This window comes from Aegilops tauschii, chromosome 6, assembly GCF_002575655.3.
Source record: "Aegilops tauschii subsp. strangulata cultivar AL8/78 chromosome 6, Aet v6.0, whole genome shotgun sequence".
In the NCBI taxonomy this organism is placed as follows: domain Eukaryota; kingdom Viridiplantae; phylum Streptophyta; class Magnoliopsida; order Poales; family Poaceae; genus Aegilops; species Aegilops tauschii.
In genome coordinates this window covers 291,662,819-291,734,907 of record NC_053040.3, presented here as the reverse complement: position 1 = coordinate 291,734,907, position 72,089 = coordinate 291,662,819, and the positions used below count along the sequence as shown (strand labels likewise).

Here is a 72,089-nt window from a genome sequence, read left to right as displayed (position 1 = left end):
AGCACCATCTCCTCTCAAACCCTAGTTCATCTCTTGTATCCGATCTTTGTCTCAAAACCTCAGATTGGTACCTATGGGTTGCTAGTAGTGTTGATTACTCCTTGTAGTTGATGCTAGTTGGTTTACTCGGTGGAAGATTATATGTTCAGATCCTTTATGCATATTAATACCCCTCTGATTATGAACATGAATACGATTGGTGAGTAGTTACGTTTGTTCCTGAGGACATGGGAGAAGTCTTGCTATAAGTAGTCATGTGAATTTGGTATTCGTTCGATATTTTGATGAGATGTATGTTGTCTTTCCTCTAGTGGTGTTATGTGAACGTCGACTACATGATACTTCACCATTGTGGGCCTAGGGGAAGGCATTGGGAAGTAATAAGTAGATGATGGCTTGCTAGAGTGACAGAAGCTTAAACCCTAGTTTATGCGTTGCTTCCTAAGGGACTGATTTGGATACATATGTTTCATGCTATGGTTAGGTTTACCTTAATTCTTCTTTCGTAGTTGCGGATGCTTGTGAGGGAGGTTAATCATGAGTGGGATGCTTGTCCAAGGAAGGGCAGTACCCAAGCGCCGGTCCACCCACATATCAAATTATCAAAGTAACGAACGCGAATCATATGAGCATGATGAAAACTAGCTTGACGATAATTCCCATGTGTCCTGGGGAGCGCTTTCCTTTATATAAGAGTTTATCCAGGCTTGTCCTTTGCTACAAAAAGGATTGGGCCACCTTGCTGCACCTTGTTTACTTTTGTTACTTGTTACCCGTTACGAATTACCTTATCATAAAGCTATCTGTTACCGATAATTTCAGTGCTTGCTGAGAATACCTTACTGAAAACTGCTTGTCATTTCCTTCTGCTCCTCGTTGGGTTCGACACTCTTACTTATCGAAAAGACTACGATAGATCCCCTATACTTGTGGGTCATCAAGACTCTTCTCTGGCGCCTTTGCCGGGGAGTGAAGCGCCTTTGGTAGGTGGAATTTGGTAAGGAAAAATTTATATAGTGTGCTGAAATTTACTGTCACTTGTTACTATGGAAAATAATCCTTTGAGGGGCTTGTTCGGGGTATCTTCACCCCGACCAGTAGAGAAAAGAGTTGCTCCTCAACCTACTGAACCTACTGAAAATGTTTACTTTGAAATTCCTTCGGGTATGATAGAGAAACTGCTAGCTAATCCTTTTACAGGAGATGGAACATTACATCCCGATATGCACCTAATCTAAGTGGATGAAGTTTGTGGATTATTTAAACTTGCAGGTATGCCCGAGGATGTTATCAAGAAGAAGGTCTTCCCTTTATCTTTGAAGGGAAAGGCATTGGCATGGTTTAGGCTATGTGATGATATTGGATCATGGAACTACAACCGATTGAAATTGGAATTTCATCACAAGTTTTATCCTATGCATCTGGTTCATCATGATCGTAATTATATATATAATTTTTGGCCTCGCGAAGGAGAAAGTATCGCTCAAGCTTGGGGGAGGCTTAAGTCAATGTTATATTCATGCCCCAATCATGAGCTCTCAAGAGAAATTATTATTCACAATTTTTATGCTCCGCTTTCTCTCAATAATCGCTCCATGCTCGATACTTCTTGTACTGGTTCTTTTATGATGAAGACTATTGATTTCAGATGGGATTTATCGGAAAAAATTAAATGCAACTCCGAAGATTGGGAACTCGACGAAGGTAAGGAGTCAGGTATAACACCTAAGTTTGATTGTGTTAAATCTTTTATGGATACCGATGCTTTTCATGAATTTAGCACTAAATATGGAATTGACTCTGAGATAGTAGCTTCTTTCTGTGAATCATTTGCTACTCATGTTGATCTCCCTAAGGAGAAGTGGTTTAAATATCATCCTCCCTTTAAAGTAAAAGTAGTTGAACCTATTAAAGTTGAAGAAAAGACTATCACTTATAATGTTGATCCTATTGTTCCTACCGCTTATATTGAGAAACCATCTTTCCCTGTTAGAATAAAGGATCATGCTAAAGCTTCAACTGTGGTTCATAAGAGTAATGCTAGAACACCTACACCCCCTGAGCAAATTAAAGTTCAACCTGGTATTGCTATGGTTAAAGATCTCTTGGTCGATAATATTGATGGGCATGTTATTTACTTCTGTAATGAAGCTGCTAGAATTGCTAGACCCGATACTAAAAATAAACATAGACTTGTTGTAGGCATTCTTGTTGTTTATGTTAAAATAGGGGATCATTGCTACCATGGCTTATGTGATATGGGTGCTAGTGCGAGTGCAATACCCCATTCCTTATACGAAGAAATTATGCATGATATTGCACCTGCTGAGATAGAAGATATTGATGTTACAATTAAGCTTGCCAATAGAGATACTATTTCACCAATTGGGATTGTAGAGATGTTGAAGTCTTGTGTGGGAAAGTTAAATATCCTACTGATTTTCTTGTTCTTGGTTCCCCACAAGATGACTTTTGCCCCATTATATTTGGTAGACCCTTCTTGAATACTGTTAATGCTAGGATAGACTGCGAAAAGGATATTGTTATTGTTGGTTTAGGGGATATGTCTCATGACTTAAATTTTGCTAAATTTCGTAGACAACCCCATGATAAAGAATTGCCTAGTAAAGATGAAATTATTAGTCTTGCTTCTATTGCCGTGCCTCCTAATGATCCTTTAGAACAATATTTGCTAGACCATGAAAATGATATGTTTATGAATGAAAGAAGGGAAATAGATGAAGTATTCTTTAAACAGGGACCTATTTTAAAACACAACTTGCCTGTTGAAATTCTAGGGGATCCTCCTCCACCCAAGGGTGATCCCGTGTTTGAGCTTAAACCATTACCTGATACTCTTAAATATGCTTATCTTGATGAAAAGAAGATATATCATGTTATTATTAGTGCTAAACTTTCAGAGCAGGAAGAAGAGAAATTATTGAAAACTCTGAAGAAGCACCGTGCTGCTATTGGATATACTCTTGATGATCTTAAGGGCATTAGTCCCACTCTATGCCAGCACAAAATAAAATTGGAGAAAGACGCTAAACCGGTTGTTGATCACCAATGACGGTTGAATCCTAAGATGAAAGAAGTGGTAAGAAAGGAAATACTAAAGCTTCTGGAGGAAGGTATAATTTATCTCGTTGCTGATAGTCAGTGGGTAAGCCCTGTCCATTGTGTCCCTAAGAAGGGAGGTATTACTGTTGTTCCTAATGATAAAGATGAATTGATCCCACAAATAATTGTTACAGGTTATAGAATGGTAATTGACTTCCGCAAATTAAATAAAGCCACTAAAAAGGATCATTACCATTTACCTTTTATTGATGAAATGCTAGAAAGATTATCCAAACATACACATTTTTTCTTTCTAGACAGTTATTCTGGTTTCTCGCAAATACCTGTGTCAAAAGAGGATCAGGAAAAGACCACTTTTACTTGCCCTTTCGGTACCTTTGCTTATAGACGTATGCCTTTTGGTTTATGTAATGTACCTGCTACCTTTCAAAGATGTATGACTGCTATATTCTCTCACTTTTGTGAAAAGATTGTTGAGGTTTTCATGGATGATTTCTCCGTGTATGGAACTTCTTTTGATGATTGCTTAAGCAACCTTGACCGAGTTTTGCAGAGATGTGAAGAAACCAATCTTGTCTTGAATTGGGAGAAGTGCCACTTTATGGTTAATGAAGGTATTGTCTTGGGGCATAAAATTTCTGAAAGAGGTATTGAAGTTGATAAAGCTAAAGTTGATGCTATTGAAAAGATGTCGTGTCCTAAGGACATTAAAGGTATAAGAAATTTCCTTGGTCATGCCAGTTTTTATAGGAGGTTCAATAAAGACTTCTCAAAAATTTCTAGGCCTCTGACTAATCTCTTACAAAAAGATGTTTCTTTTGTCTTTGATGATGATTGTGTAGAAGCATTTGAAATACTTAAGAAAGCCTTGATTTCTGGACCTATTGTTCAGCCACTTGATTGGAATTTACCCTTTGAAATTATGTGTGATGCTAGTGATTATGCTGTAGGTGTTGTTCTAGGACAAAGAGTTGATAAGAAATTAAATGTTATCCAATATGCTAGTAAAACTCTAGACAGTGCCCAGAGAAACTATGCCACTACTGACAAAGAATTTTTAGCAGTTGTATTTGCTTGTGATAAGTTCAGACCTTATATTGTTTATTCTAAAGTAACTGTTCACACTGATCATGTTGCTATTAAATATCTTATGGAAAAGAAAGATGCTAAACCTAGACTTATTAGATGGGTTCTCTTGCTACAAGAATTTGATTTGCATATTATTGATAGAAAGGGAGCCGAGAACCCCGTTGCAGACAACTTATCTAGGTTAGAGAATGTTCTTGATGACCCACTACCTATTGATGATAGCTTTCCTGGTGAACAATTAGCTGTCATAAATGCTTCTTGTACAGCTCCATGGTATGCTGATTATGCTAATTACATTGTTGCTAAGTTTATACCACCTAGCTTCACATACCAGCAAAAGAAAAAGTTTTTCTATGATTTCAGACATTACTTCTGGGATGACTCACACCTTTATAAAGAAGGAGTAGATGGTGTTATTAGACGTTTTGTACCTGAGCATGAATAGGAACAGATCCTACGCAAGTGTCACTCCGAGGCTTATGGAGGACACCACGCTGGAGATAGAACTGCACATAAGGTATTGCAATCCGGTTTTTATTGGCCTACTCTTTTCAAGGACGCCCATAAGTTTGTCTTGTCTTGTGATGAATGTCAAAGAATTGGTAATATTGGTAGACGTCAAGAAATGCCTATGAACTATTCACTTGTTATTGAACCATTTGATGTTTGGGGCTTTGATTATATGGGACCTTTTCCTTCCTCTAATGGGTATACACATATTTTAGTTGTTGCTGATTACGTTACTAAGTGGGTAGAAGCTATTCCAACTAGTAGTGCTGATCATAACACCTCTATTAAGATGCTTAAAGTAGTTATTTTTCCGACGTTTAGAGTCCCTAGATACTTAATGACTGATGGTGGTTCACATTTTATTCATGGTGCTTTTCGTAAAATGCTTGCTAAGTATGATGTTAATCATAGAATTGCATCTCCATACCACCCACAGTCTAGTGGTCAAGTAGAACTGAGTAATAGAGAGATTAAATTAATTTTGCAAAGTTAATATATCTAGAAAGAATTGGTCCAAGAAACTTGATGATGCATTATGGGCCTATAGAACTGCATATAAAAATCCTATGGGTATGTCTCCGTATAAAATGGTTTATGGAAAAGCCTTCCACTTACCTCTCAAACTAGAACATAAGGCATATTGGGCCATTAAAGAGATCAATTATGATTTCAAAATTGCCGGCGAGAAGAGACTATTTGACATTAGCTCACTTGATGAGTGGAGAACCCAGGCCTATGAGAATGCCAAACTATTTAAAGAAAAAGTTAAAAGATGGCATGACAAAAGGATACAAAAGTGTGAGTTTAATGTAGGTGATTATGTTCTGTTATACAACTCCCGTTTAAGATTTTTTGCAGGAAAACTCCTCTCTAAATGGGAAGGTCCTTATGTTATCGAGGAGGTCTATCGTTTCGGTGCCATAAAAATCAACAACTTCAAAGGTACAAATCCGAAGGTGGTGAACGGTCAAAGAATCAAACATTATATCTCACGTAATCCCATAAATGGTGAAACCAATGTTATTGAAACCGTAACCCCAACGGAGTACATAAGGGACACTTTCCAGAACGTTTCAGACTCCGAAAAGGAATACGTATGTGGTACGGTAAGTAAACCGACTCCAAAACAGTTCTAATAGCAATTTTTCTCCATTTTGGAATATTAAAGAAAATAGCAAAATAAGAAGTAGTCCAGAAAGGACACGAGGCATCCACGAGGGTGGAGGGCGCGCCCTACCCCCCGGGTGCGCCCCCCTGCCTTGTGGGCACCTCGTGGACCCTCCGGACTCCGATTTCTTGCACGATACTTCTTTTGGTCGGTAAAAGTTCATTATATAATTTCCCGAAGGTTTTGACCACCGTACCACGAAACAATCCTCTGTTTTTGTTTTGAGTTGTTTCCACCGCAGATTAGAGCAAGATGTCTTCTCAAGAGTCAGTCGGGGAGAATCGGGTGTCTCATCCGACACCGGGGCCAAGAGCAAACAGTGATGCTAACCACTTTGGGCCATCAACGGAGGAAGAGATGGAGGCCGACTTGAAAAGGATAGATGCCATGGAAGAGGATCAAGAAGTTACCTCTCGTCTCCAAGCCAGATTCACAATGCAGGAACTTCAGAGCTCAGCAATTCCAAACTCGGTCATCCCTCCCAATGTTAGATTTATTTCTTATGAAAATATGAAAAGGAGTGTTACATGTTCTCCCACAGCTATGCAACATCCATGGGTGAAAGGAGCTTTAGCTGTCACGGGTAAGCTTCGGAGGGAAATAATGGATCTCAAGTAGCAAGTCAATAAGCTCGAGGAAGAGAATCATATCCTAAGGGGCATCATTGCCAAGAATATCACATCACCACCTCCGAAGAAAGAGACATAAATACATGGGTATGGGCACTCCTCTTGGAAACTGCCAAGCTTGGGGGAGGTGCCCCGGTATCGTATCACCATCACACTTCTATCTGTACCGTTTTTCTTAGTTCGATCCTTTTGGTTATATCTTGATCTAGTAGAATAAAGTTTAGTATGATCTAGCTTTGAGTTTTTGTGTTGATACTTATCTATGTAATCGAGTCCGTGAGCTATATATAATAAAGATTTGTCTTGAATCGAGGGCTTGGTTATCTTGCTATGATCTTGAGGGAATAGTAAAAGAAAAAAAGGAGATAAAGAATAAAAAGAAATAAAGAGATCATATTGATCTTATGGAGAGTAATGACTTCACATATAAAGAGTATGATGAATAAAAGTTGTTGAGAGCTGACATACATAGTTTTGGTCATCGTTGCAATTAATAGGAAGTAATTAAGAAAGAGAGGTTTTCACATATAAATATACTATCTTGGACATCTTTTATGATTGTGATCACTCATTAAAATTTGACATGCTAAAAAGTTGTTGTTGGACAAGGAAGACAACGTAATGGGTTATGTTTTCTTATATCTGAAATAAATTATATTTTCATGGATCATCCAACATGTTGAGCTTGCCTTTCCCCCTTATGCTAGCCAAATTCTTTGCACCAAGTAGCGATACTACTTGTGCTTCCAAATATCCTTAAACCCAGTTTTGCCATGAGAGTCCACCATATCTACCTATGGATTGAGTAAGATCCTTCAAGTAAGTTGTCATTGTTGCAAGCAATAAAAATTGCTCTCTAAATATGTATGATCTATTAGTGTGGAGAAAATAAGCTTTATACGAGCTAGTGATATGGAAGAAATAAAAGCGACGGACTGTATAATAAAGGTCCTTATCACAAGTGGCAATATAAAGTGACGTTCTTTTGCATTAAAGCACATGACAACCTCTGCTTCCCTCTGCAAAGGGCCTATCTTTTATTTTTGTCTTATACCTTATACAAGAGTCATGGTGATCTTCACCTCTCCTTTTTACACTTTATCCTTTGGCAAGCACTATGTGTTGGAAAGATCCTGATATATATATATATATATATATATATATAATTGGATGTGGGTTTTCATAAAGCATTATTGTTGACGTTACCCTTGAGGTAAAAGGTTGGGAGGCAAAACTATAAGCCCCTATCTTTCTGTGTCCGATTAAAACTTCATGCCCATAACTATTGCGTGAGTGTTAGAAATTGTGAAAGACTAAATGATAGTTGAGTATGTGGACTCGCTGAAAAGCTCTTATATTGACTCTTTCCGATGTTATGATAAATTGCAATTGCTTCAATGACTGAGATTATAGTTTGCTAGTTTTTCAATGAAGTTTCTGATTCATACTTGACATTGTGAATAGATTGTTACTTTAGCATAAGAAATCATATGACAATATATATATATATGTTGCTATTCTAAGAATGATCATGATGCCCTCATGTCTGTATTTTATTTTATCGACACCTCTATCTCTAAACATGTGGACATATTTTTCGATATCGGCTTCCGCTTGAGGACAAGCGAGGTCTAAGCTTGGGGGAGTTGATACGTCCATTTTTCATCATGCTTTTATATCGATATTTATTGCATTATGGGCTGTTATTACACATTATGTCACAATACTTATGCCTTTTCTCTCTTATTTTACAAGGTTTACATGAAGAGGGAGAATGCCGGCAGCTGGAATTCTGGGCTGGAAAAGGAGCAAATATTAGAGACCTATTCTGCACAACTCCAAAAGTCCTGAAACTCCACGAAAGTCAGTTTTGGAATATATTAAAATTATTGGGCGAAGAAAGCACCAGAGGGGGGCCACCCACCGTCCACGAGGGTGGAGGGCGCGCCCTACCCCCTGGGTGCGCCCCCTGCCTCGTGGGCCACCTGGAAGCCCCCCGATGTCCATCTTTTCATATAAGGTGCCTTTTGCCTTGGAAAAAAATAAGAAGGAAGCTTTCAGGACGAAGCGCCGCCGTCTCGAGGCGGAACCTGGTGAAACCAATCTAGGGCTCCGGCAGAGCTGTTCTGCCGGGAAACATCCCTCCGGGAGGGGGAAATCATCACCATCGATCCTCTCATCGGGAGGGGGGTCAACCTCCATCAACATCTTCACCAGCACCATCTCCTCTCAAACCCTAGTTCATCTCTTGTATCTGATCTTTGTCTCAAAACCTCAGATTGGTACATGTGGGTTGCTAGTAGTGTTGATTACTACTTGTAGTTGATGCTAGTTGGTTTATTCGATGGAAGATTATATGTTCAGATCCTTTATGCATATTAATACCCCTCTGATTATGAACATGAATATGATTTGTGAGTAGTTACGTTTGTTCCTGAGGACATGGGAGAAGTCTTGCTATAAGTAGTCATGTGAATTTGGTATTCGTTCGATATTTTGATGAGATGTATGTTGTCTTTCCTCTAGTGGTGTTATGTGAACGTCGACTACATGATACTTCACCATTTTATGGACCTAGGGGAAGGCATTGGGAAGTAATAAGTAGATGATGGCTTGCTAGAGTGACAGAAGCTTAAACCCTAGTTTATGCGTTGCTTCGTAAGGGACTGATTTGGATCCATATGTTTCATGCTATGGTTAGGTTTAACTTAATTCTTCTTTCGTAGTTGCGGATGCTTGCGAGGGAGGTTAATCATAAGTGGGATGCTTGTCCAAGGAAGGGCAGTACCCAAGCGCCGGTCCACCCACATATCAAATTATCAAAGTAACGAACACGAATCATATGAGCATGATGAAAACTAGCTTGACGATAATTCCCACGTGTCCTCGGGAGCGCTTTCCTTTATATAAGAGTTTTCCCAGGCTTGTCCTTTGCTACAATAAGGATTGGGTCACCTTGTTGCACCTTGTTTACTTTTGTTACTTGTTACCCGTTACGAATTACCTTATCATAAAACTATCTGTTACCGGTAATTTCAGTGCTTGCAGAGAATACCTTACTGAAAATTGCTTGTCATTTCCTTCTGCTCCTCGTTGGGTTCGACACTCTTACTTATCGAAAAGACTGCGATAGATCCCCTACACTTGTGGGTCATCATCCCCTCCTCGGGACTCCCCCCAGGTGCAACCAGGGCCCATTGCCTTCCTTCTGGCCCATAAAAAATCATCGTGGAGTTTCGTGGCATTTGGACTCCGTTTGATATTGATTTCCTGCGATGTAAAAAATATGGAAAAAACAGCAAGTGGCACTTGGCACTATGTCAATAGGTCAGTACCAAAAAAAGATATAAAATGATTATAAAACATCCAAGATTGATAATAAAACAACATGGAACAATAAAAAATTATAGATACGTTGGAGACGTATCAACACGCAACCCAAGTTTTCTATCTACCGTGGGCCTGTCAAAGTGATCCAAATCTTAATGGTTGGGATGTCGTTTTATGAAGTGCCGCCACGTGTTAGACCACCTCCCCCCAATGAAGAGGATTATGAACCTCAGATTAACCCAAACACATATGAAGGGGAATTCTTCCAAGAAACACGTCTTTCCAAAAAACGTTTCAAGAACCGCTCTACTTCACCCCAGAACATTGAAGTAGACAGCGACAGTGAACCCGACTTCACCCCTGAGCCGGAACAAGAAGAGCCTGAACTAGAAGAGGTTACTGTTGCGGATGACCTGTCAATGCTTGACCGATTACGTAAAGGTGGACTTCCACATGATGATGATGCATTTATTAATGATGATGATGAGCACGTCATTACCGATAGTGATGATGATGATGCACTTATTGATCCTGGAGCATTTATTGAACCCGACGATCCAGATTATTATTAGGTATTCAATTTTTTATGTTGTACTTGGTTTGTATAGTTACTTGTATGATTGTATGATTTATATAGTTGGTATGTATAATTTTCTTACTTTGTATGATAGTTTCTTATACATAGTGCCATGGTCTTGATGTCCGTCCCCGTCGGCCCTCGCCCGCTTTATGATTCGGATGTGGTAAATTCTCTTTCATAACTATTTTTTGCATTCACATTTATGACAATTATGGCCATCAAGTTGACATAGAGACCATTTAATCTAGGAGGTATGTGAACCGGAATTTGAAACCGACCCTCTTGTGGAGAAGTTCAATTTAGTTGAAAAAGAAAATGAGTATTTGAAAGAAAAAATTAAAAGAACTGAAGAAGAGAAGATGACATTGGAGTTGTATGTTGCCGATGTCGTCGATGATCACAAGATGAAGATGAATGCAATGCGCTTGAAGATGGATGCAATGCGCCTGAAGCTTAAGAAAATTAGAAAATATGTCATCGATACTGAGGCTTGGTATCATTATGTCGTTGGATCAATTGTTACCTTAGTTGCGATCTTCATCACATTTGTTGTGATGAGGGTAAGTTTTCTCTAGTGTTTTGCTTTACAAATGGATATCTAGCTTATTTTCCTCCTAAATGGCATAATTACCTAAGTTAGATAAAAAATGAGCTATACTTAGCTTCTTCAGTTCATTTATGACATACTTAGCATACGTAGGTCAAAAATGGCATGATAATCTTTGTTACCTCCAAAATGACATAGACTTAGCTTATTTTCCTAGAAAATGACATAATAACCTTACTAAGCTCCAAAATGACCTATTTACCTAGCTTAGCTCTAAAATGACCTACACTTGGCATTTTTACCTAGCTTAGCAATAAAATGGCATTTTTACCTACCTTAGTTAGAAGAAGAAGAAGATAAAGAAGAGGAGAGGAGAAAAAGAAAGAGAAGAAAAAATATTCTTCTTCTTCTTTTTCTTCTTCTTCTTCTTCTTCTTCTTCTTATTTTTCTTCTTCTTCTAACTAGTCTTTTTCTTCTTCTTCTTCTAACTTTCTTCTTTCCCAATTTGCATATTTGCTTTAGATGAGGAAGCTTGCGTTGATGGAGTCTACTCTTCTCTTTATGCTTCCTTCTTGTTTTGATTTTGTAGGATGAACAATGTGAAACCTGCTACCTATATATGTATGGATGGATGAAACCATTGTATGCTTGTTGTTGGATATGTTGGCTAGCTATATATGTTGCATACAGACTTTTGATTTGGTATGTATATGTGTTTGATGATCATATCCATATGGCAGAGATATGAGTTGGTATGTATATGTGTTGGTATGCTTGTCGAAAGTATTTTCATATGTGTGTGTGTCTATATATATACATATATATATATCTGTGAAATTGAATGAATTAAAGAAAAATCAGAAAAACATGGGGTATACAGGCTCTTTGTCGTTCGCTGGCGGACGGCAAAGGCCTTTGCCATCAGCCAGCAGACAACAAATATGCCACGTGTCAGCTACCTGTGCAACCTGGGGCAATAGGCCGGCCTATTTGGATGCTTTGCCATCTGCTGGCGGACGACAAAGACCATTGCATCTTTGTCGTCAGCCAGTGGACGGCAAAGAAATCAAATAGGCCAGCCCCTAGGTGCTGCCACGTGGACCGCTATGTCGTCCGCTGGCAGATGGCAAATATGCAAAGGTCTTTGCCGTCTGCGAGCAGATGGCAAAGCACGCCGTTAACCCACTAACGGCCTGTAGTTGGCACGTCTGCCGTCCAGGTCCTTTATCGTCTGCTGGCGGACGGCAAAGACCATTTCATCTTTGCCGTCCGCTAGTAGACGGTAAAGATGCCTTTGCCGTAGCCCATTCAGCCGGACCTGTTGCCATCCGCTAGGCATGCCTTTGCCGTCCACCATGGCAGATGACAAAATTTCTGATTCCTGTAGTGTACGCAACTTTATTCTTGTAGACTCGTGTTGGGCCTCCAAGCGCAGAGTTTTGTAGGACAGTAGCAATTTTCCCTCAAGTGGATGACCTAAGATTTATCAATCCGTGGGAGGTGTAGGATGAAGATGGTCTCTCTCAAACAACCCTACAACCAAATACAAGAAATCTCTTGTGCCCCAACACACCCAATACAATGACAAATTCTATAGGTGCACTAGTTCGGCGAAGAGATGGTGATAAAAGTGTGATATTGATGGTAGAAATATATTTTTATAATCTGAATAAATAAAAACAGCAAGGTAGCAAATAGTAAACGGGCACAAAAACGCTATTGCAATGCTTGAAAATGAGGCCTAGGGTCCATACTTTCGCTAGTGCAACCTCTCAACAATGCTAATATAATTGGATCATATAACCACCCCTCAAAGTGCGATGAAGAATCACTCCAAAGTTCCTATCTAGCGGAGAACATAAGAATAAATTGTTTGTAGGGTACGAAACCACCTCAAAGCTATTCTTTCCGTTCGATCTATTCAAGAGTTCATACTAAAATAACACAAAGCTATTCTTTCTGTTCGATCTATCCTAGAGTTCGTACTAAAATAACACCAAAGCAATTTCATATTCATAATACTCAATCCAACACAAAGAACTTCAAAGAGTGCCCCAAGATTTCTACCGGGGAAACAAAGACAAGAACGTCCATCAACCCCTATGCATAGATTACCCCAATGTCACCTCGGGAATCCGCGAGTTGAGTGCCAAAACATATATCAAGTGAATCAATACGATACCCCATTGTCACCACGAGTATTCAATTGCAAGACATATATCAAGTGTTCTCAAATCCGTAAAAGTATTCAATCCGATAACAACGAAATCTCAAAGGGAAAAACTCAATTCATCACAATAAGATAGAGAGGGGAAAACACCATATGATCCGACTATATTAACAAAGCCCACGATACATCAAGATCGTGACATCTCAAGAACACGAGAGAGAGAGAGAGAGATTAAACACATAGCTACTGGTACAAACCCTCAACCCTAAGGGTGGACTACTCCCTCCTCATCGTGGTGGCCGTCGGGATGATGAAGATGGCCACCGGAGATGATTCCCCCCTCCGGCAGGGTGCCGGAATAGGTCTAGATTGGTTTTCGGTGGCTAAAGAGCCTTGCGGCGGCGGAACTTCTGATCTAGGTTAACCCCCGAGGGTTTTCGGGATATTTGGGAATTTATAGGGTAAAGAGGGGGTGCGGGAGGCCACCGAGGTGGGCACAACCCACCTGGGCGCGCCTGGCCCAGACGCGCCCTGGTGGGTTGTGCCCCCCTCGGGGCACCCCCACGTGCTGCCCTGGCCCAGGTGGTCTTCTGGTCCATAAAAAATCCACAAAAAGTTTCGCGGTGTTTGGACTCTGTTTGATATTATTTCCTGCGATGTAAAAAACATGCAAAAAACAGCAACTGGCACTTGGCACTATGTCAATAGTTTAGTCCCAAAAAATGATATAAAATGAGTAGAAGATGATTATAAAACATCCAAGAATGATAATATAACAGCATGGAACAATAAAAAAATTATAGATACGTTGATGGATCATCAGCCATAGGAGGAGAAGGGTTGGACTCCTACCCCCTCCACACCTATATATTGAGGGGAGGGGGCGCACCAAAGGCACACCATAGCCCCACTACCCCTTCTCTACCTCCAGACACAATACACGCCCGTGTAGCACTTAGCGAAGCTCTACCGGTATTTCGACTCCACCACCACCATCACCACAACGCCGTCGTGCTGCTTGTGATCCCATCTTCTTCTCCGCCTTCTATTGCTAGATCAAGAAGGAGGAGACATCACCGAGCCGCATGTGTGCTAAACTGGGAGGTGTCGTCTGTTCGGCACTTGATTGGTTGGATCGTGATTGAATCGCGAAGAGTGCGACTGAAGGAAATATGCCCTAGAGGCAATAATAAAGTTGTTACTTTATATTTCCTTATTTATGATAAAGGTTTATTATTCATGCTAGAATTTTATTGATCAGAAACTTAAATACATGTGTGAATACATAAAAAAATACCGTGTCCCTAGTATGCCTCTACTAGACTAGTTCGTTGATCAAAGATGGTTAAGGTTTCCTAACCATAGACATGTGTTGTCATTTGATAACGAGACCACATCATTAGGAGAATGATGTGATGGACAAGACCCACCCGTTAGCTTAGCATAATGATCGTTCAGTTTATTGCTATTGCTTTCTTCATGTCAAATACATATTCCTCCGACTATGAGACTATGCAACTCTCGGATACCGGAGGAATACCTTGTGTGCTATCAAACGTCACAACGTAACTGGGTGGTCATAAAGATGCTCTACAGGTATCTCCGAAGGTGTTTGTTGAGTTGGCATAGATTAAGATTAGGATTTGTCACTCCGAGTATCGGAGAGGTATCTCTGGGCCCTCTCGGTAATACACATCATAAGCTTGCAAGCAAATGACTAAGGAGTTAGTTACGAGGTGATGTATTACAGAACGAGTAAAGAGACTTGCCGGTAACGATATTGAACTAGGTATAGAGATACCGACGATTGAATCTCGGGCAAGTAACATACCGATGGACAAAGGGAATTACGTATGTTGGCATAACGGTTCAACCGATAAATATCTTCGTAGAATATGTAGGAACCAATATGGGCATCCAGGTTCCGCTATTGATTATTGACCAGAGAGGTGTCTCGGTCATGTCTACATAGTTCTCGAACTCGTAGGGTCCGCACGCTTAACGTTCGTTGACGATATAATGTTATATGAGTTATATGATTTGGTGACCGAATGTAGTTTGGAGTCCCGGATGAGATCATGTACATGACGAGGAGTCTCGAAATGGTCGAGGGGTAAAGATTGATATATAGGACGATGGTATTCAGACACCGGAAGAGTTTTGGAGTACACCGGGTAATCATCGGGGCACCGGAAGGGGTTCCGGACACCCCCGACAAGTGTATGGGCCTTATGGGCGAAAGGGGGAGAAGCACACCAGCCCACAAGGGGCTAGTGCACCCCTTCCACCCCTTGCTCACGTACCAAAGAGAGAGGGAAGGAAGGGGAAGGCGCCCCAGAGGCAGCCAACCCCCCTTTCCTCCCCCCATGCACAAATATGGAAAAGGGGGATTTGGTCAGGGCAGGCGCCCTGCCGCCGGCCACTTGGGTGCCCTAGGGGCTGCCTCCCCTCCCCCTTCACCTATATATATGAGAGGAAGGAGAGGGGCAACACACATCACGATTCCCTAGCCATGTGCGGCGCCCCTCTCCCTCTAGTTCATCCCTTGGTCATATTTTCGTAGTGCTTAGGCGAAGCCCTGCAGAGATAACTTCATCATCACCGTCATCACGCCGTCATGCTGCCGGAACTCATCTACTACTTCACCCGTCTTGCTGGATCAAGAAGGCGAGGACGTCACCGAGCTGAACGTGTGCAGAACTCGGAGGTGCCGTACGTTCGGTACTTGACCGGTTGGATCGCAAAGAAAGTTCGACTACATCAACCACGTTGTTCAACGCTTCCGCTTACGGTCTACGAGGGTACGTAGACACACTCTCCCCCTCTCGTTGCTATGCATCTCCGTGGATAGATCTTGCGTGTGCGTATAATTTTTTTCCATGTAATGATTCCCAACAACGACTACATCAACCGCGTTAAATACGCTTCTGCTTTCAGTCTACGAGAGTACGTAGACACACTCCCCTCTCATTGCTATGCATCTCCTAGATTAGATCTTGGGTGTTCATAGGATTTATTTTTATTTCCATGCAACGTTCCCCATCAATATTTATTTTAGCAGTGTTCATATACTAGCGTTGTGCTTATTTTTAAAGCTTCAGACTCTGATTTTGAGCAGGAGGGAAATTGTCTGACTCATCCTTATTACAAAAACAAACAATGGTTGTTATGCTGTATTGCAAATGTTCTCTGTATATTTAATAATATAGTCTTATGCGTAGTGATATGTTCAGGAAATATTTTACTCTTATGTTAAATGTAACCCTCCCATATGAAAATCTTTGTGAGGTTAATTATGCCAACAAGCACCATGTGTCATTTTTAGTAACAAGTTTTATCCAAATTGTGAAGTGAACATGTTCATACACGTAACTATAGCTTTTCTCCAATATGCTAATGTTGTTTCCTCATTTATCATGCTAAATATATGCATGCACCTCAATTTGATGTAGATGTGTTATGGTTATGAAACATTAACTTTTAATCTTATATTTTCTAAATATCATGTAGCTTCTACTAAGTCAATCCCTACCCCTACAATCTCTAAGCTCAATGGGGACATGCGACTGCTCCCTTGTTGTGGTGGGTGTTTATGCACTCTGGTGGGTGATAACCCCTGGCCTACTGAACTATCAACTGCCATAAGTCAAAATGCAATATAGTACATGGAGGAAGAGTTCACCATCAGAGGTAGAAAAGAGGTCGATAAAGAAAAAATGGCACAACAAGGCGCACGTCCCCTTCTAGTAAGATATATAGATAGAGATAAATGACTTGCTAGTGGGTTTATGGAATACTACGATGTGTCGTATATGCACGACTTGTTGATGTGGCTAGGTTGCATGTGTAGGGAAAATAGTTAGTGATTCAAACTATTTAGAAGTAGAGTTTAGGATCAAAATTCTACCAACTTTGACCTTCTTTGGTTTATAGTATAGGAATACCAAAGGTATAGGAGAATCATAGGAAGTGAGATAACATGCATTCAACAATTTCTACAGAGATGTCATTTGATGCATATGGTATGAACTTTTTCATCGAGTCTAGGCTAATGCTTTTTTTCTTTGAAATGTGAATGATTGATTCCTATCCTACATACAAATAGTAATCAATTCTGTCGGCGTTCTGGGAACGGGGGTCCCCAGACTTGCCTGCCTGCGGCCCACGGCGTGGCCAAGCAGCAGGCCGTACGGCCCATCTTCGTCAACAAGGCACCCAAGACCCCCACGAGGGTCCAAGCCTCACGAGGGGGACGACGCAAGACCTCCTCTGGAGTGGCCTAGCCAGGCAGGCTCACGAGGAGCGGAGATATCAAGGCAGGGCAAACCTCACGAGGCTCTCGTGACGTGAGCCATGACGAACGGTACCAAGCGGGTGCCAGGCGGGCGCCGGTGTGCGCAGCGTCCTTATTTCCTCTTTGGTGCTAAGGAGGCCAGCGCAGGCGAAGAGTACCGAGGCATCAGGCAAAGGTTGCCATATTGGTGCAACGAGACCAAGACTAGGAGGACGACAAGGCGGAGGTCATCGTGGAGCCCAAGATGGCGTCACCCCAGGGCTTTTCGCAGGCGAAGACCGCTTTTGTCAGGATAGCTTGTACTAGCTGTCCCCCTTCAAATTTGCCCGTCATTGTTGGCTCCCTTCCCGCTCGATATTTGGGAAGAGGACCAGGGCCTCTATAAATAGGACTAGCCACCACAGTAGGAGGCAACTGATCCCGAACTAGTTCAGATCATCCTCAACAACACAAGCACAAGAACACCTCAACCTCAGGAGGCTGTTCTTCCCTTGTACTGTTCATCATCAGCCCAAGAGGCAATCCACCACCGCCACACTGGAGTAGGGTATTACACCACAACGGTGGCCCGAACCAGCATAAACCCCGTGTCTTTCTGTGTTGCAAGTTCGTCGAGTTCATCCGCGAGATCTTAGCGAGCTAGAGCGTAGATCGGTAGGAGGGAGAGACTTCACGCGCACCCCAGTGTTCGAACCTTAAGGGTTTGCCGGAACCCCACATCCGACACTTGGCGTACCAGGTAGGTGTGCGCCGGAGCTCCTCTCCACCAACCTGCGCCCCGTGCCGCCGCGCTTCGCTCCCATGGCAGGTGTGCCGCCATCCGCCTCTGCGACCGACACCAGCAGCAGGGAGTCTGAGTACCGAGTCCTGGCCCCCGCCCTGCGGCGAGTGCAGTGGCCAGCCAAGTTCAAGCCGGAGATGCCGCCGCGTTACAACGGTGCGGCAGACCCGGCGCCGTTCCTGCAGGCGTACGAGGAGGCCGTCCTCGATGCCGGAGGCGACAGCAAGATCATGGCCAACTGGTTCCCCATGGCCCTCGCCGGCGAGCCACGCGCCTGGCTGCTCAACCTCCCGGGGTCCACGGTGGTGTCCTGGGAGGAACTCCGCGACCTCTTCACCGCGCGCTACGCGGTGCCGGCAAACCACGCGGTCGCGGCGCTGCTGGGTGGCTCTCAAGCACCGCCTTCAGATCGCCACGTCAAGCATTTCTTTCGTCAGATTGGGGCAGCCTCCAAGCGCCCCGGGGCTCCGCCGGGTTGGGCTGCGCCGGAGGCCGACCTCACCTTCGATTCAGAAGACCACCCCGGCTCCACCGCCGGCTCTGGCATGCTCCCAATGCTCTGCACGCCTACCATCTGCAACGTGGCCGTCACCAAGACCCTCATCGACGACGGTGTCGGCCTCAACTTGCTCTCCGTAGAAGCCTTCAGCCTCCTCCACGTGCCGCCCGAGCGGCTCAACCTCAGCAAGCCTTTTTCAGGAGTGGGTGGTGGAGCTGCCCACTCTCTGGGGCAGATCCGCCTCCCCGTCACCTCCGGCACGCGCGACAACTACCGCACTGAGCTGGTGGACTTCGACATCGCCCGCATCGGTCTCCCGTACAATGCCATACTTGGGTACCCGACTCTTGCTCAGTTCATGGCGGCGACTCACCCGGACTACAACCTCATGAAGATGCCAGGGAGCAAGGGTGTCCTCACCATCAAGGGGGATACTAAGGAGGCGGTGACGGCGCTCAGGCTCGCCTTCAAGACCGCGGCAGCAACGCAGCCAGCCGGAGCCAGTGCGCCCGAGACCAAGGAGACCGCGCCCGCCAAGAAGAAGCAGTTGTTCACCCAAGACAAGGCGGACACCAAGCAGGTGCCGGTTGACGAGGACGGGTCTTCAGGAGCCACCTTTACCATAGGAACTAGCCTAGACAGGGACAAGAAGAAGCTTTGGTGAGGTTTTTGCGCGCGAACAAGGAGATATTCGCGTGGGAGGCCAATCAGCTGGTAGGGGTCCCGAGAGAGGTGATCCAGCATCATCTAAGTGTTGGAGAACGTAGCAATAATTCAAAATTTTCCTATGTGTCACCAAGATCAATCTATGGAGTCATCTAGCAACGAGGGAGGAGTGGATCTACATACCCTTGTAGATCGCGAGCGGAAGCGTTCAAGAGAACGGGGTTGATGGAGTCGTACTCGTCGTGATCCAAATCACCGATGATCCTAGCGCCGAACGGACGGCACCTCCGCGTTCAACACACGTACGGAGCAGCGACGTCTCCTCCTTCTTGATCCAGCAAGGGGGGAGGAGAGGTTGATGGAGATCCAGCAGAACGACGGCGTGGTGGTGGAAGTAGCGGGATTCCAACAGGGCTTCGCCAAGCGCCGCGGGAGGAGGGAGATGTGTCACGGGAGGGAGAGGGAGGCGCCAGGGCTTAGATCTTGCTGCCCTCCCTCCCCCCCACTATATATAGGGCCAAGGGAGAGGGGGGGCGCAGCCTTGGCCCTTCCTCCAAGGAAGGGTGCGGCCAGGGAGGAGTCCTTCCTCCCCAAGGCACCTCGGAGGTGCCTTCCCCCTTTAGGACTCCCCCTTTCCTTATCTCTTGGTGCATGGGCCTCTTGGGGCTGGTGCCCTTGGCCCATATAGGCCAAGGCGCACCCCCTACAGCCCATGTGGCCCCCGGGGCTGGTGGACCACCTTGGTGTACCCCCGGACCCCTTTCGGCACTCCCGGTACAATACCGATAATGCGTGAAACTTTTCCGGCGACCAAAACAAGACTTCCCATATATAAATCTTTACCTCCAGACCATTCCGGAACTCCTCATGACGTCCGGGATCTCATCCGGGACTCCCAACAACTTTCAAGTTTCCGCATACTAATATCTCTACAACCCTAGCGTCACCGAACCTTAAGTGTGTAGACCCTACGGGTTCGGGAGACACGCAGACATGACCGAGACGACTCTCCGGTCAATAACCAACAGCGGGATCTGGATACCCATGTTGGCTCCCACATGCTCCTCGATGATCTCATCGGATGAACCACGATGTCGAGGATTCAATCAATTCCGTATACAATTCCCTTTGTCAATCGGTATGTTACTTGCCCGAGATTTGATCGTCGGTATCCCGATACCTTGTTCAATCTCGTTACCGGCAAGTCTCTTTACTCGTTCCATAACACATCATCCCGTGATCAACTCCTTGGTCACATTGTGCACATTATGATGATGTCCTACCGAGTGGGCCCAGAGATACCTCTCCGTTTACACGGAGTGACAAATCCCAGTCTCGATTCATGCCAACCCAACAGACACTTTCGGAGATACCTGTAGTGCACCTTTATGGCCAGCCAGTTACGTTGTGACGTTTGGTACACCCAAAGCATTCCTACGGTATCCGGGAGTTGCACAATCTCATGGTCTAAGGAAATGATACTTGACATTAGAAAAGCTCTTAGCAAACGAACTACACGGTCTTGTGCTAGGCTTAGGATTGGGTCTTGTCCATCACATCATTCTCCTAATGATGTGATCCCGTTATCAACGACATCCAATGTCCATGGTCAGGAAACCGTAAACATCTATTTATCAACGAGCTAGTCAACTAGAGGCTTACTAGGGACACGGTGTTGTCTATGTATCCACACATGTATCTGAGTTTCCTATCAATACAATTCTAGCATGGATAATAAACGATTATCATGAACAAGGAAATATAATAATAACCAATTTATTATTGCCTCTAGGGCATATTTCCAACAGTCTCCCACTTGCACTAGAGTCAATAATCTAGTTCACATCACCATGTGATTAACACTCACAGGTCACATCACCATGTGACCAACATCCAAAGAGTTTACTAGAGTCAACAATCTAGTTCACATCACTATGTGATTAACACTCAATGAGTTCTGGTTTGATCATGTTATGCTTGTGAGAGAGGTTATTAGTCAATGGGTCTGAACCTTTCAGATCCGTGTGTGCTTCACGGATATCTATGTCATCTTGTGGATGCTACCACGCGCTACTTAGAGCCATTTCAAATAATTGCTCTACTATACGAATCCGGTTTACTACTCAGAGTCATCTGGATTAGTGTCAAAGTTCGCATCGACGTAACCCTTTACGACGAACTCCTTTTCACCTCCATAATCGAGAAAATTCCTTAGTCCTCTAGATACTAAGGATAAGTTCGACCGCTGTCATGTGATCCATTCCCGGATCACTATTGTACCCCTTGACCAACTCATGGCAAGGCACACTTCATGTGCGGTACACAGCGTAGCATACTGTAGAGCCTACGTCTAAAGCATAGGGGACGACCTTCATCCTTTCTCTCTCTTCTGTTGTGGCCAGGTCTTGAGTCTTACTCAATACTCACACCTTGTAACACAGCCAAGAACTCCTTCTTTGATGATCTATTTTGAACTCTTTCAAAATCATGTCAAGGTGTGCGTTCTTTGAAAGTATCATCAGGCGTCTTGATCTATCTCTATAGATCTTGATGCCCAATATGTAAGCAGCTTTATCCAGGTCTTCCTTTGAAAAACTCCTTTCAAACAACCCTTTATGCTTTCCAGAAATTCTACATCATTTTGGATCAACAATATGTCATTCACATATACTTATCAGAAATGTTGTAGCGCTCCCACTCACTTTATTGTAAATACAAGTTTCTAACAAACTTTGTATAAACCCAAAAACTTTGATCACTCCATCAAAGCGTATATTCTGACTCCGAGATGCTTGCTCTAGTCCATGGAAGGATCGCTGGAGCTAGCATACCTTTTAGCATCCTTAGGATCGACAAAACCTTTCTGATTGTATCACATACAACCTTTCCTTACGAAAACCAGTAAGGAAACTTGTTTTGACATCCATCTGCCAGATTTCATAAATGCAGCTAATGCTAACATGATTCCGACGGACTTAAGCATCGCTACGGATGAGAAATTCTCATCGTAGTCAACTCCTTGAACTTGTGAAAATACTCTTTGCCACAAGTTGAGCTTCATAGACGGTAACATTACCGTCCATGTCCGTCTTCTTCTTAAAATCCATCTGCACCCAACAGCCTTACGACTATCAAGTATTTCTTCCTAAGTCTGTACTTTGCTTTTATACATGGATCCTCTCTCGGATTTCATGGCCTCGAGCCATTCGTCGGAATCCGGGCCCACCATCGCTTCCCCATAGCTCGTAGGTTCATTGTTGTCTAGCAACATGACTTCCAAGACAGGATTACGTACCACTCTGAAGTAGTACGCATCCTTATCAACCTACGAGGTTTGGTAGTGACTTGATCCAAAGTTTCATTATCACTATCATAAGCTTCCACTTCAATTGGTGTAGGTGCCACAGGAACAACTTCCTGTGCCCTGCTACACACTAGTTGAAGTTATGGTTCAATAACCTCATCAAGTCTCCACCATCCTCCCACTCAATTCTTTCAAGAGAAACTTTTCCTCGAGAAAGGAACCGTTTCTAGAAGCAATTACTTTTGCTTCCAGATCTGAAATAGGAGGTATACCCAACTGTTTTGGGTATTCTATGAAGATGCATTTATTCGCTTTGGGTTCGAGCTTATCAGCCTGAAACTTTTTCACATAAGCATCGCAGCCCCAAACTTTTAAGAAACGACAAGTTAGGTTTCTCTAAACGGTGTCGTCTCAACGGAAATGCGTGGTGCCCCTTTTAAAGTGAATGTGGTTGTCTCTAATGCCTAACCCATAAATGATAGTGGTAATTTGATAAGAGACATCATGGTATGCACCATATCCAATAGGGTGCAGTTATGATATGCGGACACACCATCACACTGTGGTGTTCCAGGCGGTATTAATTGTAAAACACTTTCCACAATTTCTTAATTGTGTGCCAAACTCGTAACTCAGATATCTCTATGATCATATCATAGACATTTTATCCTCTTGTCACGACGATCTTCAACTTCACTATGAAATTACTTGAACCTTTAAATAATTCAGACTTGTGTTTCATCAAGTAAATATTCTCAGCATCTACTCAAATCATCTATGAAGTAAGAACATATCGATATCCACTGCGTGCCTCAGCACTCATTGGACTGCACACATCAAATGTATTACTTCCAACAAGTTGCTCTCTTGTTCCATCTTACTAAAAACGAGGCCTTTCAGTCATCTTGCCCATGTGGTATGATTTGCATGTCTCAAGTGATTCAAAATCAAGTGAGTCCAAACGATCCATCTGCATGGAGTTTCTTCATGCATATATACCAATAGACATGGTTCGCATGTCTCAATCTTTTCAAAAACGAGTGAGTCCAAAGATCCATCTACATGGAGCTTCTTCATGCGTTCTATACCAATATGACTCAAATGGCAGTGCCACAAGTATGTGGTACTATCATTACTATTTTATATCTTTTGGCACGAACATGTGTATCACTGCGATCGAGATTCATTTAGGTGCAAGACCATTGAAGGTATTATTCAAATAAACAGAGTAACCATTATTCTCCTTAAATGAATAACCGTATTGCGATAAACATAATCCAATCATGTTTATGCTCAACGCAAACACCAAATAACAATTATTTAGGTTTAACACCAATCTCGATGGTAGAGGGAGCATGCGATGCTTGATCACATCAACCTTGGAAACACTTCCAACACATATCGTCATCTCACCTTTAGCTAGTCTCCGTTTATTCCGCAGCTTTTATTTCGAGTTACTAACACTTAGCAACCGAACCGGTATCTAATACCTTGGTCCTGCTCGGAGTACTAGTAAAGTACACATTCATATAATGTATATCCAATATACTTCTGTCGACCTTGCCTGCCTTCTCATCTACCAAGTATCTAGGGTAGTTCTGCTTCAGTGATCGTTCCCCTCATTACAGAAGCACTTAGTCTCGGGTTTGGGTTCAACCTTTGGATTCTTCACTAGAGCAGCAAATGATTTGCTGTTTCATGAAGTATCCCTTTTGCCCTTGCCCTTCTAGAAACTAGTGGTTTTACTAACCATCAACAATTGATGCTCCTTCTTGATTTCTACTTTCGCGGTGTCAAACATCGCGAGTTGCTCAAGGATCATCATGTCTATCCCTGATATGTTATAGTTCATCACGAAGCTCTAATAGCTTGGTGGCAGTGACTATGGAGAACCATCACTATCTCATCTGGAAGATTAACTCCCACTCGATTCAAGCGATTGTGGCACTCAGACAATCTGAGCACATGCTCAACAATTGAGCATTTCTCCCTTAGTTTGCAGGCTTAAGAAACTTGTCAGAGGTCTCATACCTCTTGACATGGGCACTAGTCTGAAATCCCAATTTCAGTCTACGGAACATCTCATATGTTCTGCGACGTTTCAAAAACGTCTTTGGTGCCACAATTCTAAACCGTTAGCATTACGCACTGAACTATCACGTAGTCATCAAAACGTGTATGTCAGATGTTTCGCAACATCTACAGACGACGCTGAGGTTCAGCACACCGAGCGGTGCATTAAGGACATAAGCCTTCTGTGCAGCAATGAGGACAATCCTCAGTTTACGGACCCAGTCCGCATAATTGCTACTATCAACTTTCAACTAAATTTTCTCTAGGAACATATCTTAAACAGTAGAACTAAAGCGCAAGCTATGACATAATTTGCAAAGACCTTTTGACTATGTTCATGATAATTAAGTTCATCTGATTAATGAACTCCCACTCAGATAGACATCCCTCTAGTCATCTAAGTGATACATGATCCGAGTCAAACTAGACCGTGTCCGATCATCACGTGAGACGGACTAGTCATCATCGGTGAACATCTCCATGTTGATCGCATCTACTATACGACTCATGTTCGACCTTTCGATCTCTTGTGTTCCGAGGCCATGTCTGTACATGCTAGGCTCGTCAAGTCAACCTAAGTGTTTCGCATGTGTTCCGAGGCCATGTCTGTACATGCTAGGCTCGTCAACACCCGTTGTATTCGAACGTTAGAATCTATCACACCCGATCATCACGTGGTGCTTCGAAACAACGAACCTTCGCAACGGTGCACAGTTAGGGGGAACACGTCTCTTGAAATTTTAGTGAGGGATCATCTTATTTATGCTACCATCGTTCTAAGCAAATAAGATGTAAACATGACAAACATCACATGCAAATCATAAAGTGACGTGATATGGCCAATATCATCCTGCGCCTTTGATCTCCATCTTCGAGGCGCGGCATGATCACCTTCGTCACCGGCATGACACCATGATCTCCATCATCATGATCTCCATCATTGTGTCTTCATGAAGTTGTCTCGCCAACTATTACTTCTACTACTATGGCTAACGGTTAGCAATAAAGTAAAGTAATTACATGGCGTTTTCATTGACATGCAGGTCATACAATAAATTAAGACAACTCCTATGGCTCCTGCCGGTTGTCATACTCATCGACATGCAAGTCGTGATTCCTATTACAAGAACATGATCAATCTCATACATCACATATATCATTCATCACATCCTTTTTGGCCATATCACATCACATAGCATACCCTGCAAAAACAAGTTAGACATCCTCTAATTGTTGTTGCATGTTTTACGTGGCTGCTATGGGTTTCTAGCAAGAACATTTCTTACCTACGCAAAAGCCACAACGTAATATGCCAATTTCTATTTACCCTTCATAAGGACCCTTTTCATCGAATCCGATCCGACTAAAGTGGGAGAGACAGACACCCGCTAGCCACCTTATGCAACTAGTGCATGTCAGTCAGTGGAACCTGTCTCACGTAAGAGTACGTGTAAGGTCGGTCCGGGCCGCTTCATCCCACGATGCCGCCGAATCAAGATAAGACTAGTAACGGCAAGTAAATTGATAGAATCGACGCCCACAACTACTTTGTGTTCTACTCATGCATAGAAACTACGCATAGACCTGGCTCTGATGCCACTGTTGGAGAACGTAGCAATAATTCAAAATTTTCCTACGTGTCACCAAGATCAATCTATGGAGTCATCTAGCAATGAGGGAGGAGTGGATCTACATACCCTTGTAGATCGCGAGCGGAAGCGTTCAAGAGAACGGGGTTGATGGAGTCGTACTCGTCGTGATCCAAATCACCGATGATCCTAGCGCCGAACGGACGGCACCTCCGCGTTCAACACACGTACGTAGCAGCGATGTCTCCTCCTTCTTGATCCAGCAAGGGGGGAGGAGAGGTTGATGGAGATCCAGCAGCACGACGGCGTGGTGGTGGAAGTAGAGGGATTCCAACAGGGCTTCGCCAAGCGCTGCGGGAGGAGGGAGATGTGTCACGGGAGGGAGAGGGAGGCGCCAGGGCTTAGATCTTGCTGCCCTCCCTCCCCCCCCACTATATATAGGGCCAAGGGAGACGGGGGGCGCAGCCTTGGCCCTTCCTCCAAGGAAGGGTGCGGCCAGGGAGGAGTCCTTCCTCCCCAAGGCACCTCGGAGGTGCCTTCCCCCTTTAGGACTCTCCCTTTTCCTTATCTCTTGGCGCATGGGCCTCTTGGGGCTGGTGCCCTTGGCCCATATAGGCCAAGGCGCACCCCCTACAGCCCATGTGGACCCCGGGGCTGGTGGACCCCCTTGGTGTACCCCCGGACCCCTTTCGGCACTCCCGGTACAATACCGATAATGCGCGAAACTTTTCCGGGACCAAAACAAGACTTCCCATATATAAATCTTTACCTCCGGACCATTCCGGAACTCCTCGTGACGTCCGGGATCTCATCCGGGACTCCCAACAACTTTCGGGTTTCCGCATACTAATATCTCTACAACCCTAGCGTCACCGAACCTTAAGTGTGTAGACCCTACAGGTTCGGGAGACATGCAGACATGACCGAGACGACTCTCCGGTCAATAACCAACAGCGGGATCTGGATACCCATGTTGGCTCCCACATGCTCCTCGATGATCTCGTCGGATGAACCACGATGTCGAGGATTCAATCAATCCCGTATACAATTCCCTTTGTCAATCGGTATGTTACTTGTCCGAGATTCGATCGTCGGTATCCCGATACCTTGTTCAATCTCGTTACCGGCAAGTCTCTTTACTCGTTCTGTAACACATCATCCCGTGATCAACTCCTTGGTCACATTGTGCACATTATGATGATGTCCTACCGAGTGGGCCCAGAGATACCTCTCCGTTTACACGGAGTGACAAATCCCAGTCTCGATTCGTGCCAACCCAACAGACACTTTCGGAGATACCTGTAGTGCACCTTTATAGCCACCCAGTTACGTTGTGACGTTTGGTACACCCAAAGCATTCCTACGGTATCCGGGAGTTGCACAATCTCATGGTCTAAGGAAATGATACTTGACATTAGAAAAGCTCTTAGCAAACGAACTACACGATCTTGTGCTAGGCTTAGGATTGGGTCTTGTCCATCACATCATTCTCCTAATGATGTGATCCCGTTATCAACGACATCCAATGTCCATGGTCAGGAAACCGTAACCATCTATTGATCAACGAGCTAGTCAACTAGAGGCTTACCAGGGACACGGTGTTGTCTATGTATCCACACATGTATCTGAGTTTCCTATCAATACAATTCTAGCATGGATAATAAACGATTATCATGAACAAGGAAATATAATAATAACCAATTTATTATTGCCTCTAGGGCATATTTCCAACACTAAGGGTGTGCCCCAACATGCGCCCCGTGAAGCAGCGGGCGAGACGGCAGTCCACTGAGAAGCAGGCCTTCATCGTCCAAGAGACACGCAAGCTGGAGGCGGCTGGTACCATTTGAGAAGTTCGATACCCTGATTGGCTGGCGAACCCCGTCGTAGTACCGAAGAAAGGTGGGAAGGAACGGATGTGCGTCGACTTCACCAACCCTAACAAAGCTTGCCCCCAAGATCCGTTCCCCCTCCCGCGCATCGATCAAATCGTCGACTCCACCGCCGAGTGTGACTTGCTATGTTTCCTGGATGCGTTCTCTGGATACCATCAGATCAAGATGGTGGTGGAGGATGTGGAGAAGACGGCCTTCCTGACACCATGTGGGGTGTACTGCTACACCTGCATGCCCTTTGGCCTTCGCAACGCGGGCGCAACCTTTCAGCGACTGATGCACATCGCCTTCGGGCGGCAGCTCGGCAGGAACACAGAGGCCTACGTTGATGACATAGTGGTCAAATCTCGCGAGGCGAGGACGTTGATTCAAGACTTGGAGGAGACCTTTGAGAGCTTGCGCCGGGTGAACTTGAGGCTTAACCCAGAGAAGTGCGTGTTTGGCGTCCCCTCAGGCAAGCTACTAGGGTTCCTCGTATCCCACAGAGGGATCGAGGCGAACCCGGAGAAGATCAAGGCCATCGAAGACATGAGCCCACCACAGACCCTCAAGGAGATGCAAAAGCTGGCAGGACAGGTGACCGCGTTAGGGCGTTTCATCTCTAAGCTAGGCGAGCGCGCCTTACCCTTCTTTAAGCTCATGAAGAAGAAGGGCCCCTTCGAGTGGACCCCGGAGGCCGACCGGGCCTTCCAAGACCTCAAGAAATACCTCACCAGCCCCCTGGTGATGGTGGCACCGCGGCCTCTCGAACCTCTGGTACTGTACCTTGCCGCCACCCTGTACTCCGCCAGCGCGGCGCTGGTGGCGGTTCGGGAGGAGCGCCAAGACAAGGGTGTGCCGCGCCAAGCCAGAGCCGATGCAGCGCAGGGTCAAGAAGGTGCAGCAGAGCCATCAGCGGCGGAAGACCAAGCTCAGCAGGGCAACATCGCAGAAGCTCCTGAGGACGGCCAAGTCTCAGGAAACCCTCCACCTCAGGGTACGCCACAATCTCCGCAGGACCCGAGCCTCAACAGTGTGCCAGCCCTCGTCGAGCACCCGGTGTACTTCGTCAGCACCGTACTGCGGGACGCAAGGGCACGCTACCCCATGCCACAAAAGCTCCCGCTCGCACTCTTGGTGGCCTCGCGCAAGCTGCGACACTACTTCCAGGGCCACCCCATCAAGGTCGTCTCATCTTACCGATTGGAGAGGGCACTCAGGAGCCCAAACTAAGCCGGAAGGGTTGCTGAATGGAACATCAAGCTGCAAGCATTCTAGCTGGAGTTCAGCACCACCAGGGTCATCAAGGGAGCCGCGCTCACCGATTTTGTGGCAGAATGGACAGATGCCCCGGCTCTTGAGAAAGGAGAAGACCGGTCCACCTCCCCAGGAAGTGAGGCACCAGACGGCTGGGTCATGCATTTCGATGGCGCCTTCGCGCACCAGGGCGCGGGGGCTGGAGCAGTGCTCATCTCGCCCACTCAGGACAAGCTTTACTACGCCGTGCAACTCTGCTTCCAGCACGGCGAGAAGGTCTCCAACAATATCACAGAATACGAAGGCCTCATAGCAGGCCTGAAGGCTGCGGTGGCTCTGGGGGTGAGGCGCCTTACCGTCAAGGGCGACTCGCAGCTCCTCGTCAACTTCTCCAACAAAGTGTACGAGCCGAAGGACGAGCACATGGAGGCCTGCCTTGCGGAGGTGCGCAAGATGGAAAAGCAGTTCTCGGGCCTGGAGCTGCAGCACGTGCCCCGGGGCACCAACAAGGAAGCCGGCGACATCGCCAAGGGAGCATCCAAGCGGCAACCGCAAGAGCCCGGCGACTTCGAAGAGCGGCTCTTCAAGCCGTTAGCTACGCCACCTCTTTCAAGCACGACTCAGCCTCGGGAGGAGCTCCCACAGCCCCCGGCCACGGGAGCCCCAGCTTGCAGCCCAACCTCAGGAGCTCGGCTGCTCTTGGCGCTCGAGCCCCAGGAGGAGTGTTGGACCAAGGAATTCAAGGAGTACCTGATGCACGGGACACTGCCGGAGAAGGAAGAAGACGCGGAGCGCGTGGCCCGACAGGCCACGGCATACTGCATTCAAGACGGCGAGTTGTACAGGAAACGACCGAACGACATCACGCTGCGCTGCATCTCCAGCGATCAAGGAAGGGAGCTGCTGATTGACATACACGGCGGAGACTGTGGACATCACTCATCGTCAAGGACCCTCGTCGGCAAAGCCTTCCGCAGCGGATTCTATTGGCCTACAGCACTCAACGATGCAGCCGAACTGGTGAAGTCCTGCAAAGCTTGCCAACTCCACGCCAAGCAAATCCATCAGCCCGCTCAGGGCCTCCAAACCATTCTGCTCACATGGCCATTCGCGGTCTGGGGGCTAGACATCTTAGGCCCGTTCCCACGAGCGCCAGGGGGCTACCGTTATCTCTACGTTGCCATCGACAAGTTCACCAAGTGGGCGGAAGTGGAAGCCGTCCGTACCATTCCAGCCGGCTCTGCTGTCAAATTCATCAAGGGCCTCGTGAGCCGCTTCGGGGTCCCCAACCGCATCATCACAGATAACGGCTCGCAGTTTACTAGTAACCTCTTCAAAACCTACTGTGCTAACCTTGGAACGCAGATCTGCTACGCTTCGGTGGCCCACCTCAGGAGCAATGGTCAGGCCGAACGCGCCAACGCTGAGGTCCTGAGGGGTCTCAAGACCAGGACCTTCAAGAAAAAGCTAGAGGCCTGCGGCAGGGGCTGGACGACGAACTCCAGTCCGTGCTGTGGTCCATCCATACCACCACTACCAAGCCAACGGGCGAGACTCCGTTCTTCCTCGTCTACGGAGCCGAAGTAGTCCTCCCTCACGAGGTCAAGCATCGCTCCGCGCGGGTCCTGGCGTTCGACGAAACGCAGCAGGACGCCATGCGGGGGATGGATCTCGTGCTGGGGGAGGAACGCCGACGCGAAGCCGCATTGAGGGCGGCAAGGTACCAACAAGCGTTGCGGCGGTACCACTGCCGCAACATCCGCTCCAGGACGCTCGAGGTGGGTGACCTCGTCCTGAGGCGGGTCCTCTCCAGGGAAGGGCTGCACAAGCTTTCGCCCATGTGGGAGGGCCCGTTCAGGGTCGTCCATGTATCCAGGCCGGGTGCAGCGCGCCTGGAGACGCGGGACGGGATACCCATCCAGAACGCCTGGAACATCCAGCACCTCCGGAAGTTCTATCCATGAAGCAAGGCCCAGAGCCTGAGAAGAAAGGCCCTGAGCCTGTGAAGAAGGCCCGGTGCCTGTGAAGAATCGCTGCTCGTGACACTCTCACGTAATAATGAGTGGGGCTGTACACGCCCCGGAGTCTCAGGAGCGCCGGCCTCAGGCCCTGGGGCTCCCTCCCACGCCTAGTGGACAACACTTAGCTCCGCGCTGGTGAGAAGACTTGAAGACTAGATTAGGTGCCGGACGCGGCTTTTCATTTGCTTTCCGTAGTTGGCTCGCTTTTCCTTAATCAGAGTTGCTCTTGGTGTTCGTTGCTGATTTGGTTCCCTAGCCTTTTACTGCTTTTTTCGGCTCTAGTTTGCTGTGTTCTCTCTCTCGCATACCTCGCGAGGGGGCTAGGCAGGCGCCCTCGCAAGCATTTCTCTTCTCTTTGCCTTCTCGCGAGCCACCCTCGTTCGAGCCTGGAAGCTGGCACATCTCTCCTAAATCCATGCCCCTCGGGTACCGCGATACAAGGCGCCAAGTCAAGGCTTGGGTGGACGGCAAATCCTTTAGTGCACCTCCTAACGATTTTTTTGCAGTTTTCGAGAACGCAGACACCACGTGAGGGAAAGGGCGCCCCAAACGCACCAGGTTAAGTTATCTTTGCACAAAACAACAACACGGCATGGGAACGACACACACAGTGCATTAACCAAAGAACCACAATTCGATACACGCCCCTCTGGGCCCATACTGCTTTCGTTTCCCGATGCAGGAAAGAAAGAAAAACTAAGCAAAGCAGCGTTGCAGCAATCCGCAGAGGCAGGCCCTTGGCGACGCCCCGAGCCTAGCCAGACCCCTCCTCGCGCTTCACGGAGGCGCGACGACGAGATGACCCGCTGCCTCCTTCGAACCGGGCGCGGCGGCTGGTCGTAGCCACCACTGCTGGAGCTGTCACCCGAGGAAGAGCCGCCGTAGCTAGAGGAGACGCGGTCGCCGCCGAGGGCAGGCTCGCCCTCGTCCTCATCGCGACCATCACCAAGGCCGAGCACCTCCTCACCGTCTTTCGTCTCGGGGCAGCACCCGACGCGGCGACCATCTTCCCCGAACACCCTCACATAGAGGATCGATTCACCATCGTACCTGAAGTGGAGGGTGCACTGCCTGTCCAGACCGCGCACGCGTCATCCAATCCGTCGGCGACGGCACCGTCCATCGCTCGGCCAATGCTCCGCCCCTCCCCATTTATAGCAAGAGAAGGCCAACCGACGTCTCCCACGATCGCAGGTAATGATGGTTTTCCTTGCATGTCGCAGGGACTTGTCAAGTCGTGCAGTTGCCGAGGCAGCGTGGGGAAGCGGAGACGCCCACGTCCAATCAATCGCCACGCGTCGACCGAGGCCGCAGGCTTTTGGGGCCCGCGGTGCTCTGAACTTGACCCTTGGCTTCGCCACGAAGCCAAGCCCGAGCGCACCTTGGGCCTGGGGGCTACTGTCGGCGTTCTGGGAACGGGGGTCCCCAGACTTGCCTGCCTGCGGCCCACGGCGTGGCCAAGCAGCAGGCCGTACGGCCCGTCTTCGTCAACAAGGCACCCAAGACCCCCACGAGGGTCCAAGCCTCGCGAGGGGGACGACGCAAGACCTCCTCTGGAGTGGCCTAGCCAGGCAGGCTCACGAGGAGCGGAGATATCAAGGCAGGGCAAATCTCACGAGGCTCTCGTGACGTGAGCCATGACGAACGGTACCAGGCGGGTGCCGGTGCGCGCAGCATCCTTATTTCCTCTTTGGTGCTAAGGAGGCCAGCGCAGGCGAAGAGTACCGAGCATCAGGCAAAGGTTGCCATATTGGTGCAACGAGACCAAGACCAGGAGGACGGCAAGGCGGAGGTCATCGTGGAGTCCAAGACGGAGTCACCCCAGGGCTTTTCGCAAGCGAAGACCGCTTTTGTCAGGATAGCTTGTACTAGCTGTCCCCCTTCAAATTTGCCCGCCGTTGTTGGCTCCCTTCCCGCTCGATATTTGGGAAGAGGACCAGGGCCTCTATAAATAGGACTAGCCACCACAATAGGAGGCAACTGATCCCGAACTAGTTCAGATCATCCTCAACAACACAAGCACAAGAACACCTCAACCTCAGGAGGCTGTTCTTCCCTTGTACTGTTCATCATCAGCCCAAGAGGCAATCCACCACCGCCACACTGGAGTAGGGTATTACACCACAACGGTGGCCCGAACCAGTATAAACCCCGTGTCTTTCTGTGTTGCAAGTTCATCGAGTTCATCCGCGAGATCTTAGCGAGCTAGAACGTAGATCGGTAGGAGGGAGAGACTTCGCGCGCACCCCAGTGTTCGAACCTTAAGGGTTTGCCGGAACCCCACATCCGACAAATTCCTACAAATCAAAGGGCTTCAAATAATTTTTTTTCTACAAAATACCTATCATTTAGTGTTTCTCCAAAATTCATGTAAACTTGGTTTAATGTTTGTCTGTCTTGTATCCATGATGTTGTAGTGGCCGATGGTAGACTAATCTATACCTACTAATAAATGGACTATCGCTTCTGCCCGTCCGTCGTCCCTTTTACAAAAAAACCTGCATTTGATATTGATTAACCCATAGTCCAACTTAAGCTAGAGAAAGTTTTTGCATTAATAGAAAACCCCCTGCCTTTTATGGCAATTAACCCACAATCCACCTTTAAGTCACATAAATGAATTGTTTTTTGATTGTTTTATAGAAAACCCCTTGCCCTCTCTGGTAATTAACCCGCAGTACAAAATGTCATGAATTAAAGAGAAACCCCTGATATTTTTGTAAATCAACCCAAAGCCCATCTAAAAGAAATGTTTTTCTTTTAAATATACATAACTTTTAACCATAACTTTAATTTTAACATGTTATATATGAAATTTGATTAGAAAAATACGTAGAATCTAAATATGATGTTATTTTACCCGTTAAACATTTTTTAAATGCTACTTAGGGTGCAATCTTAATCAATTACACACGATGCATCTTTCTTTCGTATCAAAGTTCATCCGGATTGCAAATGAACACCTCAGCAAAACCATATGAAGACGAAAGAAACCAATAATAACAATGCATTCTTGCCTCATCAAGATCTCGCAAGAAAAAAACAAATTGATCATATTATATATATATATATATATATATATATATATATATATAGAGAGAGAGAGAGAGAGAGAGAGACCTTTGGATTGAGCATATTCGAACGCATTTTTGTTGTGTGAGCACTGAAGCTGCCGTCGGCGAGGGTGGGAGTAAGGATAACCGGCAACACATGTTGAATGCCATGTTGAAATAACGGACATTGACCTAGTGAGGTCTTCAGTCATGATTATTGGGTCAGGGACGTGTGGTATTTTTTTCTCTCTCGTTGCAATGCACGAGCTCTTTTTCTAGTTTTTTGAAGTACCATGTACCATTCATATATCAAACAGAGATAGTACATTACACACAACACCCAGAACGACAAGCTGTCTGGACATTTTGCACAAAGGACCACCAAGAACAAAATATTACATCCATCCCCGTGGAGCCCCCTGAACAGATCACCAACAAACGTCATCTGCAACCGCCGTCGCCAGAGACGCCGACAGAGAAGAAGACGAGACGCCACAAACCCTAGATCCGAGAAATCTTCCTTGCAACCAAGCTGCCTTGTGGACCTCTTGTGCTCCCCGTCGCAAACGACGAGGCCCATGTCTCTCTGGCACATCGGCCGGGGATGAACCCCGAGATTCCTGAACCGCAACACCGCTACATCTGGTCGACACCGTCGATGGAACACCACGGCACCGCCCACCAGTGTCTGGAAACCACCATCGTCGATGTCATAGAGGACGCCGCCCAGACTCCAATACGACTTCTGCCAGTCCCTGTAGCAGCGCCAGACCGAACAGCAATATGGCCTCTGCTAGTTATCAATATGGCAGCTATTTCCTCTGAAAACCCCCCCATAAAATCATCGAATTCCTCCTCTGCATGCTGGGGCTGGGCTGGGCCAGAAAGCCAGCCAAGCGCTGCTGCTGGCCCAGAAAATCCCAGCCCACTGTGTTGGAACGAAACAGCAGAAGGAAAAAACCTCCACGCCGTCACGGCCGGTCACATTTCAGTAGGAATAGCCTTCGCCAGTCCAAGTCCTCTCTCTCTCCCTGCCCCCCAAACCGAAGTAGCGGCGGCGGCGAAGTGGTGAAGAGGAGATGCTGCAATTCCCGGCGCTGATGCGGCAGTGGCCGTCGCCGCCGCTGATTCCGGCGTCCACACTCCTCCCCGTGCCCGCAACTACCCAGGAGGACGAGCTCCTCCTCGCCATGGCCGAGTCCGACCTCGAGGACAAGGTACTGCTGCTCTTCCCCTTCCTGTCCGTGTCCTTCGTCCCCTCCCCACCGCACGCCGCGGCTCTAACGCCTGCCCCGCTCTGCTCTTTCTTGCTCTCGCCTCTCAGCTCAACGCGATCCGCAAGACCAACAGCAACCTGGTGATCATAGGCAAGCCCACCAACGACATCAAGGAGGAGTACGACGCGGACGTGGAGGAGGACGACGTCGACAACGTCGACGAGTCCGACGGGGACGACTTCGACCAAGAAACCGGCTGAGCCGTCCGGCTCCCCCAGGCTCCAGTCCCGAGACGTTGCCCTCTCTGCGAACCAATCTGTACGCTTGTTGGAGCCCGAGATCCCCAATTATCTCTAGTTATTAGATCAATCTGTCCCAGCTATCATACTTTACTTTGCTACATGGTGTTTCGACGATTCGGGGGGTTACCTACCCTTGGATTAGCTTGTTAATGCTGTCAAGTATTTATCGAAACACCGATATCAATCATTACTCTATGTGAATGCCTTACTGCCTTGTGCTTCTTGGTCAAGTTTCTTTACAGTGAGTCAGTGATATGCTGATATTGGGTATCTGTGTTTGGAAGCTAGGGATATGTGATTCACTAATGCGCCCCTTGTATTCCTTTCTGAAGCATCATGTATGTAAATTGTGATGGTCAATCTATAGTTAGTGTTGTGGATGGCCGCCCTAGAGATGGAATATCAGAGACAGAGATTGGATTGTATCATTTCGATTAGGGATAGGGTTCAATGTTTGACTACTCCAGTTACGAAACATGGGTGCCAAGTAGATCATCTCTATGTAAGAGGAAGCACTTACCAAGTATTGGGAAGCAATGGATCAATTGCGGACTTATAGTTATTGATGAGGACCAGGTCCCAGCCCAGTGGTGAGAGCGCAGTGGCGTGCCTGCACCTGCCTAGGTTTGACTCCCAATGGATGCAAAATTTAGCAGCGCTGGTTAAATTTCAGTGGACTGCTTTCCAGGGCCTCTCATTCTCATTAATAATAAGCCATTATAGCAGGAGCAGCACATGCAGGAAGAAGCGGAACAACACAACAGCAATGATCGAGTAAGCCGTGAAGTAGTGGAGGACATAAAGTACTCCTCCGTCCCATAATATAAGACGTTTTGCAAGCTAACATAGCTTACAAAAACGTCTATATTGTGCTGCTATAAGTTTTAGGCGTCGTATCAGGTGGAGAAAGTTCATGGCTACATACATGGGCGTCACCGTTGATGACGAAGGGTGCCCTGAACCTGGTGCAGTCCCTAACCAATGGTAAATATTAGTAAAGCTTCGACGTGCCATCTTCTGTGTCTGTCATCTCTATCTATATAGTTTGATGCTCCTAATCCTTAGCATGCACAGATTAACCTTTTGGCTCCACCCCTACATGCACGATAGTGTGCATGGTCAGGATACCATATATAGTCTATCCTTGATCTCATGAACATATATGATTTAAGGATTTTTTTTAATGTTGATCAAGTTCAGTTAATTACTTCCATGCTTGTGCCCACAAAAAGGAAATCCTGCTGTGTTACTGATGAGTTTGTCCATTAAGTCTGATGAGAATTGTTGAAAAAACATGCGCCATCGAGTCATACCCATTGATATACTCAAGACTAATTTAGTAAACAGAATGATACCATGTCAAGAAGTTAGTCATCATACAGTTAGTAAACATGTGCAAAAACCATCTTCTCAAAGACTAATTAGAGAAACAGAATGATCAGCCTTTCAGACCAGCAAGATCTGAGATGATAATAAACCAATCGTATTTCTGTATAGTTTTTCGTAGATTTTTTCATTGTGGATTTATTCAAACGTTCCTACTTATTTGTGTTCTTCAATAAAAATAAATCCTATTATTTCTGTTCTTCAATAAGACTAAATATTTCTCATGTAGCCCCGCGGGTTGATGACCAGTTCCTCTAATCTCATTGTTATATTTTACTTTCAGCAATTCTACATACATGTAATGCCGAACTTGCCTTTTACTATTTATCATGTGGTTCTTCCATTCTGGCCAAAGAAAAAACAAAAGAAAAAGATTCACATTTATAGTGGCGCTGAAACAGCAATATCGTCAATATGGCATAATTACAAGGGTAGTGAGACGAACCAGTGTCTATTATGTATGATCAATTAATCATATCTCTACAAGAAATTGAAATATTCCACCTTCCGGTAGAAAATATAAAGATAGTCATATAGGTGGTACATTAGAGATAAAAGATGAAGAAGCTGGGAGTCTCAAACATGATTATTTACCATAAATCCTTTATCCTAATCATGTGCTTTGTTGCCAGGAAAATGATTATTTGCTCTGACAAATCTTTTCAATTCCACTGCTGGAAACTCCCGGAACTGGCTCATCTATTCACTGTTACACATTTTTTTACAGCATAAAAAATTTAGGGGCAACGGCTGGACCTCTCAAAACAGCAACTGTTTCTCACAAAGCACTCACATAAAGTATTTCAGAATCTTGGTCAAGATTAATGTATAGAAGACTGATAGCAAAGCACCAACTGGAATTGTGACCACCCAGGAGACCACAATTTCACGCACAGTCTCTGCTCTGACTCTGTTGAGACCTCTTGCAAATCCCACACCCATCACTGCACCAACAAGTGTATGTGTAGCAGATATTGGCAACCCAAGCTTAGATGCAAACAAGACCACAGAAGCGGCGGCAAACTCTGCTGCGAACCCCCTTGTGGGTGTTAATTCGGTGATTTTCTTGCCAATTGTTGCTATGACTCTATAACCCCACATTGTAAGCCCTGCGACAATTCCAAAACCACCCCAAGCAAGGACTTCAGTCGGTATGACTATCTCAGCGCTGCTTGCTACGCCTTGAAGAAGAGACAAAGCTGCGGCCAGAGGCCCTATGGCATTGGAGACATCATTGCCTCCATGAGCGAATGACATGAAGCATGCTGACAGGACCTGCATGTAGCCAAATACGCCGTATACAATCTGCAATTGAGCTCCTCTAGGGCCAGCAACGTCAAATCCACCTTGCTGAACATCTGTATTGTCAGCAGTTGCTATCTTTTCTGCTTCTGAAGACAGTAGGTCACCAAGCTGTTTTTTGATTGCCCTGCTAACAAAGACAGCTCCTATTGCCCCACATACTAATGCTTGCAGAACGGCAATGGAAAATGTCCTGCTGAGAGGGAAAGCGGCAAACGAGATTGCAGTGACACCAGTAAAAACTGCAATAGGTGCAGAAGCTGCTGCAGCTTGACCTGGATTTGGTGCGCTGTATACGAACTGAAGGGAAACATGGTTAGTAGAAATAGTGTTTATGTCTTTTATTTAGGAGATTTTAGTTTCTGTGATTATCTGCTCAATAAGATGTCTGACTAATAATCTTGCAAAGATGTCTTGTTTTCTCATTTACCATGTTGCAAGTAAAGTTAGTATAGTACTCACCCTGCGTATGCACTTGTAAACAAGAAATGAGACTGCAGCACCCATCAGTGGAGAAATAAGCCATGACGAAGATACTCTAGCCAAGGAGCTCCAGAAAACTGCATTGACCCCTCCATATACCAGCCCAAAACCAACCATAGCCCCAACAATACAATGGGTAGTTGACACAGGCCAGCCATAAGAGGAAGCAACCTATAATAAATAAAAAAGGGTAATCCAGACAGATGCTTATGAATATATGCTACATTCTCAAGGCTGTAAACTCAAGTGCATTGCTTGTGGATATATTAGATTTGGTGATGATAATTTTTTTTTTTGTAAGCATGCTAATTGCATTGAATTTTCACTGGATTGTATCAATATCAACACTCTGTTGAATAAATAGATGAAACATATTACCTAATAATGCAATTAGTGATCCACTAAAATTTTCTTACTCCAGCATAGTATATTAACTTTGTCTGTTCAGTTCCCCTATTTGTTGTTTCTGTACTTTCCCTAGCTGAAGTAGTTGTTCAAAGTTTAGATAGCAACCTCTGAATTGGAAGTGAGGTGTTGAAGTTTGAACTGATGATCCTGAATCTGCCTATAACTGGATCCTAAAAATCAAAATATAGATCAAAGTTTTCTGATTTCCACATCAACCAGGCTAAAACTAAATGTTGAATTTGAATCTGTCAAGTGCCTTTCCCTTTGCTAGTTTCTTATACTTATCTTAAGATAAATGTTTCTTATGTAATCAGGCTCCCTAGAATCAGAGATAGCATTTGCATGCTAAGACTCACAGGCACTCCATCAACTAGCATCTACAAGTGCATAGGTTTTTGCTGTTAGATAGGTGAAACTAGTAGTATCATAAATATGCCACTGAAGATATCTTACATCTTCTGCTTTTCTGTAGACGGCAACTGTGAGAATCTTGAATAATTATGTGATGCTAATGGAACCAAGGGACCGCGTCATCTGATTGACATAGTATAACAAACCTCAAAATGGTTATCTGTGATGGAATGTTACCTGCAACCATGTACCAGCAGCAGCGAGGGAGGACAGCAATCCAGCAAAGAGCAGAGAATCATTTCCTTGGAAGACAGATGTGACGAGGATGCCCTTCTGCATGGTGCTGGTGACATGGGTGCCCATAAGGAATGCACCAGAGAACTCTAGCACAGCTGCAGTCAGCACCGCCTGCCGGAGAGTCAAAGCACCAGATCCTACCGACGTCCCCATGGCATTTGCCACATCATTCGCTCCAATGTTCCATGCCATGTAGAATCCTGACAGAAGGGTCAGATATGCCAGCACCTTCATCTTGGTCGTCCCATGGAAGAGCAGTGAGCGCATCGCCAGTGGAACAGTGAGAGCTGCAAATGCAATCACCACAGAGATTGACATGGCCATCTGTGGTGAAATATGGAACGCCTTTGCCATCTCTGACAGCTCGGATCCTCCGCTCCGCTCCCCCGAGGCATCCGAGTTTGCACTGGAGCCATCGTCAGCGTCTGCAAAGGAGGAGAGTGTGGCGCGCGGAAGCACCAGGTGCGAGCTCAGTGTCTTGGCAGGCGACACTTTAGCCAGACGGAAGTACCTTGGGCAGTGAATGGTGGGTGGCAGCTGAGCGGCAGGGCAACGGAGCAGGAGAGCGGCAGCCGCAGCTCGCCCTCCTGCTCCAGCATGTGCTCGGGCAATGGAAAAGAAAGGAGAAGATTGAGACATGGAGTGGCAGAAGCTAAAACCAGGGGGGAGCACCAAGAAGAAAGAGATGAGATGATCAGTGGAGAGCAGGAGAGGAAGGGGGAGCGGTGGCCATAGGAGGGAGCTGTGGATGGAAGCAAGAGCTTGCTTTCTGTGGTGGCCCAGCTTGGGCTGGGAAGGAACGAGTGGTAGGAAGGAACGAGTGGTGGAAGGGGATATCGGCAAGATTCCCGCCTAATCCATAATCTGGGGTTGCAGCGCGCTGCTGGACTGTTTGTATTCTGTTGCATGGATCTCTGGACTGGACCTCCCTCCAATCTGTTTCTTCTCAAGATCCAAATACGTGTCTCTTCCTGTTGTTTTGATTCTCGGCCTGGCCTTTAGCCTGGCACTAGCATCTTCTTAGGGTAGTTGGATTTTGAAGCAAGATATTTCTTCCTCTTCCTTTTGCCGTTTCATGTCTTGTGTCATGCACTGTGTAGAGTAACTGGAACTAGTTTCCCTCTCAGGACATCATGCATTTTTACTGTTCTTGTTGTCACTGTTTTTGTTACTACACACTAGATAATTTCCTGCACCATAATTGTTACTGATGACAATGTAACAGAGTGTTGTGGAGTGGAGGACATCTCATGGTATTGTTTCCCCTTGCAACCACAGCTGTGGTCCAAGATTCGTGCAGTTCATTTATCGTCAGTCTTGTGGTATGTGCATGAATCTGCATTGTGATTGTGATTTGCTTTTGCCATTTTGTTATAGCAGATGGGATGGTACCGTGCTGCTGGCAAAGGGCCACAGGGAAAATGTAACCACTTTGTGCTCGAGTCTAGACGGCTGTTGAGAGAGGAATTATTGGCGTCCATGTCTCCGAGTCGGAGGCTTCCTTCATACTATCAGCCACGGCGCCGGTGTCATATCCACAGGTCGGCACCCCGCTAGACCATTGCAGCAAAGCCTCCCTGTGCGTTTTTTTCTTGATATTTACAACATTTCTGCAGTATTCTTTTTATTGAGGGGCCGTCACAGTATTTTTTGGTGTGTGCGAAAACATGAAGAAGAAACGTCGCAGTATCTGGGAAAACCAATACGACAACTTCATGCATATTGCAACAAAATAGTCGAGAAAAACTATCGTGTGTCCCGTATCACCTTGTTTCGAGTTCTGAGTTTTGAACAATATAACTTCTTACATGTTGGCCACGGTAATTTGAAAGTGTACTGCGGCCAAAGGATAATTATTGGGTTTACAATTCTAATTACGAACTTCTGGCACTACACATGCATAATACTAGTAAAACTTATTGAAGCCGTGAATTAAGCTAGCACTGAGGTTATCTTCCTCCCGAGAGGGTGGAAATTGTGCCAAAGCTCGACACCAGATCCGGATATGACATGGCGGATTCGTCAAACCCCTTGTTTTGCATCAAGGTGAGCACATCTGTTGGTGTGAGCTCAGGGAGGGGCGTAACACCGGTCAGATAGCGCATGACTTGTCCAATGCCAGGCCTCGCGCTAGCGAGAAGGTGTGAGCACATGAGCGCTAGCGTGAGCACCAGCCCTGCCTGGTCGATGTCGAACTCACCCTGGAGCCTCGCGTCCACCGTCTCCATGAGCGTACCATCACGCCAGTGCTCCAGCACCCAGTCGACGAGCGCTATCTGTCCGCCTTGCGCATTCTCCTTGATGGGTTTCTGTCCGCATGCAACCTCAAGAAGGAATATGCCAAAGGCGAACATATCGGTCAGAGGGGACGCCCTGCCCGTGCGTATGAGCTCCGGAGCCAAGTAACCCATGGTGCCGACCACGTGCGTGGTTTGCGAGTCTGCCCCATGGTCGTACAGCCTTGCTAGCCCAAAGTCACCAAGCTGGGCGTTCATGTCTTTGTCGAGGAGCACGTTGCTGGCCTTGATGTCTCTGTGGATGACAACTTTCTCCCACCTCTCATGCAGATAAAGCAAGCCGGACGCGACATCTTTGACGGTCTGAAACCTCAAAGCCCAATTCAGAGTAGGCTGATCCTCTCTAGTGTTGTATAGATGTTTATCCAGGCTTCCGTTGGGCATGTAGGCGTACACCAAAAGAAGTTCACCTTTTCGACGGCAGTAACCGAGCAACTCTACAAGATTACGATGTCGGATGCGGCCGATGCTTGTAATCTCAGCTATGAACTCCCTCATCCCCTGTCTTGACTCGTGAGACACCCTCTTCACCGCAACCTCCAGTTTAGATGTCTCAAGCACGCCTCTGTATACCCTTCCAAACCCCCCTGCGCCAAGTAGATGCTTGTCCTTGAATCCGTCAGTTGCACGGAATAAATCCTTGTACAAGAAGCGGTGTGGTCCGAACTCAACCTCCCAATCTTCCCGCAGTTCAGCGTACCTTGATCTCCTCCGCATGACCAGGACAAGGATACCACCCAAACCAAGTACAAATGTGGCCGTAACTATTGGTAGAACGATGTCCAGGACCTTGGACCGAGGCTTGGGGCCAACCCGAGGCAACTTGGGCAGCTTGGCCATGTCGATGGCCGGAGCTTGTCTGCTCACGCCCAAGCTCCAACCGAGAACGAAATGCCGCGAGTTGACACGACCGGTCGCCGCTGAGAACCCGAGATACACCAGCTCAGTGAGCACCGTGGAGAGGTCGTAGCTGGCCGAGAGGAGTGGCCTAGCAGGCTTGGCCATGTCGAAGGGAGCCAGTGTCACGTTGATCTCCTTCCTCTCCCCGTGGTAATCAATCCACACTTGCATGGCCTCGCGGCTGATGAGCTTCATGCCTCGGAAGTCGCCGCTCTCGTCATCGTAGTAGCCGGCGTTGTATGACCGTAGGGACTGCAGGCCGTTGATGTCGATGCCGACGTGGTTGGCGTTGATGTCCTTGAACTCCACGCTCTGGATGGTGTCCAGCTCCACGGCGAAGATGCTGTTGCTGGCGTTGCCATCGTTCTGGACGTTGGTAAGGCCCAGATACTTGGCAGGAAGAGCATCGGAGAAGTTCCTCCGCGGGGCGATGACGAAGGCCATGCCGTGGGCACTGAAGTCGGGGTAGGCGGAGACGATGCCGAACACGAAGGCGACGGAGAAGGACCGCACCTTGCCATCGCCGACGCCGTTGGCCGTGGAGTCGCGGAGGCGGAACGGGGCCGGGTGGAACGCGTGGCCTTTCTGGTACGCCGTGCCGTTTGTCAGCTCCAGGAGCCCGTCCGGCGTGATGGTGGCGGTGTCGTCGACGGCGAGGTTGGAACCACTGAATCCGGAGTAGATGAATTGGTCGTTGGCGGTGGTGATCAAGGCTGCGAGGTTTAGGCCCAAGGAGATTGTCAGGATAAGGCGTACAAGGGACGACATTCTTTCTTGTTGCTAGGAGCCTTGGTTTGACAGTGCCGTCTCGGCTGCCAGAATCAGGAAATGTTTTGTATTCGTCGGCTGTGAAGCATGTTGGTGTGAACTGTGAAGAAGAAATATCCTATCCTATGTACGTATTCCATGACTTGCAGGGAGAGCAATTCAACTACGCAACGGGTACGTGTCTCGTCGGTTGACTGAAATCGAGAAACCACGGCACGACGCCATAGCGCGGCTCGTCCAGGAGCGGTGCGATGACCGACGTGAAGTGAGACGTGACCTCGAGTGAATCGCAAAAAAGCATTGATATTGAAGGCTAAGTTTGCCGGAACCATAAGTCTATGGAATTGTGCTCAAAACCATTATTCCCTCCATTCCTTTATACAAGGCCACTATGAAAATTACATTTTTCATCTATACAAGCCCAGTAACAGTAACCGAGGTAAAAAGTAATGATGTTTTCTCATACTAGCAACTTATTTAATATTTGCATGCATGTAGTTATAATGATATTATGCTACTTCCCTCCCATTTCTTTCTTGCATCAATGCAAGCATATTAATGATCCCGGTTAACGAAAAGAAAAGTTGGTTTCCAAAGCACTCATTACATTTTACCTTGGTACCTGGAATATGAGTTTGTGGCCTTGTATAAGGGAATGGAGGGAGTAATTTTTTTTCTAAATTTTTACAGAAAACACTAATCACTCGGTTTGGTCGTTTTAAGTAAGATTATGATAGGTGGGGCCCGTTTTTGTCGACATGGCGGCACTGTTCATCCGTCCGAGCCATTAGACGGCGTCAGACGCCGTGCGCCGCACCGGTTCGAGCCGCTAGGTCATCTTTGAGCCGTTCCCACCCCGTCCGGTCCTCTCCATCTCTTTTCCTCCCCCCGCACTCTCTCCTCTCAGACATGGTGACGGCTAGCGGCGGTGGCGGCGACGACGACTGAGGGAGTCCTGGATTAGGGGGTCCTCGGGTGTCCGGTCTATTCGATATGGGTCAGACTGATGGGCCGTGAAGATAAAGCAGAAGACTATCCCCCGTGTCCGGGTAGGAGTCCTATATGCGTGGACGACAAGTTTGGTGTCCGGATGTATTATTTTCTTCCTCTGCAAACCGACTCCGTACAACCCTAGGCCCCTCTGGTGTGTATATAAACCGGAGGGTTTAGTCCGTGGAGGCTATCAGAATAATCATAGGCTAGACAGCTAGGGTTTTAGCCATTACGATCTCGAGGTAGATCAACTCTTGTAACCCCTATACTCATCGAATACAATCAAGCAGGACGTAGGGTTTTACCTCCTTTAAGAGGGCCCGAACCTGGGTAAACATCGTGCCCCCATTGTCCCTTGTTACCATTGATCATCAGACTCACAGCTTGGGCCCCCTACCCGAGATCTGCCGGTTTTGACACCGACATTGGTGCTTTCATTGAGAGCTCCGTTGTGTAGTCACGAAAAGCGATCTATGACTCGCCTTGTCATCAACAACGATATCACTTCTGGAAGGAGCCTAACTTCAGGACAGGTCCTCCAGTTCGGCGGTTTCACCGTGGGTGCCCGCATGGCCATCAAGCCGACAACGTCCCCGTGATCGCCAAACACCACCCCCGCATCGGTCTCGAATACTCCGAAAGATGGATCCGGTGGATATCTCGTCCTTAAACGAGCTGCTAGATCGCATCGCCGCCCTGGGGCTTTCAACAGACTATGATCGGATCTGACTTAAACCTGACCGAAGCGAAATCAACCTCCCGCCGATCACTCATCTGGTAGCGGTCGTCGAGGAACTAGCCGAAAACACTTCTTCCCCTAAATTAAAGACCAGCTATGTTCGGATCTCCGAACCCCTTGAGTCGGTGAAAGTGCGTTATATCGACTAGAGGGGGAATGAATAGGCGATTTTTATGAATTGTTCACTGAGGAATTTGCCAGTGAGGAAATTCCTTAGCGAAGAACTACTTGCAGCGGAATAAGTACTCAAAAGTATGCATAGCAGAACACAAGCATGGTCACCATGATGAAATGAAGACAAGCACAGAGTACATAAAGCGTAAACACAGGATAACTCAGGATGAAGACAAACAGACTGAAGAAATTGAACTGAGGAAATTGAGAAAGTCTTCAGTCAAAGTCTTCAAACACAGATATGAACAAGCACACAACACAGTTATGAGGAAATGAAAGAGTTGAGGAAATAGACCCAGTAGGCTTGGTGAAGACAATGATTTGGTAGACCAGTTCCAACTGCTGTCTCAGTTGTACATCTGGTTGGAGCGGCTAGGTATTTAAACCTGAGGACACACAGTCCCGGACACACAGTCCTCACCGTATTCTCCTTGAGCTAAGGTCACACAGACCTCGCCCAATCACTCGTGGTAAGTCTTTAGGTGACTTCCGAACCTTCACAAACTCGGTCACTCGGCGATCCACAATTTCCTCTTGGATGCTCTAGACCATGACGCCTAACCGTCTCGAAGAAGCACAGTCTTCAAAGGTAACAAGCGTCGGATCCACGCAGGATCAATCTCTTCAGTGATGCTCAATCACTTTGGGTTTGTAGGTGTTTGGGTTTGGGTTTTCCTCACTTGATGATTTTCGCTCAAAGTCCTCGGAGGATGGGATGCTCTCAAATGACAAGTGTCAGTTTCTCTCGGAGCAGCCAACCAGCTAGTGGTTGTAGGGGGTGGCTATTTATAGCCTAGGGAGCAGCCCGACATGATAAGACATAAATGCCCTTCAATGATATGACCGTTAGGTGGATAAGATATTTTGGGACAGCTAGCGCGCATCACAGCAACGGTCGGAAATTTGAGGTTCAAATTCCTCAGGGCTATCATGTTCCTCACTGTGTAGGCAATCCACACTGGAGAATTCCTAACTCCTCAGTCAGAACAAATTCCTCAGAGACCAGAAGAACTTCGTCTCTGTCACTGAAGAATATGACTGAACTGTATGAGATTTCCAATGGCTTCACTCGAAGGGATTGGTAGGTGTAGGATTTTGAGTTGAGCATCACATGGAAATTTTGTTGGAAATATGCCCTAGAGGCAATAATAAATGGTTATTATTATATTTCTTTGTTCATGATAATTGTCTATTGTTCATGCTATAATTGTATTGTCCGGAAATCGTAATACATGTGTGAATACATAGACCACAACGTGTCCCTAGTAAGCCTCTAGTTGACTAGCTCGTTGATCAACAGATAGTCATGGTTTCCTGACTATGGACATTGGATGTCATTGATAACGGGATCACATCATTAGGAGAATGATGTGATGGACAAGACCCAATCCTAAGCATAGCATAAAAGATCGTGTAGTTTCGTTTGCTAGAGCTTTTTCCAATGTCAAGTATCTTTTCCTTAGACCAAGAGATCGTGCAACTCCCGGATACCGTAGGAGTGCTTTGGGTGTGCCAAACGTCACAACGTAACTGGGTGACTATAAAGGTGCACTACGGGTATCTCCGAAAGTGTCTGTTGGGTTGGCACGGATCGAGACTGGGATTTGTCACTCCGTGTGACGGAGAGGTATCTCTGGGCCCACTCGGTAATGCATCATCATAATGAGCTCAATGTGACTAAGGCGTTAGTCACGGGATCATGCATTGCGGTACGAGTAAAGAGACTTGCCGGTAACGAGATTGAACAAGGTATTGGGATACCGACGATCGAATCTCGGGCAAGTAACATACCGATTGACAAAGGGAATTGCATACGGATTGATTGAATCCTCGACACCGTGGTTCATCCGATGAGATCATCATGGAACATGTGGGAGCCAACATGGGTATCCAGATCCCGCTGTTGGTTATTGACCGGAGAGGCGTCTCGGTCATGTCTCCATGTCTCCCGAACCCGTAGGGTCTACACACTTAAGGTTCGGTGACGCTAGGGTTGTAGAGATATATGTATGCGGAAACCTGAAAGTTGTTCGGAGTCCCGGATGAGATCCCGGACGTCACGAGAGGTTCCGGAATGGTCCAGAGGTGAAGAATTATATATAGGAAGTCAAGTTTCGGCCACCGGGAAAGTTTCGGGGGTTACCGGTATTGTACCGGGACCACCGGAAGGGTCCCGGGGGTCCACCGGGTGGGGCCACCTATCCCGGAGGGCCCCGTGGGCTGAAAGTGGAAGGGAACCAGCCCTTAGTGGGCTGGGGCGCCCCCCTTGGGGCTCCCCCCATGCGCCTAGGGTTGGGAACCCTAGGGGGGGGGGGAGCTTCCCCCTTGCCTTGGGGGGCAAGGCAACCCTTCCCCCTCTTTGGCCCCCGCCCCCCCTTGGAGATCCCATCTCCCTGGGCCGGCGCCCCCCCAGGGGGCCTATATAAAGGGGGGGGGGGAGGGAGGGCAGCAACCTACAGCCTTGGGCGCCTCCCTCCTCCCCTGCAACACCTCTCTCTCTCTCGCAGAAGCTCGGCGAAGCCCTGCTGGAGAACCGCTACATCCACCACCACGCCGTCGTGCTGCTGGATCTCCATCAACCTCTCCTTCCCCCTTGCTGGATCAAGAAGGAGGAGACGTCGCTGCACCATACGTGTGTTGAACGCGGAGGTGCCGTCCGTTCGGCACTCGGTCATCGGTGATTTGGATCACGGCGAGTACGACTCCGTCATCCACGTTCATTGGAACGCTTCCGCTCGCGATCTACAAGGGTATGTAGATGCACTCCTTTCCCCTCGTTGCTAGTATACTCCATAGATGCATCTTGGTGAGCGTAGGAAAATTTTAAATTATGCTACGATTCCCAGCAGTGGCATCATGAGCCAGGCCTATGCGTAGTTACTATGCACGAGTAGAACACAAAGCAGTTGTGGGCGTTGAGTTTGCCAATTCTTCTTGCCGCTACTAGTCTTTTCTTGTTTCGGCGGCATTGTAGGATGAAGCGGCCCGAACCGACCTTACACGTACGCTTACGTGAGACAGGTTCCACCGATTGACATGCACTAGTTGCATAAGGTGGCTAGCGGGCTACTTTAGTCGGAACGGTTTCGATGAAAAGGGTCCTTATGAAGGGTAAATAGAAATTGGTAAATCACGTTGTGGTCATACGTAGGTAAGAAAACGTTTTTGCTAGAAATCTACAAACCACGTAAAAAACTTGCAACAACAATTAGAGGACGTCTAACTTGTTTTTGCAGCAAGTGCTATGTGATGTGATATGGCCAGAAGATGTGATGAATGATATATGTGATGTATGAGATTGATCATATTCTTGTAATAGGAATCACGACTTGCATGTCGATGAGTATGACAACCGGCAGGAGCCATAGGAGTTGTCTTTATTATTTTGTATGACCTGCGTGTCATTGAATAACGCCATGTAAATTACTTTACTTTGTTGCTAAACGCGTTAGCCATAGAAGTAGAAGTAATCGTTGGCGTGACGACTTCATGAAGACACAATGATGGAGATCATGATGATGGAGATCATGGTGTCATGCCGGTGACGAAGATGATCATGGTGCCCCGAAGATGGAGATCAAAGGAGCATGATGATATTGGCCATATCATGTCACTATTTGATTGCATGTGATGTTTATCATGTTTTTGCATCTTATTTTCTTAGAACGACGGTAGTAAGTAAGATGATCCCTTATAATAATTTCAAGAAAGTGTTCACCCTAACTGTGCACCGTTGCGAAGGTTCGTTGTTTCGAAGCACCACGTGATGATCGGGTGTGATAGATTCTAACGTTCGAATACAATGGGTGTTGACGAGCCTAGCATGTACAGACATGGCCTCGAAACACACGCAATACACTTAGGTTGACTTGACGAGCCTAGCATGTACAGACATGGCCTCGGAACACGGAGGACCGAAAGGTCGAGCATGAGTCGTATAGAAGATACGATCAACATGGAGATGTTCACCGATCTTGACTAGTCCGTCTCACGTGATGATCGGACACGGCCTAGTTGAATTCGGATCATGTTTCACTTAGATGACTAGAGGGATGTCTATCTGAGTGGTAGTTCATTAAAAATTTGATTAGATGAACTCAATTATCATGAACTTAGTCTAAAAATCTTTACACTATGTATTGTAGATCAAATGGCCAACGTTGTCCTCAATTTCAACGCGTTCCTAGAGAAAACCAAGCTGAAAGATTATGGCAGCAACTATACGGACTGGGTCCCGAACCTGAGGCTCATCCTCATAGTAGCCAAGAAAGATTATGTCTTAGAAGCACCGCTAGGTGAAGCACCAATCCCAGAGAACCAAGACGTTATGAACGCTTGGCAATCACGTGCTGATGATTACTCCCTCGTTCAGTGCGGCATGCTTTACAGCCTAGAACCGGGTCTCCAAAAGCGTTTTGAGAAACATGGAGCATATGAGATGTTCGAGGAGCTGAAACTGGTTTTTCAAGCTCATGCCCGGGTCGAGAGATATGACGTCTCCGACAAGTTCTTCAGCTGTAAAATGGAGGAGAATAGTTCTGTTAGTGAGCACATACTCAGAATGTCTGGGTTGCACAACCGCTTGTCTCAGCTGGGAGTTAATCTCCCGGATGACGCGGTCATTGACAGAATCCTCCAGTCGCTTCCACCAAGCTACAAGAGCTTTGTGATGAACTACAATATGCAGGGGATGGAAAAGACCATTCCCGAGGTATATTCAATGCTGAAATCAGCGGAAGGGGAGATCAGAAAAGAACATCAAGTGTTGATGGTGAATAAAACCACTAAGTTCAAGAAGGGCAAGGGTAAGAAGAACTTCAAGAAGGACGGCAAGGGAGTTGCCGCGCCCGGTAAACCAGTTACCGGGAAGAAGTCAAAGAATGGACCCAAGCCCGAGACTGAGTGCTTTTATTGCAAGGGAAGTGGTCACTGGAAGCGGAACTGCCCCAAATACTTAGCGGACAAGAAGAAGGCCGGCAACACCAAAGGTATATGTGATATACATGTAATTGATGTGTACCTTACCAGTACTCGTAGTAGCTCCTGGGTATTTGATACCGGTGCGGTTGCTCATATTTGTAACTCAAAACAGGAACTACGGAATAAACAGAGACTGGCGAAGGACGAGGTGACGATGCGTGTCGGGAATGGTTCCAAGGTTGATGTGATCGCCGTCGGCACGCTACCTCTGCATCTACCCACGGGATTAGTTTTAAACCTCAATAATTGTTATTTAGTGCCAGCTTTGAGCATGAACATTGTATCTGGATCTCGTTTAATTCGAGATGGCTACTCATTTAAATCCGAAAATAATGGTTGTTCTATTTATTTGAGAGATATGTTTTATGGTCATGCCCCGCTGGTCAATGGTTTATTTTTGATGAATCTCGAACGTGATGTTACACATGTTCATAGTGTGAATACCAAAAGATGTAAAGTTGATAACGATAGTCCCACATACTTGTGGCACTGCCGCCTTGGTCACATTGGTGTCAAGCGCATGAAGAAGCTCCATGCAGATGGACTTTTGGAGTCTCTTGATTACGAATCATTTGACACGTGCGAACCATGCCTCATGGGTAAGATGACCAAGACTCCGTTCTCCGGAACAATGGAGCGAGCAACCAACTTATTGGAAATCATACATATCGATGTGTGTGGTCCAATGAGTGTTGAGGCTCGCGGAGGATATCGTTATGTTCTCACTCTCACTGATGATTTAAGTAGATATGGGTATGTCTACCTAATGAAACACAAGTCTGAAACCTTTGAAAAGTTCAAGGAATTTCAGAGTGAAGTCGAGAATCAACGTGACAGGAAAATAAAATTCTTACGATCAGATCGTGGTGGAGAATATTTAAGTCACGAATTTGGTACACACTTAAGGAAATGTGGAATAGTTTCACAACTCACGCCGCCTGGAACACCTCAGAGAAACGGTGTGTCCGAACGTCGTAATCGCACTCTATTGGATATGGTGCGATCTATGATGTCTCTTACCGATTTACCGCTCTCATTTTGGGGCTATGCTTTAGAGACTGCCGCATTCACTTTAAATAGGGCTCCGTCGAAATCCGTTGAGACGACATCGTATGAATTATGGTTTGGGAAGAAACCTAAGCTGTCGTTTCTAAAAGTTTGGGGATGCGATGCTTATGTCAAGAAACTTCAACCTGAAAAGCTCGAACCCAAGTCGGAAAAATGCGTCTTCATAGGGTACCCTAAGGAAACTATTGGGTATACCTTCTACCTCAGATCCGAGGGCAAGATCTTCGTTGCCAAGAATGGGTCCTTTCTAGAGAAGGAGTTTCTCTCGAAAGAATTGAGTGGGAGGAAAGTGGAACTTGATGAGGTGATAGTCACCCCTTCCGAACCGGAAAGTAGTGCAGCGCGGGAAAATGTTCCTGTGGTGCCTACACCGACTGGGGAGGAAGTTAATGATGATGATCATGAAGCTTCGGATCAAGTTACCGAACTTCGTAGGTCCACAAGGACACGTTCCACACCAGAGTGGTACGGCAACCCTGTCCTGGAAATCATGTTGTTAGACAACGGTGAACCTTCGAACTATGAAGAAGCGATGGCGGGCCCGGATTCCGACAAATGGCTAGAAGCCATGAAATCCGAGATAGAATCCATGTATGAAAACAAAGTATGGACTTTGACTGACTTGCCCGATGAGCGGCGAGCCATAGAAAACAAATGGATCTTTAAGAAGAAGACAGACGCAGATGGTAATGTGACCATCTACAAAGCTCGACTTGTCGCTAAGGGTTATCGACAAGTTCAAGGGGTTGACTACGATGAGACTTTCTCACCCGTAGCGAAGCTGAAGTCCGTCCGAATCATGTTAGCAATTGCGGCATACTATGATTATGAGATATGGCAGATGGACGTCAAAGCGGCATTCCTTAATGGCTTCCTTAAGGAAGAGTTGTATATGATGCAGCCGGAAGGTTTTGTCGATCCTAAGAATGCTAACAAAGTATGCAAGCTCCAGCGCTCGATATATGGGCTGGTGCAAGCATCTCGGAGTTGGAACATTCGCTTTGATGAGATGATCAAAGCGTTTGGGTTTACACAGACTTATGGAGAAGCCTGTGTTTACAAGAAAGTGAGTGGGAGCTCTGTAGCATTTCTCATATTATATGTGGATGACATACTATTGATGGGAAATGATATAGAATTCTTGGAAAGTATAAAGGCCTATTTGAATAAGTGTTTTTCAATGAAGGACCTTGGAGAAGCTGCTTATATATTAGGCATCAAGATCTATAGAGATAGATCAAGACGCCTCATTGGTCTTTCACAAAGCACATACCTTGACAAGATATTGAAGAAGTTCAATATGGATCAGTCCAAGAAGGGGTTCTTGCCTGTATTGCAAGGTGTGCAATTGAGCACGGCTCAATGCCCGACCACGGCAGAAGATATAGAAAAGATGAGTGTCATCCCCTATGCCTCGGCCATAGGGTCTATTATGTATGCCATGCTGTGTACCAGACCTGATGTAAACCTTGCCGTAAGTTTGGTAGGAAGATACCAAAATAATCCCGGCATGGAACACTGGACAGCGGTCAAGAATATCCTGAAGTACCTGAAAAGGACTAAGGATATGGTTCTCGTTTATGGAGGTGACGAAGAGCTCGTCGTAAAGGGTTACGTCGTCGCTAGCTTCGACACAGATCTGGATGACTCGAAGTCACAAACCGGATACGTGTATATTTTGAATGGAGGAGCAGTAAGCTGGTGCAGTTGCAAGCAAAGCGTCGTGGCGGGATCTACATGTGAAGCGGAGTACATGGCAGCCTCGGAGGCAGCACAGGAAGCAGTCTGGATGAAGGAGTTCATTACCGACCTAGGGGTGATTCCCAATGCGTCGGGCCCGATGACTCTTTTCTGTGACAACACTGGAGCTATTGCCCTTGCGAAGGAGCCCAGGTTTCACAGGAAGACCAGGCATATCAAGCGTCGCTTCAACTCCATTCGTGAAAGTGTTCAAAATGGAGACATAGATATTTGTAAAGTACATACAGACCTGAATGTAGCAGATCCGTTGACTAAACCTCTCCCTAGGGCAAAACATGATCAACACCAGGACGCAATGGGTGTTCGATTCATCACAATGTAACTAGATTATTGACTCTAGTGCAAGTGGGAGACTGTTGGAAATATGCCCTAGAGGCAATAATAAATGGTTATTATTATATTTCTTTGTTCATGATAATTGTCTATTGTTCATGCTATAATTGTATTGTCCGGAAATCGTAATACATGTGTGAATACATAGACCACAACGTGTCCCTAGTAAGCCTCTAGTTGACTAGCTCGTTGATCATTAGATAGTCATGGTTTCCTGACTATGGACATTGGATGTCATTGATAACGGGATCACATCATTAGGAGAATGATGTGATGGACAAGACCCAATCCTAAGCATAGCATAAAAGATCGTGTAGTTTCGTTTGCTAGAACTTTTTCCAATGTCAAGTATCTTTTCCTTAGACCATGAGATCGTGCAACTCCCGGATACCGTAGGAGTGCTTTGGGTGTGCCAAACATCACAACGTAACTGGGTGACTATAAAGGTGCACTACGGGTATCTCCGAAAGTGTCTGTTGGGTTGGCACGGATCGAGACTGGGATTTGTCACTCCGTGTGATGGAGAGGTATCTCTGGGCCCACTCGGTAATTCATCATCATAATGAGCTCAATGTGACTAAGGCGTTAGTCACGGGATCATGCATTGCGGTACGAGTAAAGAGACTTGCCGGTAACGAGATTGAACAAGGTATTGGGATACCGACGATCGAATCTCGGGCAAGTAACATACCGATTGACAAAGGGAATTGCATACGGATTGATTGAATCCTCGACACCGTGGTTCATCCGATGAGATCATCGTGGAACATGTGGGAGCCAACATGGGTATCCAGATCCCGCTGTTGGTTATTGACCGGAGAGGCGTCTCGGTCATGTCTGCATGTCTCCCGAACCCGTAGGGTCTACACACTTAAGGTTCGGTGACGCTAGGGTTGTAGAGATATATGTATGCGGAAACCCGAAAGTTGTTCGGAGTCCCGGATGAGATCCCGGACATCACGAGAGGTTCCGTAATGGTCCGGAGGTGAAGAATTATATATAGGAAGTCAAGTTTCGGCCACCGGGAAAGTTTCGGGGGTTACCGGTATTGTACCGGGACCACCGGAAGGGTCCCGGGGGTCCACCGGGTGGCGCCACCTATCCCGGAGGGCCCCGTGGGCTGAAAGTGGAAGGGAACCAGCCCTTAGTGGGCTGGGGCGCCCCCCTTGGGCCTCCCCCCATGCGCCTAGGGTTGGGAACCCTAGGGGGGGAGCTTCCCCCTTGCCTTGGGGGGCAAGGCAACCCTTCCCCCTCTTTGGCCGCCGCCCCCCCTTGGAGATCCCATCTCCCTGGGCCGGCGCCCCCCCAGGGGGCCTATATAAAGGGGGGGGGAGGGAGGGCAGCAACCTACAGCCTTGGGCGCCTCCCTCCTCCCCTGCAACACCTCTCTCTCTCTCTCGCAGAAGCTCGGCGAAGCCATGCCGGAGAACCGCTACATCCACCACCACGCCGTCGTGCTGCTGGATCTCCATCAACCTCTCCTTCCCCCTTGCTGGATCAAGAAGGAGGAGACGTCGCTGCACCATACGTGTGTTGAACGCGGAGGTGCCGTCCGTTCGGCACTCGGTCATCGGTGATTTGGATCACGGCGAGTACGACTCCGTCATCCACGTTCATTGGAACGCTTCCGCTCGCGATCTACAAGGGTATGTAGATGCACTCCTTTCCCCTTGTTGCTAGTATACTCCATAGATGCATCTTGGTGAGCGTAGGAAAATTTTAAATTATGCTACGATTCCCAACAAATTTTTCCTTAGTATTTCCTCGACTCCCTTTAACAGTACGGTGTTTCCTATGACTCAAAAAGAGAAAATGAAACTACAAAAACAAAAGTCTTCATGCTTCATGTTCCTCAAATGAATACCAAGTCTTCAAGGTCACACCAATTTCTTCACTTTCAAAGTCTTCAGAAATCCAAAGTCTTCAGTCGAAGAACTTCATTTTTAGGGGTCGACTTTCTCTGTAAATATCAAACTCCTCATAGACTTATAGACCTGTGACACTCATAAACACATTAGTCCCTTAACCTATAAGTCTTCAATACACCAAAATCACTAAGGGGCACTAGATGCACTTACAATCTCCCCCTTTTTGGTGATTGATGACAATATAGGTTAAGTTTTCGACGGGGATAACCATATGAAGTGTAAATACTGATATTGAGGAATTTGATTGCAAGATATAGAAGAACTCCCCCTGAAAATGTGCATAGTGAGGAATTTGCTTTTGAAGCAATGCACACTTGAAGAGTAAAATCGTGGAGATGCCCCCTATATCTTGTAATTCATACACGCATTTGACATAATATATGAAGAATTTGAAATGCATGATGAAATATGGCGACTGATGTAATTCAGCATGCGTGCAATAACATTAACGAGGAATTAGCATGCAGAAGAAACAGCAAAAGTATCAGGCCACCATAGAGTTTAAGTTTACAACTCGATCCAACAAAGTCATCAGAAGAACGAGAGTTGTAACTTAGAAAAAAACGCCCATATAGTTAGACCCGCTTGAAGACTAACTCAAATTTCTCCCCCTTTGTCATCGAATGACCATAAGGTTCGAGAGGACTAATGCCCCTGAAGAATATCAAGTTGATGAAGGAGCGCCAGCGTTGTTGGGGTCGTTTGTTGATGTAGGGCGTGCCGCAGTGTCGTCCAAGTCTTCATGCTCGTCGGTGTCACGCGATGAAGAATAGGAGCTGGCCACCAAGGACAGAACCTTGACCTTCTTGTATTTCTTCGGTGGAGGTGCAGACCAGTCAAAGTCCTCCTTGATACCCATTTTCTTCAGATCTTCTGCGCTATAAATGTGAGACAGAACAACCCAGGTACGATTGAAGGTTTCATGGAGGTAGTAATGGTTTTTCTTCACTGCATTGTAGGTAGCAGTCATGTTGTGAAGAATTGAACCAAACCGACGCTTGACCCATTTGTGATTGCGATCAACCTTCTGGTGAAGACTGAGGAGAAGCTCACGATCAGTCATCACCCTGGGAGCTGTGCCTTGAGGATTTGGCTTGGTTGCGTTGGCGGCAGAGTCATGGGTGGCAGAGTCATCATTGGTGGAGTAGGATGCAGCCTTGCGAAATTGACCATCCAATGGACGAATGCCTTCATCAATAACAGCAGTAGCCTTGCCCTTTTCATCAGCTGAGGAAAATGTCCGTTTGAGGACTTCAATCGGGGGCAAGTAGCTGCAATGGTTCAGTGTATCAGCTTTGTAGTTGAGTGAAGACCTTGTTCTGATGAATCTCATAATCCACGGAGCATAAGGCTTCAACTCAAACGGTGACATTGCGACATTGGCCAGAGTCCTCATGAATAAATCATGGAAGTTGACGGGAACGCCATGAATGATATTGAAAAGCAGATTCTTCATGATGCCAACGACTTCTTCTTCATTCGAGTCGTGGCCCTTGATAGGACTCAATGTCTTCGTCAGAATGCGATAGACAGTCCGAGGCACATATAACAATTCCTTCATAAGGAATTGAGTTCTTGGGGCCTGACCTGGCTTCAATGGCTTCATCAACACTTGCATATTGTGATCTGTAAGCTCAGGTTCACTGTAGACGCAACGAGCAACTTCAAGGGGAGGACTGAGAGGCAAAGCACAAAGCAATTCAGTAGCTGGTGCCTTGTAGTGAGTATTTTCAGACATCCAGTCCAGCACCCATGAATTCACATCTTCAGAGTCTCCGGTGATGTGCAGAGTTGCATAAAATTGAAGAATGAGCTCTTCATTCCAATCACATATATCAGTGCAGAAATTTAACAGTCCAGCGTCGTAAAGAACACTGAGGACTGGCACGAAGCACGACAGAGATTCCATATCCACGTGAGGAATGTGCTCATGATCGAAGACTTTGTCTTTGTTGAACAACACTGAGGAATAAAAATTTGCCTGGCTGGCAGTCCAGAAACGCCTCTTCCTAATGCGAGCAGAGTCATAGGGGTTGTAATCAGTGAAGAATACGTGCTCGCCGAAGAAATCATTAGCCTTGAATTTTTGCTTCCTTGAGAATGGATCCTTTGGCTTGGGCAGAGGAGTGTCAGTCAGTTGCATTACAACCTCAGGAATCGCAATCTCAGGTTCTTCAGGCCAATGAATTTCTGGTTCCTCTTCAGTGGCAGCCTGGGTGTTCAATTCTTCGTTTTCATTTTCTTCAGCACTAGTGGCTGGAATTTCTTCATGAGCTTCATCAGATCCCATTTGAACTGTAGTTGCTGAGGACTGAGGAATTTGTTGCAATGGTGTGAAGAGTGGAGAGTTGGGGTGCTGACTTTCCCAAAAGTCATCATTCATCACTGGTGTGGTACAGCCAATGTCCATGTCTTCATCTTCTATTTCTTCAACGCCGGCCTCTTCAGCAGTAAACTGAGGCATAGGCGAGGAAACTGTGGGGGTTGAAGGGATTTTATCCACTTCAATTTCTTCATCCATCTGCTCTAACGAAGCAGCAGAAGGATTTTCTTCATCAAATCCGCCAGGGATCACATATTCTTCATCAAAAGGGATGATTTCCTTTGATGGCATGGAGGAAACAGGAACATCATCAATTGGATTAGCAAATGAGCTTGTCAATTTCTTCATCTTCTTCGGTGCTGAAGAATCTGAAGGAGCTGATGCTTTCCTTTTCTTCACTGCTGCACGCTCTGCAGCCTTGGTCTTCTTCACATCTGATGCAGATGGAAGAATTGGAGTTGGGGTAGGCGCAGGAGGAGCAGAGGAATGTGGTTGATTTTTTCCAGGCACAACTGATGCAGTTGCCCTGACCTCTTCATTTTCTTCAGGCGCACCACTAGTGGATGCCCTGGCAATTTCATCAGCGGCTGGAATGCAGTCATCAGCCCTGGAACTCACATTTTCTTCAGTAGCCTGAATGTCACCAGCGGTGCTGGCATGTTCTTCAGTTGGCTGAGCAGATGCTTCAGCCTGAGGAATTTCTTGTTGCAATGGGGCTGCAACATTGGAGGTGAACTTCTCAGTCAGTTTAACAAACCTGACCTTGGCTCCTTTCCAATCAGCATAGTAAGCATTGAAATCATCAGTGAGGACTTTGATTTCAGACTGGATCTTCACAAGTTCATCAGTTGTCATAGAGACAACGTTGTTCTTCAGGAATTTCTCCTTCCTGTACTGCGCTTTCTTGAGCTGCCTGGCCTTCTCAAATTTCCATTTCTCTTCTTGGATGAAGGTAGTCAGCATATGACTTTGGCCAGGAGTCAGCTTGAAGTCAGGCATAGGAGTGTTTGGGTCCTTGTGCCAGAGATCAATGTAATCGAGGATCAACTTTGGATCCAAAAGCAGAGGCACATTTGTGCCCTTGGCTCTAGCGGCCCTGACTTGCCTATCTCTGATGATTTCAGCAAGTTCTTCATCATCAGCTTCATTTTCTTCAGACGGCACTTGGAAGGCAACCTGCTTCTTGTGAGGACTTGGGAGAGAGCCTCGTCCAGCAGTGGTCTTTGTCTTCAGCAGAGAGAGTCTTGTTGAAGAATTTGGTGCAGCTGAGGAACTAGCTAAAGCTCCTGAGGCAATAGAGATGCCTGTAGTCCTTTGGCACGTGGCAAGATGCACAGGTGCTGAGGATTTGGTCGGAGCAGCTGAGGACTTTGGAGGAGCAGGAGCAGCGTGAGGAATTGGCCGTGAGGACATTGACGGTGAAGCACTTGGCTTACGCGCAGGCTTCTTTGCCATGGATTTCTTTGGCTTGATAGAGACCTCAGCGGCAGCAGCAGCAGAGTCTTCATTGAATTTCCTCACTGCTTCTCTAGCTTGTTTAGCCAGCTTGGCCTGGCGCTTGGCCCATTCATCAGGATAATCTTCACCACGCTTGAGGCTAGTGAGGTCAGCTTCTTGGCCCGGTGCCAACGGAGGTCTTGAGCATGGAGGATTGAGTGCGAATTTCTTCATGTACTTGGGAGTCACATATCTGTACTCCCTCCACTCTCTTGCCCATCTCCTCTCTATCTTCTGAATGCGCACCTTGCGCTGATTTTTATCTTCCTCAGGGGGTGTGCAGTACCCAGCATAGATGTCCTCAGGGATTTCAAATGCAGTGTTGATCTCAAACCTCTTTCCTCCTTTCTGTGGCTTCTTTCCATCAGCCATTTTCTTCAGATGAGGAATTTGAACAATTGAATTCTCTAAAGAAGTATGCAACCTTTCTTCAAGGAATGCTGCAAATGAGTTAAGCTGATGAGAACCTAGTGATTCAGCAGCGGACATGAGTACTTGTGAACAGAGTATAGTTGCGAGGAATTTGAAGAGGTCATATGCGTTCTCAGAAGGTTTTTCAAAAAGAACAAGTTTGAGGAATTTGACCAGACGAGTCTTGAGAATTTCACTAAGCGTTCTTTGTCTTAGGTTCCAGAGTTGTATAGATCGAAGATCCACACAATTGAGGAATCTTGAAGAAAAATTATTGCTTGAAGAAACGAATCAAGAACAGATGACATGTGAGGTGTTTAGTGTGTGAAGAATTTGAAGAATAAACACCTTTGAAGATTTTGTAGAAATCATTTGAATCAAAGAGGGCAGTAAAAGTAACTTTTAATTACCCTGGACGAAGAACACGACGAACTGGGATGTGGAGATGTGAAGTTCGTCTGTGCAGATCTTCCACACCCTAACTTGACGGAGGAAGACGGCTACGGCGGCGGCGGAGTGAAGATTTCCGCGGCCGGCGCGAGTACGGCGGCGACGAGGTCGAGGAAGTGAAGCTCTTCCTCACCGGCGACGATGAAGTAGCGGCGGCGCTAGGGTTTGAGAAGCTCGAGCTGGAGAGAGGTCGAGCGGAGTAAAGGAAGTGAGGAAGGGGAGAGGGGTATTTATAGCCACAGTGAAAAACTGTTCGCCCGAAGAAATTGGACGAACGTGCCCCTGACCCTTCTCATTCGCTTGACATGTGTCACCCACGTACTGAGAAGTGGAGATCGTGTTAGATCATGGGTGAATAGATAAGTATTTCGTGGGATGCGGAACGGTTTGAGCGGCAAAGCGGAAAATTTGGATAAGATAAGTTAAAAGTTCCGTTCGCAAATTCTTCAGCTGATAAGGACACAGTGAAGATTTTGAACGAGTTTCAAATAGAACGCACATGAAGAATTTGTGAATAGATTGGGTTGAGTATAGCATAGAGGGGGAAGGGTCCGATCACATTCACTTAGTAGAAAAATCAACTTGAAGAATTAGCCATAAGTGAATGCTGTAGAGGACATATATATATATATATATATATATATATATATAGACAATGAAGAAAAACAATGGAGAAGGTGAAGACAATGCAAAGTTGAAGAACATGAACAACTGAGGAGTTTCAAAAACAAAAAAAAACTCAAATTAAAGATTTTCAACTTTTGTGGTGGCGTGACCCACCGTATAAGAATGATGATTTCAGACACCGCGTACAATTGTCGTAGGGCTCTGAGAATCAAATTCTTCATTAATTTCTTCACACTTAGAGTGTTATTCTTCATTGATTGAAGAAAAACGTTTCTTCATGTGTTGCACATCTAAGTCATCAATTTTGCATAAGTGTTAGGATGAGTGTCCTTTTCAAAGAACGTTTGAAGATTCTAGGATGTTTAGCTCACACCGCAACTTGCTAAATATCTTCTCATCCAAGGGCTTTGTGAAGATATCGGCTAGTTGTTCTTCAGTCTTCACATGCTCAATAGAAATGTCGCCCTTCAACACATGACCGCGAAGAAAATGATGACGAATCTGAATGTGCTTTGTCTTCGAGTGCTGAACTGGGTTGCGAGCAATCTTGATGGCACCCTCATTGTCACAGAAGAGAGGCACATTCTTCACGTTGACGCCCTAGTCCTTGAGAGTTTGCTTCATCCACAACAATTGAGCACAGCAAGAACCAGCAGCAATGTACTCAGCTTCAGCAGTAGACAGTGATACGCAATTCTGTTTCTTCGAGGACCAACAGACCAAAGATCGTTCGAGGAAATGACATGTACCAGATGTTGACTTGCGGTCCACACGATCACCAGCATAGTCAGAGTCAGAATATCCAATGAAATGAAAAGCCGAGCCCTTGGGGTACCATAATCCAAGTGTTGGTGTGTGAGCTAGATATCGAAGAATATGTTTCACAGCCTTATGGTGTGATTCCTTCGGTGTAGCTTGAAATCGGGCACACATGCAAACACTAAGCATAATATCTGGCCTAGATGCACATAAATACAATAAAGAACCAATCATGGAGCGGTATACCTTTTGATCGAAGTCAATACCATTTTCATCAGTGCACAGATGGCCATTTGTGGGCATAGGAATTTTGACGCCTTTGCAATCTTGCATGCCGAATTTCCTCAGTACATCCTTGAGGTATTTCTCCTGAGATATGAATATGCCATTGCGCTGTTGACGAATTTGAAGACCTAAGAAGAATTTCAACTCTCCCATCATAGACATTTGATATTCTTCACTCATCATATAGGCAAATTCATCACTATAACGTTGGTCAGTACAGCCAAAGATAATATCATCAACATATATTTGGCACACAAACAATTCACCATCATAAGATTTAGTGAAAAGAGTAGGGTCGAGTGAACCGAGTTTGAAGCCTTTCTTCATGAGGAATTCCTTCAAAGTATCATACCATGCCCGAGGGGCCTGCTTGAGGCCATAGAGGGCCTTATTGAGAGTGAAGACTTTGTCAGGATGCTTTGGATCTTCAAAACCTGGGGGTTGAGCAACATATACTTCTTCCTCAAGCTTACCATTGAGGAATGCACTTTTCACATCCATTTGATATAAAGTGATATCATGATGGTTAGCATAAGCAAGTAATATGCGAATAGCTTCAAGTCTAGCAACAGGTGCAAAAGTTTCATCGAAATCAATTCCTTCAACCTGTGTGTAGTCTTGAGCTACAAGTCGTGCCTTATTCCTCACCACAAGGCCATTTTCATCTTGCTTGTTGCGGTAGATCCACTTTGTGCCAATGATATTGTGCTTGCGAGGATCTGGACGTTTAACCAGTTCCCAGACGTTGTTGAGTTCGAATAGATGTAATTCTTCTTGCATGGCCTAAATCCACTTAGGCTCCAGAAATGCTTCATCTACCTTAGTGGGCTCTGTGATAGAGACAAAAGCATAGTGCCCACAAAATTTAGATAAATGTGAAGCTTTTGAGCGTGTGAGAGGACCTGGTGCTTCAATGTCATCGATGATCTTTTCAACTTGCACTTCTTTTGCAATGCGAGGATGAGCAGGTTGTCGTCGAGGAATTTGATCAGCATTTTCTTCAGCATTTTCTTCAGGTGCATTAGCTCAACGTTCTTCATGTTCTGGAATGAATTCTTCAGCAGATTCTTCGGTAGGAATGACATCCTCAGTAACCTTGAACTTGATAGTTTCCTCAGGTGCTGGTTCATCTATCACCGAGGGTAGGTGCTCTCTTTGCGAGCCATTAGTTTCATCGAACCGCACATCTACAGTTTCAACAACCTTGTGAAGAACGTTGTTGAAGACTCTGTAGGTGTGTGAGTCCTTTCCGTAACCAAGCATAAAACCTTCATGTGCTTTCGGTGCAAATTTAGCATTGTGATGAGGATCTCTAATCCAACATTTAGCACCGAGGACTTTGAAATAACTCACATTGGGTTTCTTGTCAGTGAGGAGTTCATAGGCAGTCTTCTTGAAGAATTTGTAAAGATATATGTAACGCCCACGATGCGGCTATATCTCCCACGTGTCGAGGCACGACTTAGAGGCATAACCGCATTGTGGTATTGTCGCAAGAAGGGTTATCTTCACACAATCCCATGTAATGAACAAGAATGGGATAACGAGAGTTGGCTTACAATCGCCACTTCACACAATACATAAATATAATGCATACATCATCCAAAATCCACACATAGACCGGCTACGGTCAAATCCAAATGAAAATAAGATAACCCCAAATGCTAGATCCCCGATCGTCCCAACTGGGCTCCACTACTGATCATCAGGAAACGAAACATAGTAACGACCACGTTCCTCATCGAACTCCCACTTGAGCTCGGTTTCGTCACCTGCACTGGCATCATCGGCACCTGCAACTGTTTTGGTAGAATCTGTGAGTCACGAGGACTCAGCAATCTCACACCCAAGAGATCAAGACTATTTAAGCTTATAGGAAAGGATGGTGTAAAGGTGGAGCTGCAGCAGGCACTAAGCATATATGGTGGCTAACATACGCAAGAGAGAGCGAGAAGAGAAGCAGCGGAACGGTCGTCAACTAGTAATGACCAAGAAGTGATCCTGAACTCCTACTTACGTCAGACATAACCCAGAAACCGTGTTCACTTCCCGGACTCTGCCGAGAAGAGACCATCACGGCTACACACACGGTTGATGTATTTTAATTAAGTCGAGTGACAAGTCCTCTACAACCGGACATTAACAAATTCCCATCTGCCTCATAACTGCGAGCACGGCTTTCGAAAGATAATATCCTGCAGGGGTGTCCCAACTTAGCCCATTATAAGCTCTCACGGTCAACGAAGGATAAACCTTCTCCCGGAAAGACCCGATCAGTCTCGGAATCCCGGTTTACAAGACATTTCGACAATGGTAAAACAAGACCAGCAAATCCGCCCGAATGTGCCGACAAATCCTGATAGGAGCTGCACATATCTCGTTCTCAGGGCACACCAGATGAACACTACGTACAACTAAAACCAATCCTCGAGTTTCCCCAAGGTGGCGCTGCAAGTGGCTCTAGTTTGGACCAGCACTCAGAGGAACACTGGCCCGGGGGTTTAAATAAAGATGACCCTCGGGCTCGCGAAAACCCGGGGGAAAAGGCTTAGGTGGCAAATGGTAAAACCAAGGTTGGGCCTTGTTGGAGGAGTTTTATTCAAGGCGAACTGTCAAGGGGGTCCCATAAATCACCCGACCGCGTAAGGAACGCAAACTCAAGGAACATAATACCGGTATGACGGAAACTAGGGCGGCAAGAGTGGAACAAAACACCAGGCATAAGGCCGAGCCTTCCACCCTTTACCAAATATATATAGATGCATTAATTAAATAAGAGATATTGTGATATCCAAAATATCCATGTTCCAACATGGAACCAACTTCAACTTCACCTGCAACTAGCAACGCTATAAGAAGGGCTGAGCAAAAGCGGTAACTTAGCCAAACAATGGTTTGCTGGGAAAAGATGGTTAGAGGCTTGACATGGCAATATGGGAGGCATGATATAGCAAGTGGTAGGTAGCGCAGCATGGCAAATAGAGCGAACAACTAGCAAAGCAAAGATAGAAGTGATTTCGAGGGTATGGTCATCTTGCCTGCAAGGTTCTCAGAGTTGTCGAAAGCTTGATCCTCGTAAGCGTACTCAACAGGTTCCTCGTTCACGAACTTGTCTCCCAGCTCTACCCAAAACAAGAACACAAGCAACGGAACCACAATCAATCACGGAAAATGCACAAGCAACATGATGCAATACATGAATGATATGCAAGATATGATATGCGATGCATATGCGTGCTCCGGAAGAAAAATGATGAACAAGGCAGTAACTTGGCAAACCAAGCATTCCACTGGAAAGATGAGATGATTTCGGTCGAAATCGATATAAAGATCACCGGAAACGGATGCACGGTTTGCAAATGGCAAGCAAAACAAGAATGACACGAATCTGCGATTAACAGCATGATAGCACTTAGTATACATCAAGAAACTACGCTACAACACTCCAACATAGCAACAAAGCATATGGAAGTAATCTACAGGCTATTCTTGACAAAAGATGAACACTGAGATACGGCTAGATCACAATATAACAGGTTCAAACAAGCATGGCAAAAGTGCAAAAGATATCAGGTTCACAGACTTGGTGAAATTACTGGACATGGCTAAAACAGCATCAGGTAGCAATATTCAGAGCAAGAAATCAACATGCTACAGGAACTTAACATAGCAAAACAAGGCATGGCATGAATCTACTAAAATCATAGAACAAAAATCCCTTACTAACCATAAGCCAAAAAGGACCAGACGATATGATGGCAACCATGTAAACATAGCAAGTTTCGTTAACAGGTTTCAGACTTGGCAGAAAACAGAGCATGGCAGAATCAGTAATATGGAGGCATCTTTGTGAGCTTGATGCACTCATCAGAATGACAAAACAAGCATACCTGCAGCAAGATGGCATGTTTATGAAGCTATCCATGGCAAGAGCAAATACATAGCATGAAAGGATCAACTACAACAAGCTTGGCAAAAGTGAATATCATGTTAAGAATCTGCCAGAAATATTTTATAGCAAAAGTAGAGCAAGATTAAGACATGCTATGGCACTCCATAATTTCAAACAAGGGCATTAATGGAACAACTACAACAATATCTACAAAACATCCTTACTGAACATCTCCAAAAGGAGCATGGGTCTCTCTGTAGCCACATGGATACATAGCAACAAAATAATAGCAGACACAGACAGTAAAACTACTAAGTCTCTGAAATCAGAAACACCAGGAAGCCTAGTTTGCATGCTTGTGCTAGTCACCACAGATATCACAAAAATACATGGCATACACCTCTGTAAAGATGGCATGGCATACATCAAAACACATGTAGAGCTCATGCCCATAAGATGCACATATTAAATGCAACAAAAATAATAATACCTCAAGTCCTGATAAGTAACAGCAGTTAACAACAACTAGCACTCTTGCACCAGATATTTGGGCATCAAGATGGACTCAAATGAACATGGTGCAATGGAACAAAATGAAGAGCATCTCGAGGCGAACATTTCGATATATTACACGCACGAAACAGAGTTATATGCAGAGAGTTATGATGCGTCAAACTATGCCACATAATGTAATAATTTCAAGACGGAGGAAAATCGGGGAGGGAGATAAGTCAACCACTGCGTCTGGATCTGGATCGGGCCGGCCGAGCTCGCCGGAGTTCGGAGGCGACGGCCGGCGGAGGCGGAGGAGGAGGCCGGAGCGTGGGGAGGAGACGCCGGGGAGGCGCGGGATGTGCGGCGGTGGCGAAGGGCGGCGAGGAGGAGCGCGGCGGGCGCGGGGCGCGGTCGCCGGCGGGTGCAGGCGGTGGCGCCGGCGGGCGAAGTCGCGGGAGGGTGGGCGCGGCGGCGCCGACGCGGGAGGGCGGCGAGGCGGCGGGCGGCCGCGGGGTGGAGGCGCGCGCGCGGGGAGGAGGGCGTGCCGGATTGCAAAACGGACAACGGGGAAAATGCTCGGATGCATGAGACGAACACGTATGCAAATGAGATGCACATGATGACATGATATGATGCATGACATGAACAAAATGCAAAAACGAAAATGAAAACCCAACCACGGAGGGAATATCATAACACATAGCCGAAAATGGCAAGAGTTGGAGTTACAAATATGGAAAGTTACATCCGGGTTGTTACAATATACCCTGTTGATGATGTGGCACGCAGTATAAATTGCCTCAATCCAAAAGTGATGAGGCGTCTTGTACTCATCAAGCATAGTGCGAGCCATCTCAACAAGAGTTCTGTTCTTGCGCTCCACGACGCCATTCTGCTGAGGAGTGTAAGGAGCAGATAACTCATGAGTAATACCAAGTTCATCAAGATAGTCATCAAGGCCAGAATTCTTGAACTCAGTTCCATTGTCACTTCTGATGTGCTTGATCTTCACACCAAAGTTGGTTGAAGCCCTCGAGGAAAATCGTTTGAAGACTTCCTGCACTTCATGTTTGTAAGTAACAATGTGTACCCATGTGTATCGAGAGTAATCATCAACAATAACAAAGCCATAGAGAGATGCGTCATTTGTGACTGCTGAGTAATGGTTAGGACCGAAGAGATCCATATGAAGCAATTCAAATGGTCGAGTAGTGGTCATGATAGTCTTCGTTGGATGCTTAGCTTTGGTCATCTTTCCAGCTTCACAAGCTCCACACAAGTGATCCTTGAGAAATTTGACATTCTCAATGCCAATGACGTGCTTCTTCTTCGCAAGCGTGTGCAAATTCCTCATGCCTGCATGACCAAGTCGTCGATGCCATAGCCAGCCTTCTGAAGCTTTTGCAGGTAGGCACACGGCTGGTTGCGGTCCTGTAGAGAAATCAACAATATACAAGTTTCCTCTCCTAAAGCCTTCGAAGACTTTGGAATTGTCAGCTTCCATAACCACAACACAACGATACTTGCCAAAGACAACAACCATATCAAGATCACAAAGCATTGAGACAGACATGAGGTTGTATCCTAAGGACTCGACAAGCATGACTTTGTCCATGTGTTGATCCTTTGTGATCGCAACCTTACCTAGACCCAATACCTGACTTTTGCCTTTGTTAGCGAAGATGATATGCTTCAGATGTGATGGTGATAAGGGAGCATCCATCAATAGATTCTTGTCACCAGTCATGTGATTTGTACATCCACTATCGAGGACCCACTCAGTGGCTTTGGGTTGATCATCCTGCAGATGAATTAGTGCAGCTTACGAACTTCATATACTTCATCAGTGAATAATATGACATCACAATTCATCAGACCAATTTCATCAAGCAATGCAACAGTTAAAAACAGTATGAGGACGTGAGAAATGAAAGTTCATTTCTTCATGATTAGCCTGCGTCCTTTCAGGCACTTTTCAGGTCTCTAGCAAATTCTTCAGACGTTAAAGTACGTCTGGAGAGCTGACCCTGCATAAAAGATTAGTTCTTTTTCTTCACCACCCACATCTGAAGGGGTGGCAAAGAGTTCATCACTCTGCGAGCTCCATACGAGAAAGGTGGCATAGAAGCCAATCCATTTCGTTTCACATAAGAGGAGTTAGGGTAAGCATATGAATAAGCAGAGAAAATCTTCGAGGACTTATGAACATAATGATTAGAAGAATAATGCTCATATTCATAGCCCTTAGCTCTTCCCTGAGAAACAGAGTTGTTAGCACGATGATGTTCATATGAGGACTTTGATCCTTTTGAGGAATATGACCCGTATGAGGACTTGGATCCATATGAAGAATTTGGTCCATATGAAGAATTTGATTTGGGGTTCCTATTCTTCACAGGTGGTGTCATGAGGACATTCACCTGAAGACTTTCAAGACACCTTTTGGGAACCCAGATTTTCTTCATAGGAGAACCGTTCCTGCAGTTAGTGCCAACATATCTAGCAAATGCTTCACCATTCTGATTTTTAAACAGTTTATAGTTGGAGTCAAATGACTCATCAGAAGAATGAGAAGATTCACATGTAAAGCCAGATAAATTAGATGGATCAACCGGAGGTCCCTTTGCAGCAACCCATGAGGTTTTGGGGTACTGCTCAGGCTTCCAATATGTACCATCAGCATTGAGTTTCCTCTCAAAGGCAATACCCTCTTTCCTAGGGTTCCTGTTGAGGATCTGCTTTTTAAGCACATCACAGAGAGTCTGATGCCCTTTGAGGCTTTTGTACATGCCTGTCATGTACAATTCCTTCATCCCTGCATCGTCAGTGATACTAGCAATGTCCTGAGATGAGGAATTAGTGATAGCAGAGACAGTTGAAGAATTTGTAGCATTAGAAGCATTTGAGCATTCAGGTGAAGAATTAGCAGATTCACGTTCAATGCATTTCAAACATGGAGGAACAAATTCTTCCTGAGCAGCGCTGATTTGTTGAGCAAGTAATGAATCGCGCTCCTTCTGAAGATCTTCACAACTCACTCTTAGCTTCTCAAGATCTTGCTTTCTTTGAAGATATTCATAAGAAAGCTTCTCATGATCAGATAAGAGAGTGTTATGTTGATCTTGAAGGGTGTCATACTTAGTATGAAGTCTCTGAAGACTTTCAGCCAAAGCTTTTGACTGATCCATTTCTTCACCCAACATATCATCGCTCTTATTTAGCATGTATTGAACTTTTTCCAAAGCTCTTTGTTGTTTAGTGGCAAGGGAAGCAAGTTTGACATAGCTGGGTCCAAATTCATCACCAGATTCATCATCACTTGACTCGGATAGGTAGCATTCAGTTACCTCAGCACTTTTTGCCATAAGGCATGATAAAGAGGATGATGATTCTGGTTCGAATGTCATCGCTTTGAGAGATTCCTTGAAGTCCTCAAACCAAGGATCATGACGGGTTCGATGACCTTCATAGACCTCAGAGAGACGGTCCCAGATAAGCTTCACATGATTAAGATGCATGATGTTCCTGAACTGATTTTGAGACAGACAGGAGCAGATGACGTCCTTCGCCATGAGGTTGAGAAGAGTGTACTTGTGAATGTCATCAGCTTCCGCCGTCTTGCACAGATCGGTAAGACCAATCTCAGTGACGGTCCACAGTTCGCTGTTCATCGCCATGAGGAGCTTCTTCATCATGGCCTTCCACTTGGGATACTCGTGACCGTCAAAGATGGGGCATGTCACTTTCTTCATACCTGCGGTCGACATAACTAAAACTCCAGGCGGTTAAACCAAAATTACACAGAACAAGGGAGTACCTTGCTCTGATACCAATTGAAAGTGCGTTATATCGACTAGAGGGGGGGTGAATAGGCAATTTTTATGAATTCTTCACCGAGGAATTTGCCAGTGAGGAAATTCCTTAGCGAAGAACTACTTGCAGCGGAATAAGTACTCAAAAGTATGCATAGCAGAACACACGCATGGTCATCATGATGAAATGAAGACAAGCACAGACTACAGAAAGCATAAACAGAGGATAACTCAGGATGAAGACAAACAAACTGAAGAAATTGGACTGGGGAAATTGAGAAAGTCTCCAATCAAAGTCTTCAAACACAGATATGAACAAGCACACAACACAGTTATGAGAAAATGAAAGAGTTGAGGAAATAGAACCAGTAGGCTTGGTGAAGACAATGATTTGGTAGACCAGTTCCAACTGCTGTCTCAGTTGTACATCTGGTTGGAGCGGCTAGGTATTTAAACCTGAGGACACACAGTCCTCACCGTATTCTCCTTGAGCTAAGGTCACACAGACCTCGCCCAATCACTCGTGGTAAGTCTTCAGGTGACTTCCGAACCTTCACAAACTCGGTCACTCGACGATCCACAATTTCCTCTTGGATGCTCTAGACCATGACGCCTAACCGTCTGGAAGAAGCACAGTCTTCAAAGGTAACAAGCGTCGGATCCACGCAGGATCAATCTCTTCAGTGATGCTCAATCACTTTGGGTTTGTAGGTGTTTGGGTTTGGGTTTTCCTCACTTGATGATTTTCGCTCAAAGTCCTCGGAGGATGGGATGCTCTCAAATGACAAGTGTCAGTTTCTCTCGGAGCAGCCAACCAGCTAGTGGTTGTAGGGGGCGACTATTTATAGTCTAGGGAGCAGCCCGACATGATAAGACATAAATGCCCTTCAATGAGACGACCGTTAGGTGGATAAGATATTTTGGGACAGCTAGCTCGCAACACAGCAACGGTTGGAAATTTGAGGTTCAAATTCCTCAGGGCTATCATATTCCTCACTGTGTAGGCAATCTGCACTGGCGAATTCCTAACTCCTCAGTCAGAAGAAATTCCTCAGAGACAAGAAGAACTTCGTCTCTGTCACTGAAGAATATGACTGAACTGTATGAGATTTCCAATGGCTTCACTCGAAGGGATTGGTAGGTGTAGGATTTTGAGTTGAGCATCACATGGAAATTTTTTCTTAGTATTTCCTCGACCCCCTTTAACAGTACGGTGTTTCCTATGACTCAAGAAAGAGAAAATGAAACTACGAAAACAAAAGTCTTCATGCTTCATGTTCCTCAAATGAATACGAAGTCTTCAAGGTCACACCAATTTCTTCACTTTCAAAGT

General features: G+C 46.1%; 3 protein-coding genes across 3 annotated transcripts; 1 reads left to right on the top strand and 2 right to left on the bottom strand.

Annotated features, from left to right (window-relative positions):
• The first annotated feature begins 35,473 nt into the window (after positions 1-35,473).
• On the top strand, positions 35,474-36,245 carry LOC109764633 (uncharacterized). Its single transcript, XM_020323436.3, has 2 exons — positions 35,474-35,735; positions 35,843-36,245. The coding sequence occupies exons 1-2, from the start codon at positions 35,598-35,600 to the stop codon at positions 35,993-35,995; spliced, it is 291 nt and encodes a 96-aa protein (XP_020179025.1). The 5' UTR covers positions 35,474-35,597; the 3' UTR covers positions 35,996-36,245.
• Positions 36,246-37,781: 1,536 nt separating this feature from the next.
• LOC109764631 (inorganic phosphate transporter 2-1, chloroplastic) lies at positions 37,782-41,252 on the bottom strand. Its single transcript, XM_020323434.4, has 3 exons — positions 40,205-41,252; positions 39,188-39,379; positions 37,782-39,025 (listed from the first exon to the last, which is right to left on the bottom strand). The coding sequence occupies exons 1-3, from the start codon at positions 40,901-40,903 to the stop codon at positions 38,213-38,215; spliced, it is 1,704 nt and encodes a 567-aa protein (XP_020179023.1). The 5' UTR covers positions 40,904-41,252; the 3' UTR covers positions 37,782-38,212.
• Positions 41,253-41,986: 734 nt separating this feature from the next.
• LOC109764630 (L-type lectin-domain containing receptor kinase SIT2) lies at positions 41,987-44,458 on the bottom strand. Its single transcript, XM_020323433.4, has one exon. It carries the CDS (start codon positions 44,227-44,229, stop codon positions 42,214-42,216), a length of 2,016 nt encoding a protein of 671 aa, XP_020179022.1. The 5' UTR covers positions 44,230-44,458; the 3' UTR covers positions 41,987-42,213.
• Between the last annotated feature and the right edge of the window lie 27,631 nt (positions 44,459-72,089).

Excerpts from the sequence above, each read along its gene's own strand:
- LOC109764633 (XM_020323436.3), top strand. The coding sequence starts at position 35,598 with ATGCTGCAATTCCCGGCGCTGATGCGGCAGTGGCCGTCGCCGCCGCTG. Across the intron at positions 35,736-35,842 it reads AGTCCGACCTCGAGGACAAG|CTCAACGCGATCCGCAAGAC; the intron begins GTACTGCTGCTC and ends CTCGCCTCTCAG.
- LOC109764630 (XM_020323433.4), bottom strand. The coding sequence starts at position 44,229 with ATGTCGTCCCTTGTACGCCTTATCCTGACAATCTCCTTGGGCCTAAAC.
- LOC109764631 (XM_020323434.4), bottom strand. The coding sequence starts at position 40,903 with ATGTCTCAATCTTCTCCTTTCTTTTCCATTGCCCGAGCACATGCTGGA. Across the intron at positions 39,380-40,204 it reads CTGCTGGTACATGGTTGCAG|GTTGCTTCCTCTTATGGCTG; the intron begins GTAACATTCCAT and ends TATTTATTATAG. Across the intron at positions 39,026-39,187 it reads TTTACAAGTGCATACGCAGG|TTCGTATACAGCGCACCAAA; the intron begins GTGAGTACTATA and ends GTTTCCCTTCAG.